This window comes from Pogona vitticeps, chromosome 3 (assembly GCF_051106095.1).
Source record: "Pogona vitticeps strain Pit_001003342236 chromosome 3, PviZW2.1, whole genome shotgun sequence".
NCBI lineage: Eukaryota > Metazoa > Chordata > Lepidosauria > Squamata > Agamidae > Pogona > Pogona vitticeps.
In genome coordinates this window covers 18,885,715-18,957,803 of record NC_135785.1, presented here as the reverse complement: position 1 = coordinate 18,957,803, position 72,089 = coordinate 18,885,715, and the positions used below count along the sequence as shown (strand labels likewise).

The 72,089-nt window shown below is 41.6% G+C and overlaps 2 protein-coding genes across 3 annotated transcripts in view; both read left to right on the top strand.

Moving 5' to 3' along the window:
• Window positions 1-14,129, top strand: part of SERPINI1 (serpin family I member 1) — a 187,091-nt gene extending 172,962 nt beyond the window's left edge. For both annotated transcript variants that reach the window (XM_072996165.2, XM_078389681.1), the window contains exons 7-9: window positions 4,724-4,810; window positions 9,774-9,863; window positions 13,740-14,129. In XM_072996165.2, coding sequence (XP_072852266.2) covers window positions 4,724-4,810; window positions 9,774-9,863; window positions 13,740-13,816 — 254 coding nt within the window. In that variant the 3' untranslated portion in view covers window positions 13,817-14,129. The remainder of the gene's footprint in view (window positions 1-4,723; window positions 4,811-9,773; window positions 9,864-13,739) is intronic.
• Window positions 14,130-35,757: 21,628 nt separating this feature from the next.
• On the top strand, window positions 35,758-59,774 carry LOC144587941 (uncharacterized). Its single transcript, XM_078389684.1, has 7 exons — window positions 35,758-35,959; window positions 46,869-47,022; window positions 49,519-49,612; window positions 53,308-53,426; window positions 55,961-56,103; window positions 56,370-56,567; window positions 59,601-59,774. The coding sequence occupies exons 1-7, from the start codon at window positions 35,949-35,951 to the stop codon at window positions 59,710-59,712; spliced, it is 831 nt and encodes a 276-aa protein (XP_078245810.1). The 5' UTR covers window positions 35,758-35,948; the 3' UTR covers window positions 59,713-59,774.
• Window positions 59,775-72,089: the final 12,315 nt, after the last annotated feature.

The following is a 72,089-nucleotide window of genomic DNA, read 5'->3' as shown; positions in this document are numbered from 1 at the left end:
ACTTGCAGAACCAAGGTTTCAAACCATTATTTTAGAAAATCATAAAGAGAACCTGGGATAAAAGGGTGGCGTGGTAACCAGAAAGCTAATGTAATTCTTGACTGCATCAGCAGAATTGGGGTGGTGTGATCAAGGGAGATAGCAGTACTGCTCCATCTGCTTTGATCAGATTCACCTGGAGTAGGCTGGCCACCCCAGTTTAAGAACTTTGGAGGTGTTCAAGAGAAAATTGGACAACCATCTGTCAGATCTGCTTTCCTGGATCTGGATTCCTGCATTGAGCAGGGAGTTGATAGCCTTTAAGGCCCCTTCCAACCCAACTGTTCTGTAATTCTAAGAAGGATATGACCAGAGTGGGATGTGTTTAGAGGAGAGTAACGTAACTAGTGGAGCATGCAGAAACCAAGTCCTATGGAGAATCATTGAGAGATTTGGTTACATGTAGCCTGAAGAAGATTGAAGATTTCCAAACACTCACCTGTAGATTTGCTTCTAGATTTTGGTGACCTCCATGTTTTGGTGCCCTAGCTCAAAGCCCCAACAGGTCAGTCCTACTTACAACCCTACTTAGCAAGCCGACGACCTTTGGTGAAGGCTGGTAACTTTTGTGGATTTGTTTATAAGTCTCAAGTATTCTTTTACAGGAAAAAAAATTAAAGGCCAGCAGTGTATCCTTGATAACTGCTCAGCACTCTGGAAAGTGTATCCACACTCTGCTCTTAAGCAGATTCCTAAATAACACAAAATTGCCAGTCCTTGGTTCTCTCCCAAGCAATGTTTCATGCCAAAGGATCTTCATGGTTGGCCTTGCTTACAAAGTTGTCCTTCTTCAAATATTACAGCTTCACGCTGCAAGATACTCACTGTATTATACAGAAAATTACTGCCACTGTGTTTTCTAAGGACCAGACTAGACATAACATTTACTTCCCAATGACCATTCAGAAAACAAAACAAGGTAATCTTCAAGACAAGCTATGATGCTATGACAGACAGTGTTGAGCACCTAAGGGATTCCTGCTTGCAATGATGCAATACCTTTATTGTACAGTTTGATCCTTTACAACACTTTTCAGATGGATAAGCCACTACTTTTCTCCTTGCTGCACCAGAACAGCAGATGATTCCAGCCTTGAAAAGTTACTTCGACTGAGAATTCCCAGAATCTTCCAGACACCAAGGACATGCTAGAGCTCATATCTAGAAGTAAAGGCAGAACTGACACTGGGCTCTTCTTAAAAAACAAACAAGCCACAGACCTTGAAGAAATCTCCACCTAGCAGGAAGAGCTCTGGGCAAGGTGGTCATGACTATCCTTTTCCTTGCGCTGTGCCTGAGTGGCAAGTGTAGGCAGTACAGTGGTGCCTCGCTTAACGACGTTAATTCATTCCAGCGAAATCACTGTAGAGCAAAAACGTCGTAAACCGAAAATAAAAAACCCATTGAAATGCTTTAAAACCCGGTTAATGTGTTCCAATGGGCTAAAAACTCACCGTCCAGCGAAGATCCTCCATACGGTGGCCATTTTCGGTGCCTGTATCGCGAGGAATCCATCCCTAAGCACAGCAGGGGATCATTTTGAGCACCCGGCAGCCATTTTGAAAACCCAACAATCAGCTGTTTTGATCATCGTAATGTGATGAATCGGTTCCCGAAGCAGGGAACCAATCTTCGCAAAGCGAAAAAAAACCATTTTAAACATCGTTTTGTGATCGCAATTCCGATCGAAAAAACATCGTCATGAAGCGGATTCGTCATAATGTGGGGTAATTGTTAAGCGGGGCACGACTGTACACCTGTCCTCTTTCCCCCAAATGCCTGATCCAGGCCACCTCCTTTTACAGTTGAACAAAAACCAACTATCCAATTAAGCTGAGCTTAATTGGTTTTGGCTTGAACCAATAGCACAGTTCTTACACTCTTACGTCTTACTTAGTTTCTGTAAAGTGCTGACGTTGCAAGTCATAGACTTGGACTATAAAGTACAGCAACTAGTGGATGCCTTGAATTAAATATATCTTTCACCTATGAGACAAATGTTTTCTTCAGAATTTACACTTTGTCACCTTACCAAAACTGAGACAGAGAACTTTAAACCTACACACCTGTTTCTCTTGAAAATTAACTCTTCTGCCATTTGAAGATTAAGTTGTTTATAGAGCAATGTTAAGCAATAAGCTCTGAAAAGATAAATGGGCTCCCTGGAAGCACTCTTTAATTTTTCCCCATGAATAAAAAGACATTCCAGGTGCCGCTGAAAAGATTGTTCAGTTTGCTTTATTAACTTAAATACGGCACTACTGTTTTGAAGCATTGTTTTCTAAGGCCATTTCTTTAAAGTACTTGACACTCTGCCTTGATGCTGTGGCATTTCTCACAAAAGCTGATTTCCCTTTAAAAAAACTCAAAGAAACAAGTTCTTCTCTCTAATCCTACCCTGCTTTAGTGTTCGGTCCAAGGCAAATGAATATAAATTAGTGTTTGCGTTTTTTTTAAGTCCCTGTTTTCTTAATTTAGCTTCTGTTCTGAGGGGCAAATGCTTGTGTGTTTTGATCTGGAGTAATATTAATCTTGGGCTGTCAAAACAGTTCTGACTTATGGATACCCTTTTCAGGGTTTTCAAGGTAGAGAATACTCAGAAGTGGGTGACAATTCCCTTCCTCTGGGGGTTCCTTGGGTCTGTGCAGCTTGCCCAAGGCCACAGAGGTTGGCTGTGCTCATAGGAGGCACAGTGGGGAATCAAACTTACAACCAGATGCCTAAACCACTGAGCTATCCAAGGAGTGTATATTTTACTGGTAAGAGCACATTCTTCCTATGCAAGAAGCCATCTGCAACTAAAAGGATCAGGCATCAGGTCTTGGATGGTGGGAAGCACCTCTTCCTGAGATCATGGAAAGGCACAACTAGTTAGAAGATGCAATGCTACGCTAAGCAGACCTGGGATGGCCATGGGGTCTTTGTGTTCATATATGAATATGAAGGCCACTGGCATGGGTGGCCTGGCCAATTAGAGCCACCCCCAGAAGCTAGTGGACCACTTGCCGTACAACATGTATGGCTGGTGTCATCTCCTGTGACCCAATCAAGGCAGTAGCCCAGCTGCTGCAGCCCCACCTCCCTGCTCAACCAGCCACTCTGTGGCTGAGCAGGGAAACCCATCCTCCCTCCCCCTTGCTGGAGTTGTCAGGTGAGCAGGGAGGCAGGGCTATGGCAGCCAGGCTACTGCCATGATTGGGGCGCAGGAGATGACGCCATTTGGTAAGTGGTCCTGCAGATTCTGGGGGGTGGATGTTAATTGGGCTGGCCACCTGTGCCGGCATCAAATGCACTGATTCCTGCACTTAAGTGTCCAGGTGTTGTTGGACTTTAGTTCCCAGAATCCTCAACCAGCATGGCCTGATGTCATGGATTTGGGGAGCTACTGCCCAGCAACATGTGGAGATCCTATGAGTGGTTTTGATCTGAGTCAGTGAAAGGCTGCACCACAGGCTGAGAATAACTTGTAATAAATTAGAAAGGAGCTCGTGGCTTCCTTGACAGTCCTTGTTGAAGTTTCCAGGTGCACATTTTAAAAATTTCTTACTTGTTTATGTTGCATCATTTCTAGACTGCCTACCATAAAACCAAGCAGTATAAGGGCAATAAAATTGCTCTTCTGTTGGACGTTTCCGTGCCAGCTTCAAGGTGAAAAGTCCTAAATGATTTGGGACTTCAGCACCTGGCAGAATGCCTACTTCCATCTGGATGTCTCCTACACGAGTATCCCAAGCAGGCTAGCTGAGGATGCTGACACCAAGATAGGCCTGGCAGGAGAAGTTGAGACAGCAGGCCTTCTTATCGGTTGGTCTTCAGCTGTGGAATGAACTCCCTCCTGCAATTCATCTTACCCCCCTTTTTTTGGCGACTAGTTAGATGTCACTTAAAAAACTGTTATTCAGGCAGGCATCTCAAAATGTTATATCTGTGGAGTCTGCTGAACTTATCTACCCTAATTAATTTGATCAATACAGCCATTTTAAATGTTTATTATGTAAGTGTGTTTTAATGCTTGCTAATTGTATTGTTTATTTGTATTTTATTATTTTTTCTTTCCTGTTCTGTCACATTGATATTGTAATTACACTGCCGCTGTGTTTTGCTGTAAACTGCCCAAAGTGGAGCTCAGCCAGATGAGTATAAAAGTATAATGAGTGAGTGACTGAGTGTGTGCATGCGTGCATGCATGAGTAAATAAATAAATATTGGATGTCATTGGTGCCACTCTGACTCGGGATGTGGCAACTCGAAATTCTGCAGACTGGTGTTGTGTCAGATTGGTCTCCCAGGTTTATGAACCAATAAATTCTTCTTGACCTTCTTTTCCCTTTTATTATACCCTGAATGATCAGTTATAGCTACCTGTCCTTTTCATTTCTCCTCCCTTGACCAAGGCCAGGAGTAGAGGAGTATGACAACACGGCAGTGAAATGTAGAAGTGAGAAAGAGTTCTTTGTGTGTGTTTTGCCTGGAAGTACATTCCTCTCTACTCAGAGGGCATTACTTACAAATAATGGTGTCCCTGATTACAAGTTTAGAAATTGAAATGAAATAACCACATCTTCACTGTTGTGTACAAAGAGTGTTATCCATTTCCTATTGTAATAAATAACAGTTGGTTTCCATTTATAGTGGATTTCAGGCCAAATCTCATGTTTCCTTCTAACTTTTGTCTCTTCTCCAGACAACAAAGATCTTTATCTTTCAAAAGCAATTCACAAGTCTATCTTTGAAGTTAATGAAGAAGGCTCTGAAGCTGCTGCTGCCTCAGGTATATGCTTTTGGAAACTATGGACTTCACTACATGCACAGGCTGATATGTATAGGAACCAGGCCACCATCTTTCCTTCCCAGTTCTTTAAAAATATTTGATATTTGTACTAGCCAAATATAGTGCCCAAATACTGAGCTTATAACAATTGAATTGAAGTACTCCTTTGAAGTTTGTATGATAGAGGTTTTATTTGGGGGGGGGGGGTTAATTGTTTCAGGAAATCCTTTCAAGAGCCCTAAACCTGTTTGCAAAAGCTCTTGAATTTGGCAGATATGCTTTGCCATGGAAAGGCCATGTGAATCTGTCTCTTTCTGTTTAGGAAAATAAAGAAGTGGGAAATTAGGGAGAGGTGGAGGAAGGAAGACTGACAATCTATGTGTAAATCTAGAAAAGATATGAGAAAAAACACAGCTGGGTTGCTGGGGCTCAGTGAGAAGCTAAAGCATCTCCTGATACTGAAACTGGGAATATTATTTATGTATTTAAAATATTTTTACCCCACTTTTCTCCTTAAAAAGGACACAAGGCGGCTTACATAATTAAAAAACAATATTTCACGCTAAAAACAGTATATGAGTATATAAATAACTAAAAAAAGGCTCAAACATTTGCCACACTAAAAAACCGTAAACAACAGCAACCCCAAAAACACATTCGAAGCAGTAAGGCACAACAGTCTATTAAAAACCCCTACTCAGTCAGCCAGTCACTCACTCAGGGCAAGCTTGCCTGTAGAGAAGGGTCTTTTTACACTTACAGAAGGGCAGCAAAGATGGGGCCAGTCGGGCCTCCTGTGGGAGGGAGTTCCACAGCCTGGGAGCAGCAACAGAGAAAGCCCTCTCCCATACGCCCACCAAATGCACCTGTGAAGAAAGAAAAAGGCCTCTCCTGCTGATAACACTCAGGGGATCTCATAAAGTGAGATGCGGTCCTCAGACCCTAGCTGTTTAGGGCTTGTTTGTTGTTGTTGTTGCCAATCCACTGCAGTTATATAGCAAAGAATTTGATCTGAGTGTAGGAAATAATTTTTACAGTGAGCCGGAAATAATGCAGGAACACAGTTATGTTCAGTAGAGACACTAAATAGGAATAGTTTTTGTTACGGAAGGCTAGGCAGTTGAGCTGTTAGCTTGTCAGGTGTAAATATTCACTTTCCTTATCAGTGAACAATTTTTTTGTACTTTATGTCACAAATTGATCTGTTGAGATTTTGTGTGTGTGTGTGTGTGTGTTGTAAGGAGAAAGACAATTCTTCCTGACTAGACCACAGTCCCCAAGTTATGCAAACAGCTATTGCCCTCACGCCTGAGTTTGTAGACTTTTCATTCTTTCCCCCACATGTCAATGTAATAATAATAATAATAAAAAGTTCCAAAACTGCTTGGAAAGCACAAAGTTCTCCAGAGGGCAGTTATTAAAATTTTCGAAATTTAATTAAAACTGAACCCTGCCTTGCTGCTAATATGTTTGGCCCGGAGTATTCCCTTTGCGTGCCAAGATATTAAAAATTAAATCTCCTCACTGTAATGCCGCTTTGTAACAATCATTTGAGGCTGTCACAATCCTGAGCTATTTTTAACTAGTTTATCCAGTTATCCTGCGGACATCATACGAGTGCCTATTGCTTCCGAGCCCTACCTTGGCTGTAAATGATGAAGTAAAAAGTGAAGGCTTTCACGACAACAGGGAGACGACAGTGGAGATGAAGAGACTGTCATATAAAGACAGCTAAATTTTGCTCAGTACGTTCCAGTGCATGAACATCTTTGAGCCCTTCTGGCTTAGGCACATGGTTAGGACTAGATGTGTTCAAGAAGAATAAGGGAATGGATACCTCATTACCTCGTGTGGTCTCAGCATCAAGACACTGAGTACCAACTATGGGGAGGCAATGGCAGGAGAGAATTATTGACTTCATGCCTCTCTTGGAGGCTTCTGGTTACCCGCTGTAGAAAACACAAAATAGACTGGGTGAGCTCTCGCTGTAATATTGTCCCTGACCAAAGGAAACTAGCCAGTCAGAAACGACAAGGGATCCTAAGCCTGGTGTCACAGCAGAAAGTAATTGCTCTGAGGTCAGCATCCAAGGGGAGAAGCAGGCTGGACAACTGCATCCTCTTGGGAGGTGAGACCGTGGCTGTAGCCAAGAGAAAGCCAAAAGCATGGCTTTGGTGAGTATTTAAGGAATGGAATTGGTACATAGAGGACTTTGTTAATTTCTTTTTTTTCTCTGAAGTGGTAATTAACTGGCAACCTACTGGCGCATACTTTCTACTTACCTTTCAGTAAGGCCTTTGACAAAATTCCCCATGATATTCTTGCAAGGAAGCTAGTAAAAAGCTAGACAGTGCTACTGTTCAGTGGAGTTGTAATTGGTTGACTGACTGAACCCAAAGGGTGCTCACCAATGGCTTCTCTTCATCTTGGATGCCTCAGGGTTCTGTTCTGGGCCCTGTGCTCTTCAACATCTTTATCACTGACTTGGATGAAGGAATAGAGAGTATGCTGATTAAATTTGCAGATGATGTGAAATTGGGAGGGGGTTGGTAATTCCCCAGAGAACGGGGTGAAAATTCAAAATGACCTTGACAGATTAGAGTCTTGGGCCAAAACTAAGAAAAAGAATTTCAGCAGGGAGAAATGTAAGGTCCTACGGTTAGGCAGAAAAAAAATGAACTGCACAGATATAGGATGGAAGACACCTGGCTAGACAACAGTACCTGTGAAAGGGATCTAGGAGTCTTGGTAGACCACAAACTGAACATGAGTCAGCAGTGTGATGCGGCTGCCAAGAAAGCCAATGCAATTCTTGGTTGCATCGATAGGAGTATAGTGTCTAGATCAAGGGAAGTGATAGTACCACTCTATTCTGCTTTGGTCAGACCTCACCTGGAGTATTGTTTCCAGTTCTGGGCACCTCAATTCAAGAAGGATGTTGACAACCTGGAATGTGTCCAGAGGAGGGCGACCAAAATGGTCAAAGGAAGCCAGGTCCTATGAGGACTGGTTTAGGGAGCTGGGAATGTTTAGCCTTAAAAGAAGGTTAAGAGGGGCATGATAGCCATGTTTAGATATTTGAAGGGATGTCATGTTGAGGAAGGGACAGGTTTGTTTTCCATGGCTCCAGACATTAGGACAAGGAGCAGTGGTTTCAAACTACAGGAAAAGAGATTCCACCTGAATCTCAGGAAGAACTTCCTGACAGTCAGAGCTGGTTGGCAGTGGAAGAGGCTGCCTCGGAGTCTGGTGGACTCTCCTTCTTTGGAGGTTTTTAAGCAAAGGCTGGATGGCCCTCTGTTGGGAGTGCTTTGATGGAGTTCCTGCATGGCAGGGTGTTGGATCTGATGGCCTCTGTGGTCTCTTCCAACTCTGTGATTCTATGATTCTACTGAAAATAAACCTGGGAGAAGGAGCTTCTATGACACCTGCCTACCAGAAACCACCTCTGCCTGTTGAGTAAGGGGGAAAGAAGTGGTGGCAGCAACTGATCAATCAATCTTCTTCAAGAGTTTGGAAAGAGGACTGAGGGGACTCCATTTCCACTCATAGGTTGAGCTGAGGAATATGGCAGACCACTTGGCTGGAGCTGATACAGTACAGTGGTGCCTCGCTAGATGATGATAATCCGTTCCACTGAAATCGCTGTTTAGTGAAATCATTGTCTAGCGAAAAGCATTTCCCTATTGGAATGCATTGAAACCTGTTTAATGTGTTCCAATGGGGAAGAATCATTGTTGTCTAGTGAAGGTCGGCCATAGGAAAGCCGCTTTGTGAACCGCCGACCAGCTGTTTAAATAGCTAACTTGCGAAGCTTAGGTCCCGAAAACACCCATTTTGCGAGCGCAGAGGGAGCTGTCAAAATTGTCATCTAGCGAAAATCGGTTTGCGAAGCAGGGACCAAATATTGTCCAGCGAAATTCCCCCATAGGAATCACTGTTTTGCGAATCGCTATAGCAGTCGCAAAAAGTCAATGTCTAGCGAAAAAAACTGTCATGCGGGGTAACTGTCTAGCCAGGCACCACTGTAGTTTTTAATGTTTAAGTTGAAGAGTTGGGTTCAAGACAGAGAATACATCTTCTTAAGAGTGGTCCCCAGTGTGTTAAACTGTGATTAATGGGAACTAACATCTGAACCAGCCCCTAAAGAAGAGTCTTATCTCTGCTCAGCTGAAAGCCTGTTGCTTTTTTATTCATGCAGAAGGTGAAAAGGGTAACATTTAATTGCTTCTGGTCCGCAATTAGCAAGTTGCTGTTGGGCTTGACACAGGCTAAAGAATCCCAGCAGGAAACTCATTAATTGCCAGCCCTTTGCCTTCCATATGTGCAAGAAAGCAAAAGGAATTCACTTCTTGAGGGTAAGCCCCCCCCCCGGCATCAATGGTGTGTAGTTTCAGACAGAAGCCCACCAATACAACTTCACCTGTTAATGGTCACCAGAGTAAGATAGAATTTTACAGTAACTTGCATGGAAAATGCATTCATTTGTACTGAAACCTGCAGTTATTTTCTTTGGTCCAGAATTTAAATAACAGTGGGCTGAAGGGAACGACCCTGGATCGACATTTGGAGCCAACAAATTATATTTCATTGAATCCATTCAACATTCAGTGGGTGGTGGGACCGTCAAGGGCAATGCATTTCCTGTGAAAAGGAATAGGCACCATAACTCTCTTTCAAAGCCCTGCCTCTCTGTAAGTTACAAACCTTTCCCTTAAGAAGTAGAAATAAATTGCACATTCTCAGACACATCCGTTTCTTTCCAGGTCTCCCTTTGTTGTCGATTGGGTCGGTAGTTGTGTGCTGTGTGGAAGATTGGTGGTGGCAATTGCAAGTTTTTAATCTCTGCTTCAGCACTTGCTGTATGTCGTTAATGCAATGACACAGAAAGAGGGATTGTATGGGAGGAACCTTGTTTGGGTCTTTAAGCTCTTACCTCTTTGCTTTTAATTCCTCTCTCCAGGAATGATTGCCATTAGTAGGATGGCAGTGCTGTATCCCCAGGTGATAGTGGACCACCCCTTTTTCTTTGTGGTGAGGAACAGACGAACAGGTGAGTCATCTCTGTCTGTTATGCTTTTCTCTCTAGTCCTATTGAGAGTCCTCCCTAATAAGTTAGGAAAATGCCAGTTGCCCTGAGCCAGCCTTATCTTTAGGCAAAGGGAGGCAGCCACCTTAGGTGGTATTTACTGAAGGGTGAGGGGTGGCAAAGGGTTGGAAGTCAAAAATGTTTTCAGCCACCAAGCTGTCCTGTTGATAGCTACGTTCACATATGGGAGCCATATTTCATCTCCAGCACTGAAGTAAGATTCAAAGGCTAATCAGGTTGTCCTCTGTACATGAACTGGAAAAAGTCACCATTCTCCGCACGTTGACTTTTTCATCTCTGCACTCTCACCCGCAAATGATAACTATGCAGTTTTTTTCCGAGCACCTCCCTTTGGAGAATGTGTGAAATAACCCTGGAGTATTTTGAGTTTCTGAATGGTCCTTTTAATGTTTCTCTCCCGGAGGGGGCACCAAAACCCTACGTGGTATATTCCCATTTACTCACTTACTTTAAAAGGTATTTCTAAAAGGGCCAAAGCACACAAGATGGGCAGCTTTGCAGTTAGGAAGTGATAAAACATTATCTTTCCCCAGAGACACATTCTCCAAAGCTGCCATGGCTGTGCAGTCAGTTTGTAAGCACATTGATTACTCCTGATGACTAATCAGCAAATAGAAACAAGCTGATTTAGTTGCCAAAAAAAGGTCAGACGTTAATCATGGGTTCTTTACTACTTAAGGCAGCTCTGCTTCTAATTGCAAACCTGCCCATTTCTTGTGTTTTGGTCCTACAAAATGAGCCAGACAAGAATACTGTAAATGGCTGCACACTGCAAGAGGGAGCACCTGCAGCATCAAAGATAGCTTGACAGAAGGAGGACAGGAGGGCATGTCTCAAATCTGTGGTTTCCTTCTTAAAGAACATGCCCTGCTGTCCGCCTTCTATCAAGCTATCTTTGAAGCTGCAGGTGCAATGTCTTCGACAGACACCGAGTGCTCTGTTGCATTATCTCTTGGATATTGCAGCAGAATTCTAAAACTTCTTGGATCCAAGAGGACCCAGAAGACGGGTATGATCTGTTATTTATGTGTCGGGCAGGGAGGGCCAATGAGAATTACCTGCTCCATAACAGAACAGATTGATTTAAGAATATATCGAGTAAACTTCACCTGCATTCCTGGAGAGAGGCGGTAGCTCGGCGGTCTAGCACATGCTTTGCATGCTAAAACTGGAAGTTCAATTCCCACCAACATCAATTTAAAAAAGGTCTTGAGTTGCTGGAATGGGAAAGAACTGTTCCATCTGAGAGTTAGCAGAACTGCTTTCCAGTTTGAATAGCCAGTACTAGGTAACATGGACCAGTAGGTTGGACAGCATAGCACTGGAGACTTAACAGTGCAATCCTGTGCTTTACTATTCAGAAGTAAGTTTTACTAAGTTCAGGAAGACTTATGTCTAGGTTAAAAATGGGCATAGGGCAGTTTTGTCTGCTTCTCTAGCAGATGAAAGAATGGTCTGTACAGAGACTGGGCAACCCCAGGGATCCAGGGACCAATGTTTACCCCGCTTCACTTGCTGCAGATCATGGTCAGAACACTGGGGAAATAACCAGAAGTCTATTTCGATTTTGTAAAGAGACTTCTTTCTTTAAGGGACAAGAAGCATATGGCAGAGGATGTGTCCTGTCTTAAGGGAGAATAACTGCTCCTAGCTTCCCCCTTTTTTGTGAGAAAATGGTTTTGGGGTGGACTTAGGGGTGCATGGTGGAGGGCAGTTAGTGACTGTGAACAATATGATTCCCTTTCTTCTACTTTATGAACAAATGCTCTTTTAAACATCAGAGTGATGGCCTGTCTGCATCCTCATTAACTGGAAGAGCTGGTAATTTCCTACATAAAATCCAAGCAACAAACTCTGTGTTTAAGAGCTATGCTGGTCATACCATGGCAAAAATATCGTGACTGTTTTCTGGCCATCTAGAGCAGGATGGGTGCATCTGACCAATGAGATACATTGGTAAGGCTTTCCATTACAAAAAACCTTATCAGAAACATCCAGCCCTGAACTATTCTGGATCCCAATGGGACAAAAAAAATGTTTTGGAGATATTTTCCTAAATAAAATACTAGTTTAATTTGAATGCTCATTATTATAAAAAGATGCAATAAACAGTTGAGAAGAAATGTATGAAGGCTTTCAATGCCAGGATCTGATGGCTACTGTAGGTTTTTTGGGCTGATTGGCCATGTTCTGGAGGTTTTTCTTCCTAACGTTTCACCAGTCTCTGTGGCCGGCACCTTCAGAGGACAGGACTTAGAACTCTGTGTTCTGGTGTAGAGTGTGGGATAGTTGAGTATTTGTAGCTGTGGGATCAGATTTTTGTACTTTTCAAGAGATTAGGTGGTTATGGTAATCAGGATCTTTCATTCCTTCAAATCACAAGAGCCATTAAGCTGAGAAAATGACAGCGAACTGAAGAAGAAAAACAGCCACCCACAAATAAAGTATTTCTGCCATACATCAAGAGGTCACTGACTGCATGGGGAAACTTTTGAAAAAGCACAACCTACAGACAGTATTCAGGCCCAACACAAAAATACAACAAATATTATGGTCAGCAAAGGACAAAAGGGATCCCCTTACCACCGCAGGAGTATACCAGATACCTTGTAGTTGTGGCCAGGTATATATTGGGACCACAAAACGCAGCATCCACGCCAGAATCAAAGAACATGAAAGACACTGCAGGCTAAAACAACCTGAAAAATCAGCAATAGCTGAACGTGCCCTGAAACAACCTGGACATGAAATCCTATTTCAAAACACAGAAGTACTGGACAACACCAGCAATCATTATGTTAGACTACACAGGGAAGCCATTGAAATCCACAGACATCAGCCCAGCTTCAACAAAAAAGAATAAAATCTAAAACTCAACAAAGCCTGGCTCCCAGCACTGAAAAATACACCCTGCAAAAAGGTCAATGAACTGTACCCAGCCACAAGGATCGGTGATCACTGCACACAGAAGACTAGCTAACAACACCCATCAATCACAGTGACAGATCACCTACCCCGTTATCACAGAAATACACCCATAACAAAAAACACCCTGATCACCATAATCACCCAGTCTCCTGAAAAGGACAAAAACCTGATACCATAGCTACAAATACTCAACTATCCCACATGCTACACCAGAACACAGACAGACGTCTAACTCCTGTCCTCTGATGATGCCAGCCACAGAAAGTGGCAAAACGTTGGAAAGAAAAACCTCCAGAACACAGCCAAACAGCCTGAAAACCCTACAACAACCTACAGAAATGTATATATTTGAAATCTGTTCCACATACATTCAGCCCCAAACCTTGCAAACTTCAAGAATAACGGGAATCTTTGTGAACCGCCGAGAGAGTGGCAGCCCTGATGGGATGATATAGAAATAGAAATCAATCTGTCAGTCTTTCTCAAGTAACCACCCCCTGTGTCAGTTATGAAAACAAGCCTTGAAGGAAGGCCAAATACGCTAAACATCTCTTTTCCTTTTTTCTTTTCCCATCAATTACTCACTCATGAATACACCTGTTTTCCTTCATGCCAGCGATCCATAATGCAGGATTTAGCATCCTTTTATTTCATTAAAACAACGACTCAGAAGGGAACAGCATCTTATATGGCCCTGGAGGGGGAGAGGTGGCCTTTTCCCTGACACATTTCTTCAGCTTATCTCATATAGCTAAAAAGCTGCTATTTGCTGGTGTATGGGGAGATATACTAGATTTGATTTTTGAGTTTTTTTCCATAAAAATACCTCCTTCGGACTCTCTACTGTCCTTTATATATCTTTCTCTTTGACGCTCTTTTTTTCCCCTTTAGGTACCATCATTTTCATGGGGAGAGTTATGCACCCAGAAGCAATGAATACAAGTGCCCATGATTTTGAAGAACTTTAATATCCCCACAGGCTCACAGTGTACGTAAACACACACACACACACACACACACTACACACACGCACACACAGAAAATAAGCACACTGATTTGCAATTGATGTATTTAAGGTTTGCCGTGTGGTTTTCTTTCTCTTTTTGCAATGTTACCTTTGAAACACTGTTGAAAAAGGAAAAAAAAAGCAAACAACTTCAAGCTAGAAAATGCAGACCACAGTTGTGGAAGAAAAGCTTTCAGTATTAAAGTAAATGTCGTCGTCCTTGTGTTGATTTGTTGTGGTGGTCCTTTAAAATAAAGACCATATCCATGTCGGTGGCCATGTTTCGTGTCTCAGTGACCTCAGCCGTGCTGAATTCTTTCTCTCCTTCTTTCTTACGGAATCGTTCTCAAATGTAGCAGTGAAACACACTCGTGTGCCATGACTCTAAGAAATCATTTCCTGTAAGCCCACAGACTCTAAGAAATCATTTCCCGTACGCATCACAGGGCAGATAAACCTGTTGCATTTCATTGTGAGTCACTGCTCCTTCTTAACAACTCCATTCTGGAAGTGAAGGATGATGGTCTCCAGAATGTTGCTGGACAGTCTGTCCAGGAATATTCTGGAGGAAATGGAGGAACATTCTGGAGGGACATTCTGGTGGGGAAAAGGGAAATCCTGCTCTTGCAAACCTTTCCATGATGGCCCAGAACTGGAGGTGGGCACGAGCCGATGGTTCGACAATTTGGTGTGGTCCATTTCCTTTTCAACCAGCTGATCCATGGTTCAGCACCCCACGCCTTCCAAGGGGTGCCCACTCGGCAACAGTGCCATGACCCACCTCCTTCTGGTGCTGCCTCTGAGTAGACACCAACTGGAGGGCACAGGGTGCTGAACCGCAGATCATCTGTTTGGTCAGGAAATGAACTGCACCACCAGGATACAGAACTGCGCCGAGACACCAAACCAGTGATTTGTGCCCATCTCTGTCCAAAACCATAGCCCCCTTCTGTCTCATGAGCATCTAGGATTTCAAAATATGTGGAAAGCCTATGAGTGTAGACTTTTTCATGAACATTGTTGCCGAATGCTTCTGTATCCAGGGATGGACAACTCCGAGCCCTTCTGGGTCCTGGCAATGGCATGGCCCCACAACTCTGTTCTGTACATAAAGGAACCCAGTTCTGTATCATAGTATGCATTCTGCTACAACCTGGAATGTTACCTTTTAAAAAGCATCATATTAATGTGAGCCTTTCCTTTCCTTTCCTTTTCTTTTTCTTTTTGCAATGGCAGAAACAACAAAAGTTTAAAGTGAATAATCGTGAAAATCTTACAGACATATTTTTCAAACCATCCTGGCCCACCTCAGCCCCCCCCCCCCCGGTTTAGATACCAAGGCTGGAAAAATAGAAAAATTGTCCCCAATAAGATCAGACGAGGCCAAACCTGCAACACTGTAGAGATAATTAGCAAACATAATTTGTTGCACTAAAGCATTTTTATCAATGGTGCAATTCAGTGTGTGACTACTTAAAAATAATACTGTTATGCTCTCTTTACCCCCGGATAGTAACATATTCCAGGAAATGTTGCAAGCACAGAATCTTTGAGAAAGGGGTTCCCACTATTCAGGTGCAATTCTCAGTGAGGGAGACCTCCCCTCCCCAAGAATACATAGGGTGCATTCTTGGGAATTCAACATGGTGATTAACAGCAATGAAGAGCAACATGGTCTGATAAGAATTTCCTCTTATCCTTGAAACTGCTCACTGGAAATACAAAAAAAAAAAGGTTGGTTTTCATTCCCCCTTTCACTGAGTGACTCCACTCTGAATGCCAGCTGTGCCTAGCAGTCATAAATTCAATAATTTCCACCATATCAGAGCCATCTTCCCCATGCCTGTGCTTTTTAATTCAGGTTAAAAAGTGTGCCTCGGCTTGGAGAAGATTGGAAGCCCTGGCAGTGATGTTAGAAAAGACAGTGTTAGCTTGAGATTGAGTAGCTGCCATTATAAATTGCAAAACTTCATAATCGATGTGAGGAAGTTAATAATTCATCAGATTGTAACGTGGTTCCTTCCTGCAAGCAAATTCCAGGAATCCGTGTGATTCCCTGCGCAGCGGTGCAGATTAATAATGAAAAGTACTGAACGGTTATTGCAATGGCGTTTGACTTCACTTGCATAGATAAAAACCATGAGCCAAAGATAGTTTAGAAAGAAAAGCACAAACACTGGTAAAAAGAACAGTATTAAAACTAATCAGAGCCATTCCAACCGCAAAATGACACATACGGTAAACAAACAAGATGCTTCCTGGGGTGTCAGAAGGTCCTAAAGACCTAGCTCTTTAAGGAATGAATAAATATGAGTTATCAGTGATGTCTGGTACACCGTGAAGTCTAGGCAATTCTGTAATGATGGAGCTACAACTAAGCTAGTCCTTGTTCAAGTCACTGCTCTTCCGGTGTCACACAAAGTCCATGAGCATGGCTCACTCCCGCAGATCTCAAAGGGCAGATTGGAAGGGCAGGTGAGAATCTTTGTCAGCTCAGCAGTTCAATTTCCATTTGGGTAGCATCAAAGGGGACATATCAGAGCAGGCTAAAGGCACAGGGAAAAGTATAAGCCAGACAGAACTAAAGCAAAAAGAGCAGGAGTCATGGAAAGACTTAATTCTTATCCATTTGGATCTGTTACCACCAGGAGAACAAAATACAGTTCAATTCCAGGCATGTGTACTCGGACATAACCCCAAGCACAGCACATTTCAAGCATATAAACCACAGCTGTACAGGAGGAAACAACAGGTATTTTACGTAAGCCCCTGATTTGTACACCTGTCTCCTTGCTGGTTCAGGTTTAAAACCCTGCTCTTTTCATTCTTTTAAAATTTATTTATTTTATTTTATTTATAACCCGCCCATCTGGTCTTGCGACCACTCTAGGCAGCTTCCAGATACATAAATAAAAACATACAAATATAAACAAAAAATTGTAACATCCGCTAATAAATTAATGGATTGTTCAAGATGGCAAAAGAAAAGAAGGAAAGAAGAGGTAATCAAAGATTAACTGGAGGGAAGGCCTGTACAAACATCCATGTATAAAATTGCATAAAGAGCAGAGTACAGTATTTAAAGTTTAAATGACTTTACATGTCCTTTTATCTCTAATCTCTGATCATAGACAAGTGTGAGGATTCCCCCACACTATGCTTAAGAACCGGCTGCCTTTCTTTAGAGCTTACGAGGGTTATTAATTTGGTGAAATCCAATCAAAGAGAAAGGCACAACAATGGACACCCAAGACACAGAGCCTGCAGCAAAAAAGATGGAATGGAGAGACAGAAACTGGCGTCATCACAATGTTAGTGTCAACTTGCCAAGTCACCTGCCTCTTAGTATTGTATCGATGTTAATTAATATACAAGGCAAGGTGGAAACCCAAGGCATCTTGCAATTCAAAGCATCATGGGGCTGAGCAAGTAACTCCCAGTGTTATTCTTTAGAAGCAATCTGTATCATTGTCCCTCCATCTTCTACCAGCAACTCTATGCGGAGGAGACCAACCCACCAAAGTCCATACAACAGTCATCCTTACCACACAGTCAGTCCTCATAGTGTCATGTTTTGCAAAATTTATTAAATAGGCTGAGTTAGAGAAAAATGAAAGAAGAATATTCCAGGACACAGAAAAGGTCTACAACGAGCCTTCTCTTCATTGCACATCTCTGTGAAATGGCTGGTGGAGTGGCTACAAGAGGATATAGAGTACATGGTTTGGAAACCTCAGTTTCAGCACTTCCTAGCCCAGCAAGGGTTGGAATGCCTAGTCGACTGTGATGTTTATACGTAAACCCTGCTTGTTTTCTCCAAAGCAAGGGCTCACGCTATGCCTTCCCTCCAGCAGGAGGGACGTTCTCCCTTTTTCTCACTGCCACTAGTGGATTTCCTTTATCCACAACGTATAAAGAACTTTATTCAGACACTTGTCGGATTGCTGCCAACAGAACTGATTTATTGAAAGGTGACAGTCACAGATGTTATTTATTCAAAGCATATAATCAAATCATTCAAATATATACCTTGCCACCTTCACCACCTGCTCTATCTTGAGCAGCTTATCTCTATTATTATTATTTCTCACTATCTCTTTGACTATCTATCTCTGTCTGCTTCTTTCTCTGCTTCCCTCTCTACCTATTTCATTTTTCTCCTGCCACTTTCTCATATTCTGCTGAACCCGCCCCTCCACTCCTCTCATAGGCTCATGCAAATAAGAATCTGACTGTGAGTGACAGGAGTGACGTGGGGCAACCGTCACATAACATGGTTTGGAAACCTCAGTCTCAGCACTTCCTAGTCCACTAAGGTTTGGAATAACTAGGTGACATCTTGCATTTTGTCCGTGAATTCATTTTCTCCTTCAGTATAAACTCAGTGTACTGTATTCATTTCAGTTTCCTCTTGCTTTTGTTCACATCAGTGACCAGCTTTTGAATGCAATGAAGACTACATGGGATATGAAGAATCTCTTGGGGTGTTGCTTGACTCAGGGCGAACAGCATCTGCTTGCCCTTCCCGGTAGTTACTCTAGAATCACACAATATCTGAATCACACGATATCTGTATTTCTGTCAGATTTTACACAGTTGTTTGAAGACAGTGCATTTGCTTAGATACTACCCACTACATCAAAGAATTATTCCCTATTCCCACAGCCAGACCATTCTGGGTAGCTTTAATCAACAACACATGTCAACCATGGTGAAGTCCATCAGCCCTGGTACAGAAAATATTGGGGCCTGGGGGGTTCAGGATATCAACATGATTCCCCCTCTGTTCTGCTCAGATGAAAGCGTTCCAGGTTTGGGCCTGAATGGGCAGGGATCCTGATGACCTCAATAAATTTCCTATGGACTATAGCAATGCCCCTCCTCACCCTTCTGATCTGCCATGATGTTGGATGGAATAACCTAGGAGGGGTATCTCGGAATGGGCAATCCCAACTTCCGCCCCCTCCCAGGTTTCATTTATACAAACCAGGCCATCTTTTCATCTACCATAAGATCACAAATTAGTTCAGATTTATTTTGGGCAGACCTGGCATTTAGCAGCGGCATGAGCAGATTAGACAATTGGCTGGTAAAGTTACTTTAATTCTACTGGCTGAGAGGAGAACCATGGATTTATACATCTGAAACAGGTTGTCCTATAATGGCCTGGCTCCCTTCCAACATCATATCTCCCCCTTTCTGTTATCACAGATATGAGCTTTCTTGTGATCACTTCATTCGTGATTAGCTAATGGCCAGCACTTACCCCTCCCACAATTCAAAAGTGTGCAATGAAGAATTTATGTTTTTCACACACACCCTTCCATTTTTAAGACTCCCCCATCCATGAACTGCTATTGCTCCCAGAAGTCTTCTTCTCCTTGTAAACATGGTGGACAAAGAACAGGCATCCTGTTACAAAGAAAATGGATTTTTTCTTTCTGCCATGAAAGTAAATTCAGCAGCATTCAAAGGTGTCCCCCCCCATGGATTTGGGTGATGCCATTGTGATCCTCAATCCCAATTTCTTTGAGGGCTTTTTCTCATTTTAAGCATACTTCAGAATGAGGTTCAGCAAAGTCACCTTGACTGATTGTATATACTTAGAAACCATGCCTGTGGCTGGAGTTCCTGCAGTTGGCTATAATATCAAAGCTTTACTGACTGACATCTGGAATTCAGGGTCCAGTTCCCCTAAACTGTGCACGAGAGGGCAAACAGAGGCCTAATTTAATGCATCATGCCCTGACTAAATAAACAAAAATGTTGTGACAATGGAAACTCCTTAAAAAATAATGCTCCGGTTATGGTAGAGTGCCTGCAGTCTCAGACACCTTTATGCAGTCAAAGGGCCCTCTCATGTGTGGAAAAATCCATTGTGTTCAAAACACCATAAAGAAAGAGAGCTCAGGGAAGGCTTTATGTGCTCAGCCAAGAGCACATTCTAATCTTCAGGATTCATGAACCCGGAGCAACTGAAATCCTGTCAGTTGTGTTTTCTTTATTGCTAGCAGGTCAAGGCAACACTCTTTTAAAATGTGTATTGAAATAATGGTTAGAAAAGGCATATATAATTTAGTGGACAGAGTGGGCCAAGGTTTTCTAGTCACAGTTACCTGAACCTGAGAATACAGTTTCCAACCCTTGGATCTGAAGGGGATGTGGTTGGGTGGGAAATATTCAGACTACTAGCTGTTTTTAATTCAGTTCCCTTAATCCATAACTGTTGGCCCTGCTGGGTCGGCATCTAAATGTTGATGTCCAAAACATGAAGAAAGTCAGTGCTTCTGTATTACTAGTCTAAACATTTATTTATCAGTGACTCCTCTTTAATTCGTCATTATTCGGTGAGTGTAACAATTTTCAGTCTAATGAAAGCAAAACAAATAGGTGCCTGCCCCATGAAGCTTGCAGTTTCTCTCAAGAGCAGAAGGGGAGGATTAAAGGAAGAGAGAAAAGGGGGCAGCTAAAGTAGCCAATTAGGAACTGTAGGAAATGGACTTGCAAGTACTTGGCATCACGTGGGAGATTTTATATCAAGCTGAGCTCCCAAGTGATGTCAAAATCAGCTTTGGCTCATTTCCCACCTCTCTATATCAACTTGGCAATATATTAAATCAATATAGAAATCTCTTTTCCCATTGTGCATGCTTTGCATGAACTACTTGCATAAATGATGCCATCTAGACTTAACAGGAAATATAATATCACTGTGATGGAGAAAGAGAGAGAAAAGAACCGTAGTAGATTTGAGGATATTGATTTAACGGCATTGTGAATTGCATTTATTTAATTCATTGTACAACATTTTTTTAAAAAAACACAAGAATACTGTTAATTGCCTATAGGTCCCACTTTGCCATACCATTTCCAAGGAGATACATATGACTGTTTGACCTAAACTCAAGCAACCACACCACCTTAAGTGGTTATTAAGTTATTTTATTACTGAAGAAATTCCATGTTGCTTTTTTTTTGAAAAAATTAAAATTTAAAAACACAGGAAAGCAACATAGAAATAACCTTTCTGCCCTCACAAACTTTTTTATATCACACTAGATTGAAGAGAACAGATAACAACAAAACCTATGCAAGTAGCACAGTTTTTTTAATGATCTTCCAGAATGTAGCTTCTCTGGCTGCAATATTTTGGAAGCTGGTTTGCAATAAATTAGCACCATTTCCTGAAGGTCATGGCTCTGGTTAACACAGAAACAGAAGTATCCATTTACCCATCAAATTTGCAGATGACACAAAATTGCGTGGAATAGCAAATACCTTGGAAGACAGGAACAAAATTCAAAAATATGTTGATAAGCTTGAGCACTGGGCTGAAAACAACAGAATGAAATTTAAGAGGGATAAGTGCTAAGTTCTTCACTTGGGTGGGTGGGGGAACCAAATACACAGTTACAGGGTGGGGGATACAGTAACACTACAAATGAGACGGATCTTGGAATTGTTGTAGATCAAAAGCTGAACATGAGCCAACAGTACAATGTCACTGCTGCAAAAGACAAATGCTACTTTAGAATGCCTTAACAGAAGTATAGTCTCCAAATTCCATGAAGTACTTGTCACCCTCTGTTCAACACCGGTTAAGCCTCATCTTGAGTACTGTGTCCAGTTCTGGACAGTGCACTTCAAGAAGGATGCCAACAAACTGGAGCAAGTTCTGAGGAGGGCAACAAGGATAATCAGGGGACTGAAAACCAAGCCCTATGAAGAAAGACTGAGAAAACTGGGCATGTTTAACCTTGAGAAAAGAAGACTGTGGGGAGATAGGATAGCACTTTCCAAATACTTGAAAGATCATCAGACAGAGGAAGGGTAGGATCTGTTCTTGATCATCCTAGAGTGCAGGACATGTAATAATGGGCTGAAGTTATAGGAAGCCAGATTGAGGCAGAATAACAGGAAAAACATCTTAACTTTTAGAGCAGTACAACAGTGGAACCAATTACCTTTGGAGGTGGTGAGCACTCAAAATGCTGGAAGCATTCGAGAGAAAATTGGACAGTCATCTGTCACATAAAATGTGATCTGGATTACTGAATTGAGGGTTGAAATCAATGGCCTTCTAGGTCCCTTCCAACTCCATGATTCTCTGATTCTCTGATACCCCAACCCTGCTAGGGTTTAAATATCGTTTAAAAAATTGACACATACAAACTCACAAGCACAACCCATCTGCGCCTTATTTTTAAAGTACCCTAGGTAAAGACTGGCACCTACCAACGCTGCACTTAAGGAATCTTTCCCTAGCTGTCCCATGCCAAAAACTTTCAAATAGGGAAGAGGTCCTAATGCATACAAGATATTCAAGTCTGCAAAAGTTTTCTATTTACATGGGGTCAGGGAGAAGTTTACCATATAAAAAGAAATGCTTGCTGCCCTTTTCACTGAAATTAAGAAAGAAGTCTACTCAAAAGGGTTCCGTGTGCATCTAGGAGTGTGCATGGAAATCTTCAGTCAAAGGTAGCACCTTCCCTTTTGGAGTAGCTAAACAATTTTTTATCCCCTATCAAAGTAATTTGGGGGGGGGGGGGGAATGAGAGAGAGAATGGCCAGTACTCACAATCCTTTGAATTAATTAATTCATTCATTCATTCATTCATTCATTCATTCATTAGATTTCTATCCCGCCTATCTAGACCAAGGGTCTACTCTGGGTGGTTTACAAATTTTAAAACAATAAAACCAAAAACATATAAGTCCAAGATGGCGAAGTAGTATAAGTAATTAAGATATGGTAGTTAAGATACAGCAGGAGAAAAAGCCTGCCCAAATAGCCAGGTTTTAAGTCTGTTCCTGAAAATACCCAGAGGGGGAGCCAGGCGGATTTCTACTGGCAAGTTGTTCCAAAGGTGAGGGCCCACTGCCGAGGAGGTCCGGTTCCTCGTTCTTTCATTCCGGACCTCCCTCAGTGTTAGGCCCCTCAGCCGCCCGGCTTGACTAGAATGAGTGACTCTGGCAGAACAGGGTGGGAAAAGGCACTCTGCCAGATATCAAGGTCTTAAACCATTTAGGGCTTTATATGTAATTGTAAGAACTTTGAAATCAATGTGGAAACGAATGGGCAGCCAATGCAAGGCGGCCAGCGTGGGGGTAATATGTTGGTACCTTTTCACCCCAGGAAGAAGTCTGGCTGCTGCATTTTGTACCATCTGAAGTTTCCGCGTCAGTCTAAAAGGCAGCCCCATGTACAGCACATTACAGTACTCTAATCTTGAACTACGAGCATATGGACCAACGTAGTGAGTGCCCCCACATCAAGACAGGGACACAGCTGGGCAATCAGCCGAAGGTGGAAATGTGTGGAACGGACTACTGACGACACCTGGGTCTCCATGCTGAGCACCGGGTCCAGATGTACACCCAAACTGTGAACCTCACTCTTTGTGGTAAGAGTCAAACCCCCTCAGGACACCTACCCTCAGGACCTCTGTCTTGCCAGGATTCAGCCTCAGTCCATTCATCTGCATCCATTGCTGAACAGCCCCCAGGCAGCATTCAAGGGACGAAACAGCATCCACTGTTGTTGGAGAAAAAGGAGATGTAGAGCTGAATATTGTCAGCGTACTGATGACACAAAGCCCCACATCCCCTGATGACCCCTATCAGCAGCCTCATATAGATGTTAAACAGCATTGGAGAGATAATTGAGCCCTGTGGAACCCCACAATTGAGGCTCCACGGGGCCGAGAAACTCTCTCCAATCTTCACTCTCTGGGGACGGTCCTTCAAGAAGGAGCGGAGCCAGGCAAGAGCAAGGCCACCGATTCCCAGCTTGGAGAATCCTCCCCAGGAGAATACTGTGGTCGATGGTATCAAAGGCAGCTAAGATATCAAGGAGGACCAGTAGAGTATTGAAGAGTATTGATCGTACTGTATTGATGATGGTGACACGGTGAGTCCAATATAGATGGAGATCACAAGCCTAGCGAACGCTGGTATATGCCATCACTGGGAAATCTTGGAAGCAAAAAAATATTATGCACTTGATCATGGCTAAGATGGATTGCTTCTTTGATCTTGCTATCAAAGTTCTAACAAAGGCATTACATGCATTGATCCAGGCTCTGCAGTGGTTTTCTGTGACTCAGCAAATCTGCCTCTGTGATAAATGTTGACACGGAAAGGGGGAAAACATTTGGAGAAATATGGATGCAACATATTTGAACTAAACGATCATTTACCCACTTCTGTCATTTTGACTCTTGGTCTTACAAGCCTTTATTTTATATATCCAGAGAGACATTTATCCAGAATCTCATCCTGTTTGTCAAACCCGTGTTTATTGCTTTTTCCCCCTTCAGCTTCCTAACATTCAGAACAGGGTACACAGCTTATTTCATGTGCTCGTAGCAAGGCTGGAGGTAGATATAGGTATCATAACCGACCCTATGAGAAAGTGCAGGATCCGGCTAAGTGTACATTGTGGGAGTCATTGTGGCCTCTTATACAGCTCATATGATCTGAGTAGAAATAAGGCGGTGGCTGGATAGATATATGACAGGGCTGGGCAATTAATTTCTATAGGGGGCCACATGAAAAATCTGAACTGTGTTCGGGGGCCGAACCAACTGTCCTTAAAAATAGGCCCCCATTAGGTGGGTAGTAATAGGCCCCCATTGGATGAGGCCCTGAGGTGAACAAACTACAAGGCTGACATAGTTAATTCCCTAAACATTTTTTAGGACTGGAGTGACGACTGGTGGGCTGGAGAGGAGCGGCTCGGGGGCCGTATGTGGCCCACAGGCCACACTTTGCCCAGGTCTGATCTATGAGATGGAGCTCTGTTTGGGAGTTCAATTCCCTCAAGTGCTTCCCAGAAGAAGAGCTAATCTGTGTTGCTTTGGACAAGCTATATGTAACCTCAGAAGAAGAGAATGGTGAACTGTGCCTGAGTACCGTACACTTCAAAAATCCTAGAAAAGGTCACCATAAAGTCAGAACTAACTGGACAGCATGTAATTGTTTTTATTCTTAGAAATAAGGTCCATTTTGTGCTGGTTAGGGTCTGTTGCCCAACAGGAGAGAACACATTATGCATGTAGACGACCCCAGGTTCAGTTTTCCACATTTAAAAATATTAGATAGCAAAGGACATTGAACAAGTCTGCCTGTAGTGCAGTGACCTGGAGAACACCAAGCACATCTTTAGCCGGCTGTGGAACATATGTGTTCAAATTGCCAAAGCTGCATGCTTCAGGGACACCAGCTTCCAAACTAACTTTAAGTCAGAGATTCCCAAATGTTAGTTTCTAGATCTTTGTTGGGATTCACCTCCCAGAAATCCATGGCCAGTGATGAGGAAGTCAAAGTCCCGTGTTATCTAGAAAACCTATTTTCCAAGCCACTAGCTTAAGGGCATCTCTTGGCCATAGTATTCAGGCCATTAGATCACCAATCCATGAATCACAGTAACAGGTTCTTGCCCTCCACAAAAGGGAGGGAATTGGCTTGTTAGGCATATTAGCTCATATAAAGTACCCTTGTCATAGCTGGGAGAATAGCGCCCCAGAGCAAAAGCAGCTCCAGAAATAGAAAGAGCCAAAAATGAGAAAAACAAAAACAAAAGAAGGAAACCGAAAGTGGTCAGATGTCCCTTTTGATTTTGAAAATGGACACTGTGGGGATACAAAATAGTACAGGAAAGTTCTGTAATGTGCTGAAAAGATGAATAGTGTTTTCCTTTTTTTTTTTTTGGCACGGGATTTTTTTTAAAAAATGGAATCTCACACAATATATGTGCAAATAATCCTTGGAAAGCCATAGGTGCAGAGATAAGACTTCACCCCTGCCTGTCCTAGAAAGTCTGTAAACGCCTTGTGAAACTGAATGGCCAGCCCTATAAATGGAAGGCGGATCTACAGAAGTCCGGAAAACATGATGGCAATGCGGTACAATCCTGATCAAAGCAGAGGCTAGGATTAACGCATCAAAACCTTATCAAAATAAGGTGTTACTTATGAGCTATTACAATTTTAAGCAACTATCTGAAGAACTATTTAATCATTTTTAACATCAGCATTTCACTTCACTTCTTTGGGGACAGTTGAAGGAGGTAAACCATATTTAGTTATGCCAATTGATTACTCTTTTTTTATTTACTGCAGCTCAGCAGAAGTTGCCTTTCTTCCAGTGGCTTTCTCTAACATCTAAATGTAACACACTCTTGACAATTGACTTAATGATTCTATATTATTAATTATAAATGTATTAATGATTAAAAACTTAAGTTTTATGTTAATGTCTTCATACTGACATATTAGATTTAACACTAATGTCCAGAATCCCCTGGCCATAGACTGCTGGAGGCATCAACTGAGTACCAGTTGCTTCTGACCCTGGGGTGCTGATCTTCCAGGGGTAGTTTGGCCCTACTGGGTTGAGATGTTTTTTCTCCTTGATGTCACCACTGTGCTGATGCTCTCCTTGCCCTGGTTGAGAAGATGTCCTCAGCCCCACTGCACCCAACATCCCTTCACACTGTTCTTTTAGGCCATTGGGAAATTTTGCTGTGTTGTGTTTGAGAGAAGCAGTGTGTGTAGCAAATAAAGTTCTGAAATTTAAAGCTTCTCAGGGTCAACCCAAATGGTGAGGGAAATGTATATTTCCTCAGACTAACAGATATCCCACATGAAACTGGATCTTTTTAGAAACCGGTGCTTCAGCAATCCAACTTACAAATAATCCAATTTCCATTTGCCTTTCTGTGACAAATGATAAAACAAAGCATGCTAAGTGCAAGAAATACAATTGAGGAGAGTAATCTGACAAATAGATATCTTTTACCATTTGCAGGAGCAAATAAATTCTAAATACGCACTAAGCTTTTTACCTTGTCTGACACATAGGCAGAAAACTCATGGATGTCCTTGGGCTAGTCCCTCTCAATCTGCCAGACCTCCTTCAGAGGGTGGTTGTGAGAGATGCAAAAATGTTTTCACCAGGTCTTGGATATTTGACTTTCCAGTGCTGAATATTTCTAACATTCCAGCTGAACCCATTTGTTCATAGCTACAGGAATGATGCAATATAGATTCTAGCTGAAACTGTTCAAGAGAATTCCTTAGACAAGAGGAAACTGAGTTTGTATGCGTAGTTTCTTGCAGATCTATCTACATTCCTTCCCATATTAACAGGTGCAGGACTACTTAATTCTTCCTCTTTCCAGCAGTACTTGTCAGGTTTATATTGCTTGTGATATCATAAATCCACCTCTCTCTGAAGGAAGTTTGAAAAAAAGGGGGGGAATTTTTCAGAGAACAAACATTCAATCAGGTTGAACTGCAAATTACTTTAAATCAGTGGTCCCCAACCTTGGGCCTCCAGATGTTCTTGGACTACAACTCCCAGAAGCCTTCACCACCACCTCTGCTGGCCAGGATTTCTGGGAGTTGAAGTCCAAGAACATCTGGAGGCCCAAGGTTGGAGACCACTGCTTTAAATCAAAACGATGGACATCTTGGATGCATCCTGAGGGTAGGGTTGATAGGAAAGTAACTTGGGATTCCAAGGGGAAGTAAAGTTGAAGATGAAGGGCAACTGAGATCACACCATCACAGATGCATGGATGGTTAAGAGTCAACACAATCAGAGGAAAAACTGTTGGATTTACGTATGTCCATGGCCTGCATAGATCCTAACCCTTCTTGTAACTACCAGATGCACATTAATATCACAGTCCTGATCATTCAGCAAACCTCTGGATGCTCTCTGAACATAATGGCCAAAATCCAATTGCACAACTGTGCACGTGCAACTCAAGGGGACATGCAAAGAATTGAACAATTCCATAGTGCATAGATTTCTAGGAAGTCAGTAACATCCTTCATTCTCTTGGTGCAGAACATGGCTGCATTTTATTTTTAGGCACTTGATACCTCTAGCCCACTGGGTATATGTGAAATTGCTGTCCCTTGTTAAGTACTGTGGGCAAGAAGATGGCAACAGATTGAAGGATACAGGAAATGGTGCTGCCTTAGCATTATCCTGCATTTTTTTGGAATGGGGGATTTAAAAATCTGACTCAATGGGCTTCCACTGTTGGCTTCCACTCTCACAGCCCTAGGGAAGCTGGCTGGCACCTGGACCAAATAACTACCTGTCCTTTTCTCTAGGGTCTTTCTGCAAGATGTAAATGGAAAACTCTAGACTACAGAGGGAGCCCTTTCCCAGAGGAAGGCACTAAAGGCAGGATGCAGAAGAGTTAGGGAGAGCCTGAACAGAGAAGCACATGTGTGCAATGCACACATGGATTCTCCTTTTTGATTCCTTACCAACTTTTCCCCTCTGTTTTGAAAGCAACCTTGAAAAATATAAATGCAAAGAGATAGAACTGTACAATTGGATTTCATTGTATTGACCCAAAAGAAAAGATGCATGCAATATATATGCAAATGATTTATATATATTAGGAGCACCTTGCCTCATTTATTTTCTACTCCTCAGGAAAAGTGTTATGACTATTGTATTGCCCGGCAAAATGGACCAAAGGCTTGTGACGATGGGCGAGGCCAATCTAGATAAGTTTCCAAAGATTATCGTTAGATCGTCCATACCTGACAGACTCAGAACCTGAGTTTGGAAAAGTCACATAGAACTCCCATTGTCCTCTACTGGTTGGGGGATTCTGTGAGCAACATGCTGTCGGGGAAAATGACTTTTTGTTAAGGCTACAGTGAGAAATTGCTAGGTGGACAGCTCACTGGTTTAGTGAGCTAGAGGCTGGGAGTTCAATTCCCTGCAGTGCCTGGAGAACAGCCAGTCTGTGTACCCATGAGCAAGCTGCACAGTCCCAAGATGCCCACAGAAGAGAGTAGTAAACCACTTTTGAGTACTCTCTATCTGGAAAAACCACGAAAAAAAGAAGGTTGCCATAAGTCAAAATTGACTCGCTGGCATATGACGATGATGATTACAGTAAAAAGTAGTCCACAGTGGTTTGGAAAAAAAAATATGCAACATAAATCCCAACTTCCATTTCAGTTTAGCATTCAGAATGGATGTAAATGTTCTGGACAAAATCTAGCTGAAGTGCCATAGTTGCCTGCCAACATTTGTGGTGCAAGCAGAGATTATGAATATCAACCACTAAAATGAATAGGGCTTCTGCTTGTGGAAGGAAGTATTGGATATTTCTTTGTGCAAACTCTGTACATGTTGGAAATGAAAAACAGGAGTCTACCACATGTGTCTACCGGGTTGACTACAGAATTGGCTATAATAGCTGGCTATAATAAGATACAGTCATTTATTTATTAGATTTATACCCTGCACCACCTGGCAGCCAGGCCACTCCAGGTCATGTGAAAAAGAAAGTACACCCTCTTTGAATTCTATGACATTATATATCAGGACATAATAAAAATCATCTGATCCTGGGCAGGTCTGAAAATCAGGTAAATACAAGAACACATAATATAATACACCTTGTCATGTTTTATTACACAAAAATAAAGCCAAAATGGAGAAGCCATGTGTGAAAAACCAAATACATTTTATGACTCAATAGCTTGTAGAACCATCTTTAGCAGCAATACTGCGAAGTAATTGTTTTCTGTATGACTTTATCAGTCTCTCACAACATTGTGTAGGAATTTTGGGCCATTCTTCTTTACAATGTTGCTTCAGTTTATTGAGGCTTGCAGGCACAGCTCTCTTAACATTCTGCCACAGCATTTCAATCAGGTTGAGGTCTGAAGATTGACTGGGCCATTGCAACACCTTGATTCTCTTCTTTTTCAGCCATTCTGTTGTAGATTTGCTGGTGGGCTTCGGATCACTGTCCTGTTGTATGACTCAATTTCATACAGCAAGCTTTAGCTATCAGATAGATGGCCTCACATTTGACTCTATAATGCTTTATTATACAGAGGAGTCAATTCAGTGACTGCAAGGTCCTCAGATCCTGTGGCTGCAAAACAAGCCCAAATCATCACCCCTCCGCCATAGCATACAAACGGTGCTTGACCGTTTGTATGCTGTGTTTGGTTTTCACCAAACGTGGCACTGTGCATTATGGTGAAACCGCTCAACTTTTGTCTCATCTGTCCAAAGGACATTGTTCCAGAATTCTTGTGGTTTGGCCAGATGCAGCTTGGCAACCCTAAGCCATGTTGCCATGTCCTTTTAAAAAAGAATAGACTTTCTCTTGACAAGCCTATTGAACAAACCATACTCAGATGGGATATATTTTTAAAAACACACACATACATGCAGCATACCATAACTTGTTTCATTCGACTGAATCACAACTAAACAAACAAGAAAAACAAGGCACGATCATTTTTCATTAGCATCTTTATCAATGATTCACTACCAAGAGAATGTAAATGATCTTTGGCCATCTGTTGGCTCCATTTGGTAGCAGCCCTGCCACCCCTACTTACCCATCTCTTGTATGAATGATACTCAGAGGGACATGGTATGCTGATGGCTGCCCCTTTGTAAATCATGACACACTACACAGGGGTGTGTGCCCAGTGTATTTGCATCTAGGATAAAAGATAGGCTGCATTTCATGAAATGAAATGTAGCAGAACAGCCATACACTCCCTACTTTGCATTTTTTTTCAAACTAAAAGTCTAGATCTTATAATGTCTTCTACCTAACAGGTACAGCTTTCATTATGAAACATCAAACATTGCAAAATCTCTGCTTTGAGTGTTAGCTTTCCAGAAAGTAGAGCAGAACAAACTTGTAAGCTAGGAGGCCCCTGACTCAGGTTTATGACTCAACCATGAATTCACAAAGCATTCTTAAGGAAACCACTCCATCTCATCATCAGTGTTTCTCTTTGCAATGTTTCTATTTTATAAGAATTAATTTAAGAACTAAAGGTGTGAACCTATGTGGAAGAGGATGTTGGGTTTCCTCCACAGAAGATTGTCATCAGTGAAAAAAAACCGCCTTAGCCTGGGAAAGTTAAAAATGAGGCCTGCTGCCATTGGTTACCTGAATAGAATGGACAGGGAGAGGCAGAGGAAGAGAGAAGGAAAGTCACATGGAGGGAAAAAGGGATGTCAAGCCTGAGGGTATCAGTTTGGATGTGAGGATGCAACATAGCAGGTAGTACAAAGAAGTTACACAAATGAGAATTCTTATTATCTGTACAGTCAGTCCTCTCTTGCATCCTAAAGGTACAGAGTTCCTTGTACAAGTATGGCTGACTCACTCTCTCTCTCTCTATCTCCCTCTTGCATTTCCAACAAGAAGCACTGTAGAAATGCTACCATAATTATTTATTTAGTACTTCTTTAAGCAGCTTCTTGAACAAAAGCTCAGAGAAGTCTATAATAAATAATGCATTGAGACTACAGCCTTTCTTTCTTTCTTTCTTTCTTCCTTTCTCTTTCTTTCTTTCTTTCTTTCTTTCTTTCTTTCTTTCTTTCTTTCTTTCTTTCTTTCTTTCTTTCTTTCTTTCTTTCTTTCTTTCTTTCTTTCTTTCTTCCTTCCTTCCTTCCTTCCTTCCTTCCTTCCTTCCTTTCTTTCTTTCTTTCTTTCTTTCTTTCTTTCTTTCTTTCTTTCTTTCTTTCTTTCTTTCTTTCTTTCTTTCTTTCTTCCTTCCTTCCTTCCTTCCTTCCTTCCTTCCTTCCTTCCTTCCTTCCTTCCTTCCTTCCTTCCTTCCTTCCTTCCTTCCTTCCTTCCTTTTTCTTTCTTTCTTTCTTTCTTTCTTTCTTTCTTTCTTTCTTCCTTCCTTCCTTCCTTCCTTCCTTCCTTCCTTCCTTCCTTCCTTCCTTCCTTCCTTCCTTCCTTCCTTCCTTCCTTCCTTCCTTCCTTCCTTCCTTCCTTTCTTTCTTTCTTTCTTTCTTCATCTGCTGGCTGTATATTTTAATCACAATGAGCCATCAAGCCATTTCCAACTTCTGGCAACCCTATGAATTAATGACCTCAAGATCCTATCATTAATGCCTCGCTCAAGCCATACAAACTCAAGGATGCATGTTGGTGCAAGAGAAAACATTGCAATGAAAAACAAAAACTCATGTTTAGTCACTGGAATCAGGTAAAAGGATTTGCAGGTGTGAAAAAAAGCCCCTCTCTCATAGACCTGGGATTAGGCACAGGAGCTTTGTATTCGTATCCCTGGGGAAACAAATATGAAGCGTGGCATCACAGGTGCCACAGTGGTTGGCTCCCTCCCCCAGAACCAGCTCGGACCACTCATCAGAGTTCACGTGGGGCACACATCCGTTATCGGTAACATGGCACCAATAGTGGACGTAGCCTGGCCGGTGCTTCCTCATCTCCCTATACTGCTGACCACTCTGGTGAGGAGGCAGGATGATGAGTTACTCCACTCAGTTGCTGAATGGTCAGCACTGCGGAGAGGTGAGGAAGCAGCTGGGCTACTTCTGTGATTGATACAATGTAGATGATGACGGCTACATGAGCCATGCTGCGGGCAATAAGTGGACCAGTCGGTTCTAAGGGGGAGGATCTAAAGAGATGAATATGAATATCCCATATGTACTCTGGATGGCTACCAGTCAGATTTGATAAGATTGGACTACTTGGACTAATAATCAGATCTGGAATAAATTATTGTCCAATTGTCTTTTCTATGTTTCAAATAGATAAGCATCTGGGACAGGGCATGGGATTAAGGGTGTTGAAAAGTTACCTTTTTTACTATAAATACCAGAATCCCCCAACCAGCATTATCTAATCTAATCAATGTGTTCTAATAAGTGTAAAATGTGGCAGGGAGAAACAAGAAGTACAGGGTTTTTTAAAGAAAAAAATCAGCAAAAAGGCATTTATAAATTTCAGGAGCACCTTTGCAATGTCCTTTAAAAGCTGCAGAAATGCAGTTTTTCAGTGTTGAAAACTGAATGCAAATACACATAAAAGTGTCATTCACGTAAAAAAAAAAATTAAGAAAAAGCTACCCGCTCATTCTACAGCTTTACCCCATGATTTAAAATTTACTTTCTTATTTATACTTTTCCCCAGCTGAATAGACTGCATAACAACTCCTGTTATTTGATTTGACATTCTATAAAGAGTATTAATAGTGCCCCAAGTAAAACAAGCTACATTAAATATTATTTCACAGAACATTATTTATTTATTCACTAAATGTTGCTCAGTTAACATAGCCATTCAATACACAAACAGATGATGACCTAATATGCCAGTGATACAGCCTAGAAAAAAATATATTCAATTTATTATTTTTTGTCTGTCTGTTTTTCTGTTTGCTTCTTTCATGAAGCAAGTTTTAAACTCACAGCAAACCCATGTCCCACTCCAGCTCTTGAATGTCACATTCAGTTATTGTTATATATCCCTAATTTTTTTGCATTAATTAGGGCTACACATCTAATTTCTATATATTTATTTATTTCTAAAAGGCACTGATCACATGGTAGGCAAAAGGAAAGGTACAGTCAAACACAGTTCTAAGATGATGATTAGGGGGAGTACATTAAGTGTATGTACAGTTCCTTTAGTTTTTCTTTTTTATGTAACTATAAATAAAAAACCTAAAAATAAGATGAGGATGATAATGCATATGAGTCATATAATGAGACAATCTTTGTAGTTACTCTGTGTCTAGACCAATCAACGATTCAAGAAAACAAACTTTATTTATTTAAAATCAAAATGAAAACAAACACACAGGGCAGTTCCATCACAGAAATATATACAATGCATAATTCTGCTTCATTTTTAAAATTGCAAATTATTGATGCATGGACTATTTGTTCTGCCAAAGACATGCAAATAAGAATAAATTCTTAGTAGCCTGTTCTAAGTACAAACGATACATGACAGATGCCCCCATGAGGCATTTCTTGAGTGTTGTGCATTTGTAACATTCCCAACTAACTAAACTCCTGAAATATTAAGGTCAACTTTATGGTCAATTAATACCTCCTTGGCTTCTTGCCATAAAAACATTTCTTTGGTTTGCTGTAATAAACTGTGAAATAACTGGTAGAAAATTTTAAATTCTTTCAAGAATCCTCTCTGTCCAATTTGAGTGGCAGATCACCCATATTTACCTGCATATAACAATGCAGCAACCTTAAAATCTTCTACAGCTAGGGAGAAATATGATCTTTTTAAGGATTTTGTAACATCATTAATACAGACAGTGAAGAAGGAAGGTTCTAAAATGCACCCTTGCCAGAAACCATGAATAGAAGAAAATATAGTTTTCTACCTTAACTTTAATTTTAGTCTTAGTACTGTATATGAGTTCTTAATTGCAATGAGAAGCCTGCTATCTCTATTTCTATGCAGCAGTTTAAACAAGAGGCAATCTCTGTATATTAAATTGATGCCGGAGGTTGAATCTGCAAAAGCTGATTACAGGTGATGGTTTGACTCTGCTGGGTAATTTGTGTGGAGGGGGCATATAGTAAAAGAGGGATCAATAGTGCTTTTAAAAAGCCTCCGTGCTTTTTGGCAATGATCTAAAAATCAATTGTCCATTCTTCCAATTTCTTTAACAAAAATCTAATAGAGAGCTAATAGCCTAATCAACCTACCATTTCCCAAGCAGGAGGAATTTTGAAAAGTCTTTTAACAGGAGAGATCTAGGATGCAAAGCCTGTTATTGACCTATTGAACTATAGTTTTTTCCCATTTTCCTTTAATATGCAAGTTCCTGAACCCCAAAAAGGGACTTCATGGACATCATTTTTGAAAACAATTTGTGTAATAAGAGATACATGTTTTTTACAATATTTCCCTCCATCACAATCCAAATCTACTGCAAAATTATTTTCTAAAATATAAAGCAAAGTGTGCCACCCCATAGTGGTTAAAACATTCAGGGCAATTTGCAATTTAGTTATACAGGCCACACATTCACCACCTCCCCCAGCATGCTGGGTACTCAGTTTAATAACCTTGGAAGGCTGAGCCAACTTAAATCTGGCTACTGGAGCCATTTGCGATCCAACTCAGTTTGAGAGCAGAGTCTTGATTGCAGTACTGCAGTTTAACTACTGTCCCATGAAGCTCCTTAGAAGTTTTGTGTTTGGTTTGGTTTTTTGAACTATACAGCTGGCCAAATTCCACAGTAAGCATGATCAGACTTCGAGAGTTATGTTCCAAAAGAGGAACATTTCAACCTCTGTAGATGGCTTGTGTATCATCAGAGTTACCACTTAGAAACAAATCAGAGGATTGAAATCTGCTGGTCTGCAGGCCAAACTATGCCTTCTAAAGATTGCTGGTAACACTCGGTACATCTCCATGATCTGGAGTGCCTGGCTGTGGAGCCAGAGGGCAGAAATATGAATGCTAGGAGTTTGCCTCCCAAGAAAGGTCCAGCTGAGATTACCTGGAGGGTGTGTGTTATGTGCCCTGCTACCTGTACAACCTTGAGCAAGATCCACATTGCCAGAGAGGCACCTGGGGAAGGAACAACATCTGAATACTTTATACATAGAAAACCAAGGAAGGGTTGTCATCAGTTATAACAGACCTGACAGCAGATAAATATTGATTCCATTAAGAGATGGCTGACCTCAGAACGGAATGAAAGGGACAGCAACTGGGCAAATAAGATTATCCTCAAGAGTCTTTTGACGGTCCAGATTTCAGACTCACCCAACCATCTACTCAAAACCATTCCCAAACACTCCCTTTAAGAAAAGTAATTCCTAGACAGGATTGCTACTATACTACACTTTATTATTCCAAATTATAAAGGGAAATTTAAAAGCCTCGTAAGGAGGAAACAGTTGAGAACAGGACAGATTTCTCTAGATTAATCAGTATCTTGCTATAAGTGTCTCAACAACCTCCGTAAAACTCCTGAAGGAGAGAAGAAAGAAAGTCCTTTACTATTGGCTGCAGAAACACAGGAAATCCTTTGATGCAATTAAGAGATTGGTAACCATACCTCCCAAGGGGAAGGAGCACCGTGCGTTGAGCAGGCTGAGCTCTCCCTAGCAACACTGAATCCGTAGTGTTCCAGCCAAGACCCCCAAAGGGGGTTCTACATTTGCACAGGGATGCCAAGCTGCAAACTTAGACAGAGCAAAGAAATGCTTCTACAGAAGGCAGACAGCTTCATGGGACGCTTGAAAACGCTGTCCAGTCGCCGCTGCAGCAGCACGCCATGTCTGAAAGGTAGGAGACCGAAAGTGGAAAAGTAACTTTAGTCTTCACACTATTGACTTGACACAGTTTGGAAGGCGGAAAAAAACTAGATAGGGTTACAGGATTGAGTATCTTTATAAATGCAGAGTTAGCAGCAGTTGAATGGTAGAGGCTGGGCTCTCAGGCTGTGAAAGCAAAGAAGAAGTGTGTGGCTTGTTCCTTGCTCAAGACAAATAACATCTCTAAAGGAATGGATTATTTATGAAAAGCAGGTACAGGCAGCAGCTCAAATGTGATATTAAATGTGCAGTCGTTAACGTTTATTGACAGCTAGCCTGGCGTTCGAGTTATTTATCCACCAGTAATGGTTAATTGTATGCAATATGGCTAATTCTAATAAGGGGGCCTGATATAGCATGTGCGTAGAATTGAATGCCGCACTGCTGGGATAATCATTCACTGTGTAGCCAGCACGTATGCGAAGAAACGAGTATTCATAAAATTGTTTCCAAATTGTTCTACCCAACCAGTCAAAGATCCTAACTACGCTCAGAGAAATGGTTTGTAATTTCCCGACTATGACAAAAAGCTGGACCTGGGAGTCTTTCGGCTGTGGTGTTTGGGTTCTTATGCTCATGGCAGGGGTGATCCAAGGTCAACCGAGACAGGTAACAGAATATAAGAATGACAGCAGTGAATATGTAGTGCCGTAGTGTATTTAAAGGGCTTTAAACAGGAGGGCCTGCCGTGCTCTGGTCCATGGGGTCACTAAGAGTCGGACACGATTTAACAACTGTACAACAACAACAAGGGTGAGGTAGATTTCATGAAACAAGAGTAAAACCTTCATTCCCCTTTGCAAAATTATTAGCCAATGTAGTAGAAGAATTAAAATAGCTTAGCTTGTTCTTTGCTTCTAGACTAGGTGCAAGTAAATAAAGAATAGCTAGTTATGTGGGGGAGGGGGACACACTCACCTGTTATCGTCATTTATTTGTTTTAAGCTATTCATCAGACAAAAGTTCAATAAGACAACCGGCTAAGTTCTCATTATACAAATGAAATCTCTTCTACTTTACTCCCCTCTTTCTTTCTAGCATAAACATGTTTAATTCTGTATCTATAACTGCATGTACAGCGTGTGAAATTTTCTGATTCTGTTTTTGACTCTAATCTGGTAAACAGGAAAGCCAAATAGCATTGCATATATTTGGGGTGGGGGAGAAAGTTTTAGGGGTCGGATCCTACCTCCACACTATTAGGAGCAGGCCGGGTAGGTGGGGCTCGTCAGCCATGGAGGCAGCTCATCTCGGAGAAGGAAAACTCTGATTTCAAACCTCCACTGCCTTGTGGCTATATCCACTAATGGAAAAAGGCTTCAGGAGTTAACCTTGAGGCAAAATCCAGAGCCGGAGTCCTGGAGGCAGTTTGTGTCATTCTGGCAACTCCTGGGACGTTGTTGGAACCAGTTGTATTGGCTATTTCTTTACCACTGGACTATTTCAGCAACGTGGAGAGGGGGGATTTGCTGCTTGGGTAACAGTCCATCCTCCATATTATTTTACGCAGGCTTCATGGATACTCCAGCTTCGCATATAGCATTGAAACAAAATGGGAAGTAGCAGTTACCGGTTATAAGTCTTTGCTTGATAGGTGTAGAGCATGATGCCAGGGGCTACTTCTGATGGTAGGAGAGGTCATTACACCTCACTAGGTAGCTACCACCGCTTTAAGCTATGCAGTCCCCAGCCAGTAAGGTGCTACCTCACCATGGTCTGTTTATCTCATGGGGTGCGTGGGGTTTAGGGTGAAAGCCGACAAGCAGATTGATAACCCTGCACCATGCAACAATCATAAGAAAACTTCTGCCCTAAAGTTGGGCACCTGGAATGTTCGGACAATGACCCCTGGCTTTTCCGATGACGGCCTTTCTTACAACCTGCAGGAAATAGATGACATGTGGATGACAGCTGTCATCCACATGGAAATGAGTAGACTGCAGATGGACATTGTTACCCTGCAAGAGATGAGATTGCCAGACTTGGGATCTGTCAAAGAAAAAGCTTCTCATTCTTCTGACAGGCAAACCATTGAATGAGACCAGGGAATATGGTGTTGGCTTTGCAGTCAGAAATACTCTGCTGAAATTCATTGTTCCACCTACTGTGGGGAGTGAAAGAATCCTGTCTCTGCAGCTCCACTCATCAGCGGGACCGGTCACCTTCATTATTTTATTTATTTATTTATTTATTTATTTATTTATTTATTTATTTATTTATTTATTTATTTATTTATTTATTTATTGGACTTATATACCACCCCATAGCGCTACAAGCACTCTCCGGGTGGTTTACAATTTTAATTATACAGGCTACACATTGCCCCCCCCCGCAAGCTGGGTACTCATTTTACCGACCTCGGAAGGATGGAAGGCTGAGTCAACCTTGAGCCGGCTACCTGGGATTTGAACCCCAGGTCATGAGCACAGTTTTAGCTGCAGTACAGCGATTTAACCACTGCACCAACACTGTCATCCACAACAGAAGCAAAAGATAAATTTTACGATGATCTGGCAGCTACTATCAAAACAGTCCCTGAGAGAGAGCCACTGTTCATTCTCTGAGACTTTAATGCTAGAGTTGGTGCTGATCACAATTCTTGGTCCACTTGTCTAGGCCATTCTGGCATTGGGAAGATGAACAAAATGTCCAATGCCTCGCGGTGCAGTGGTTAAAACGCTGTACTGCAGCTAAAAACTGTGCTCACGACCTGGGGTTCAAATCCCAGGTAGCCGGCTCAAAGTTGACTCAGCCTTCTATCCTTCCCAGGTCAGTAAAATGAGTACCCAGCTCGCGGGGGGGCAATGTGTAGCCTGCATAATTAAATTGTAAACCGCCCAGAGAGTGCTTGAAGCGCTATGGGGCGGTATATAAGCAGCACGCTTTGCTTTGCTTTGCTTTGCTGTTACTATAGTCTCTGTGTCATCAACATGTTCTTTAATACAAAGCTTCAACACAGAGTTTCCTGGAGACATCCAAGATTGAAGCATTGGCATCAGCTCGATTTGATCCTCACTAGTCGTTCTAGCCTTCCTAGTATTACGATCATACGCAGTTACCAGACTGCTGATTGCGATACTGATCACTCCCTGGTGTGTAGTAGAGTAAAACTGTGAAGAAAGAGATTGTATCACACGAAAAAGGAAAGACGACCATGTATCGACATCAGCAAGACTCGCGATCAAAGAAAAGTGGAGGAATTTGCCCAACCACTTGAGGAAACCCTTCCAGGCCCAGCTGATGCAAACACACCTGAACAATGGGAACCATCCTTCACCACCCTTCACCACCGGCAATGCTGGCTGGGGCTGATGAGTTGGGGAGTCCATCATCCCCTCATGGAGCAAAATTGCCTAATTGTGCTCCAAATGAACTATGCTGTTCAATTGTTCTTTGATGCAAATGTGCAAGCTTAAATAGTGCAGGCTCAGCAAGGTTTGCTACAATATAAAAACAAAACATGAGTTTGGAAGATTTGATTTTAACAAACCCTTATTTGGCTTGTGCCCAGAGGCCTAATTTTAACAATCTCAAGACGTTTCAATTGCATGTGAAAAGACACGTTTCACTTCAGAAATTGTCTGAGGTGGCTGAGTGGAGAAAGATCCAGAAGAGGTACAGGAGCCCAGCAGGTTCCTGTTAGAGCATTAGTGAAATGAATTCCTCTCTGGAAGTAGGATCTGTGATTTATGATACCAACCTATTTCTTACTGCAGGCAAAAGGAAGGAAATAACTCTGCTAAGACAGACAGCACCAGTCTCATTCCTTTCCACCCTAAATGGATGATATCATCTCCAGTGTGTCTCCCAGAGGAGCAATTTGCTGAGTCAAACCAAGGCAAAGGGCTCTCCAGTCTAAATAGAAATTTGGGGTGGTTTAAAATATGGCAAGTGATAATTGTTTTAAATTGCATCTTGCCTCTACCACTGCTGTTACTTTTAGCTTTCCCTTAGAGTTAAACTGTAAAGGGGAGGAGGTAATATACCGCATAGCTAAGCCAATGTCCGTACCTACATTGAGTTATAAAATATTACGAGGTGCTCTTATATAACCAACCAGAGCTCAGTGTCCTGATGGCTGAAATATGGTTCACCTTGAGTAACACTTTTACAGCTGCCTTGTAGCAAGTCAGATCAATGGCCAGAACCTGAGAAAACAACTTTTGGAGAGACTATACTGCAGCTGTGCTGACTGAGGAACTACAGGAATTATAGTGCAATAAGTGGTGTTTTCTAAATGATCTTTTAGCCCCATGTTGTCTGGCTGACTAGGAGCTAACATCCAGATATCAGTCAGCGTTCCTTCAATGTTCTTTTTCTTGAGAAGGTATAAATTGGGTTAAAACCGAGAATGGGATAGAATCCTGGGCAAGCCAGTTACCCTCTTGTCCACTTTTCAAGATGGAAAGAACGCCCGATTATCCAGAGTATTTTGCAATCTCTGTCCATGCATGAAGTCTTATGATTGGTAGATAGGCTGATATCTATTGATTTCCTTCAGATGAGCAAGACGCAGAGTACACGGTCTTCCTCCTTCCTTTGCCATACTCCCAACAACTTTATAAGGTAGACAAAGCTCAGAGGAAGGTATTTTCAGGCCACCCAATAGGTTTTATGGCTGAGTGGGGAAAGGAAACTAAGTCTCAAAGTCCAAGTCCTCCAATCTAACCACTACACTATGCTGCCTCTCTGCAGGAGACCAGATGTGAAACAAACAGGTACTGCAGTAGGTCTTCCATTCTACAAGTCAGATATAGGATGTTTAGTCAATATGTGAGTCAGTGGTGGGAACGTTTTTTCTTCCCAAAGGAGTAATGTGCTTGAGGCCACTAATGGCAGTCAAAGAAGTCTGTCTGTCTGGTCATCTGGCAATCTGTTTGCCTGTCTGTCACTTGCCAGGCAATCCCAGAAACCTAACCAGTTGGGAATTCTTTCCTTTGCCCAGGCTGCCTACCTTCCTCCCTTCCTTCCTCCCTCCCTCCCTCCCTCCTTTTTCTATCAGGTATTTGTCCCAACTGGCCTTTATTCTGCCTCAGAGAATTTTCTGACCTAGCTTTTGAAAGAAAAGGCAGATTTAACAAGCCATTACTTGTTATTAAGGCATCATAGTCTCAGGAAGGAACTGTTTCACAGAACAGGAGAGCTAGTCTACAATAAATACGTAGTCTATTTCAAGGTGTTTCTGTCACGTTTATATTACTTGTGCATTTTGTCATGGAGACTTGTTACATACCCTGAGGTTCTATTGACCCTAGAGCACGGTCTGAAGTACAAGATGTAGCATCATATATGAAGGTGTAAGGTCTAGGTTTGTACAGCTGGATGGGGGAGTGTTATTTGAGTATCCTCTGTAAAAGTACAATTTAAATAATTTATTTCTTTTTTTTTTACGTCCCTCTGAAAAATTGCACTTTTGCACATTATGACTTATTTTCTGTGTCCTGCAGACCAGGGTGAACAAATCACAGATCATGGTCCATGTATTATCCTCTGGTCCATTTTTTCAACCCCAGCTGCCAAATTTTTGTGGACACTCACTTTCATAACAAGGTGTGCAGGAAGGAACAACTTTTTAAAAAGCTATTTTACACCACCACCTCATCTCAAGTAGTCTTGCCATTAAGATAAAAAATTTATTTTTGCCACTCACGTTGGCACTTTTTGGCAGAAAACTGGGCAAGACAAGCAGCATGATGTAGCCTCCAGTCAGTTCAGAGGACAATATATCCTCATCTCCTCTTTGCACTGGCTCTTCTAATTATGCTCAGTGAATATAATGCCACTGTATACTGTGACCTTTAATGACATTGATGAGGCATCAAAATATTGCATCAGGTACTCGCAGTACTAGGGGGACATGATGGCGCTGTGGGTTAAACTGCAGAAGCCTCTGTGCTGCAAGGTCAGAAGACTAGCAGTCATCGTAAGATCAAATCCACGCGATGGAGTGAGCTCCCGTCGTTTGACCCAGCTCCTGCCAACCTAGCAGTTCTAAAGCATGTAAATGCAAGTATACAAATAGGTACCATCTCGGTGGAAAGGTAACGGCATTCCGTGTCTAGTCGCGCTGGCCACATGACTATGGAAACTATCTTCGGACAAACGCTGGCTCTACGGCTTGGAGATGGGGATGAACACCATGCCCTAGAGTCAGACAAGACAGAACCTTTACCTTTACTAGCAGGTCAGTTTACTCAAAGTATTTCCAAAACGTTGTGCACAGCAATGATCTAATGTAGCTATAGGGAGAGGAATAAAGCAATAAATTACTATTTTTATCTACTTGGTAAGGGGATCACATAAAAATCATTTTGAAACCCAGTTTCGCAAATCAGCCTGGTATGACAAAAATGCACAAACAAGAGGTCAGCCTCTGCATTTTGAAGAGACACTTGTCCATCAGGCTGAGGCAAAGAAACAGTCCCGAAACCAGCAAAATCAGGGAGCTGGACAGGGGACAGACTGTATTTGTCATGTGGAAGGGATTGTCACTCTCGAATTGGCCTTCTCAGCCACACTAGATGCTGTTCCAAGTCCTCTGTTCAGAGCACGTTACCATAGTCTTTCAAGACTGAAGGATGTCTAATCTAACTCAAGTCATGAATAGAGTTATGCACCAATTTATAAGGTGCTGGGTAGCTCAATGATCTAGGTATCTAGATATGTTGGGAGTTGAATTCCCCACTGTGTCTCCTGAGAGAAGATCCAGCTTGTGATGCCTTGGGCAAGCTGCACTGTCCCAGGTAGCCCCCAGAAGAAGGGAATTGTAAAAAAAAACTTCTGAGTATTCTCTACCTGGAAACCCCTGAAAAAGGTCACTATAAGTCAAAATTGACACAATGGCACATGATTATTATTCTTAAAAAAAGATCCCCTTTCTTGGTTGAGCATAACAAACAAACAAAAAACCAGGGTAGGTTACAGTCCATCAGCACCTTGGACAGCTCGCTGCAGCTGCTGATTTAAAAGTACTGTAATGCCCTGCTGAAAATTTCTTCTTGAGGGATTTCAACCATTCTTGTTCAATTGACAGGGAAAAAGTATAACATCTTAGAAAATTTCAGAGGAGGTGATTTCTCATTGGCAGAATCCTTGTTCTTACCTTTGAGGTGGCTGAGGAATGTGTTGGCCATGTTTTTCATTTCAGTGGTCTCTGTGACAGCCAACAGCCTCCTCAATTTTCCACACTTTGCTTAAAGTCCAGGGAAGCTGTCATAAGACAACTCTTCTCACAATCTCCTATGCCTCAAGGCTCAGACATAGTTTTTTCCCCCCTTTCAGATGAAGTATGCATAGCTATCGTGATAGCGATAAATAAATATGCAATTTTTAAAATCGCACAAACACACACACAGCAGTTTCTGATGTTATGGTAATCTCAAGCACATAAGAAAATATGAAGGGCCCTCAGAATGAGACAGAAAAATGGAGACATCTTTCATAGGATAATAACAATATGGGGAAACTGGAGTAAAAATTGCAGCATGGATGTATATCTGTGAAGATTCTCAGTCATACGGGTGATGTTATCTGGAAGTTGAATCATGGCAACTGGACTTCTTTCTTATTAGGTTGAAACATTTCATTACTCATCCAAGTAGCTTCTTCAGAATGAAGAATCTACTTGGATGAATAGTGAAATGTTTCAACCTAGTAAGAAAGAAGTCCAGTTGCCATGACTCAGAATAGATATAGCTTCCCCTTCATCCTGAAGCAGGGCAGAAGACTGATCTCTACAGTACAAGCAAATGCATCTTATTTATTTATTTATTTTATTTATATCCCGCCTATCTGGTCAATCATGACCGCTCTAGGCGGCTTACAGCATGAATAAAATACACATAAAATATGCAGATAAATATAAAATTATTCCATAGTGAACAATAAACAAAATCCAACAAGACAGAAAACAAACAGTAGGAAAGGGGGGGGAGGAGAACATCAGGAATTTACTGGAGGGAAGGCCTGCCGAAACATCCATGTTCTTAGTTGATTTTTAAAGATACCCAGTGAGGGAGCCGCACGAATCTCCGGAGGTAGGTTGTTCCAGAGGCGAGGAGCCACTGCCGAGAAGGCCCAGTTTCTTGTTTTTTCCTTCCGGGCCTCCCTCGGCGTCAGGCTCCTCAGGCTCACCTCCTGACTTAATCAAGTGATATGGCTAGTTCTTGGTGGGAGTAGGCGTTCCGCCAAGTATCGAGGCCCTAAACCGGTACTTGGTGGAACGGATACTTGACACCCACTGAGAAGTCCTGAGAAAGGTGTCCTGAAGAATGACGGGCACTGAACCAACATTTCTCCAAATACATGATTCTTACTTCTCTAGAAACTGAAGCCAACTTTGTAGATGCAGAGAGGTAACTGTATGGAAGGAGACTCTGCAAGTTGTATTTCATGCATGTGAAAGCCAGTGGCAGGACCAGGAGATGCACCTTCCACTGATTTGTTTGTACACAAGCACACGTGAGAAAAGGGCTCATGGGTCCTGGAACAGAAGACTGACAATAGTAGTCAGACATCCCTGATGCACAGCTTCACCATCATTACAGATTGGCCACACCTATACACAGCCCAACAATGATTGGCCAAAGGGATGACATGTCTCAGAAGGCGTAGATAATTTCTGGGGTGCAGACCAACAGTGGGTCTCACAACCTGTCAAAGGATGCATTCTCTTGTTGATGCTGTGCCATTGAATTTCAGTGCACAGTGACAGCAGCAAAATACCTGGAAATTCTTTTAAAAACAAGACGCATTGTACCTTCACCGAGGAATATGTGAAAGATTTCTGAGGGCGAAAAGGCATTCAGGATACTTCCAAATAGTGTGCTTTGCCAAAGTAACATATGATTCTGTTCAGTGCGTTCCTATATAGCAACATACCTTCTGTCTGAAGCCATTTAGTGCTTTATATTGGCCTTGCACTCTTGCTTAGACAATAGGTTCCATTACCATTCTTACTGGAGCATTTTATGGCACGTCTTTCTCTGCTCCCCTGTGCAGCTGTTATAATCATGTTTTGTGACAGATCGTGGGGCCCATAGAATAAAAGGAATGAGGCAGTGCAGAATTGGCTCTGCTACTAAAGATCAACATGAATATCGATCAAGGTATTCCTGTGTAGACTGCTGCCCACCTTTGGAGATGTTCATTTGCTTGAAATCGCAACCTTGAAAATTGCACCCTACGCAATAAAAGATAAACCAATTTCAGTGTTCTTGCCCAACAAAATAATAAATGGCAGAAACCTTTTGTGGTGCATGAAAATGCTCAGTGTTAGATTCAGTTCTACAAAGTTAAGGGTAGGAAAGAGACTGGGTGGGGGAGTCTGGAAAGGCTCCTTGGAAAGTAACAGGGTATAGACAGACTAGGGTCGGTAGAGCAAAGTGGGCCACTTGTAATTCTCCAGGTATTGTACAACAGCAACTCCCATCATTTCTTCCCATTCTCTGTTCTGCCAAGTATAATGGAAGTTGCAACAACATCTGCCAAGCCACATCTTCCCCACCGCTGAAGCACAGCATACAAGTTGACCTGGCCAGAGAGGATCCTGTCCCAAAAGCCTTATTTATTTTTATTTATTTATTTGATTTTTATACCTCCCATCTGACCAATGGTCACACCAGTTCACAAACAAAATATTATCAGAAAAGCATAACATAATCAAATGTGTGTCTCTCCTGATCTGTTCTGGCCTATTGGCTTCCTTGTCAGCCTTGTTGATCTCTTAACTGCTCCCTTCATTCCTTAAGTGGTAGGTAGGTAGGTATACTTTATTACGGTCAAAGACCAGTAAAACCAGAACAGTATAAAATAGATACATACAATTATTGTTTAGGAAAGTCGAGCAGGATAATAAAATTCCATTAAAGCATGATAAAACAAACCCTTATTTCCAATTAATAACATAATATATCCTTGATATAGATAAAACCACAGATAGTGTTGTATTAAAAATATTATATTGTCGATCTAAAATCACCTACCCAAACATCTGTTTACGAATAACCATTGCTGCAGCACAGAATTTGGCCACTTGTCTAGTAATATAAGAGGTACTGTCAGAGAGTAGCCACTTCACATAATCTTCCTCTGATCTCCCAGGAGATTTACAGATAATAGATAATAAAAGCTCCATGCGAAGATCCCGATAACAGGTACAAAAAAGAAGCACATGACCAACTGTTTCAACTTTATCACTATTACAGGGGATTCCTTAAGTGCCACTTGATGTGTTGCCTTGTGTGGCATAATATTAATTCACTTACACACAGGTCCCTCCTAACAATCTCAGCCTTTCAGCTGTTCATGCCAGGGAGAGAACCTGGGGACATTCTGCACACATTTTTTTATGCAGAATGTCTCCTAGGTTCTCTCTCTGACATGAGCAGTTGAAAGAATTAAGAGATAACTCGAAAGACCTCCATCTTAGATCTGGAAAATGCCACCAATAAAGATAGCCAATAGTGAGTCACCTCCAGGATCCAAAGCACTGTCTTTCGGTTAAGATGACCACATGCCTCTTTAAAATGAGTTAGATATTTGAAGTTATGAAATAGTGAAATTTGAAATAATGAAATAAAGAAATTATGAAAATCATTTCTGATGTTCCATCTGCATACAAAACTGAGCATGTGATTTTTGCTTGTTTATTTTTTTATTTCACCAAAACCATGCTTTCCCTTGTCCTCTTTCTTAGTGATGTGTGTGGCTATTCTACTGTCAATAACAAAGGGAGGGAAACTCATAATTTGCTCCCTGTAAAGGTTCTAGGTGGTCACTGTAGCAACGGAATGCTGGACCACATGGACCTTCAACACAGCTCTTCTATTCTAAAGGTTACTAATAAAGCTCTCTGCTACTTTAACATGTGTTCTCCTTAGTTCCTCAGGTCTGAACACGAGCTGCCTCAGATTCTGCACCTCCCATTCGTCTCCTTGCTCTGATCTCAGTGATATAGACACCCCTTTGCCTGTCTTATCATCAAGGAACAGAGGACTACACCAGCCCAGCTGTGATTCTGGCATTGCCTCTCCAGTAAGCATTCTGGTTCTGGTTTCTCTGGAAGAAAGCAGAGATTGATGGTAACCTCATTACTAGCACCTCACTTTTAGCATCTCCCCCACCCTCCTGTTCATCATGACATTGTTTATAAAGCTGATTACAGCAAGCAACACTAGGACAAAATGAAATGAAAGTTATAGCTGGTTTGATTTCCCAGCACATACATTGTACAGTGGTGCCTCGCAAGACAAATGTCTTGCAGGACAAAAAACTTGCAAGACAAATGGTTTTGGCAATGGGGGAGTTGATGACTCACATGACAAATGTTCCTATGGCCATGTTTCGCAAGATGAATGTTTTCCGTTTTTTGTTTCTGCCTCATGTTTGCTGATTTTTAAATGTTTTTCTATGATGTTTAAAAAGTTGAAGTTTTTTGACTGAAATTTTTAAATCATCTGCACAATATGTATGGCTTTGAAGAGCACTTAATAAACCCTTTGTAAACCAAATTTGACTTTGTTCTGATTTTTTTTTTTGCCCATAGGAACGCATTAATTAGATTTCAATGCATTCCTATGGGAAAACAAATTTCGTAAGACAAATTTTTTGCAAGGCAACATTAACTGCGGAATGAATTAAATTCTTCTTGTGAAGCACCCCTGTACAAATCAGCTCAGATCTGAGGGTCAAACTGGGTGAGGTACAAATCACTCTGGATCAAGCTGAGATACATTCAGAAGGTACCATGGATGTAGCACAAACAGTTTGAAATGTTTCACTGCTTGCACAAGGAGGTATCCATAAACTTCTTTTGCAAGTCCTAAGTTGACTAGTTACAGCAGAGACCTCAGCTTGCATTCTGGCAATGCTTGCATAAAAAACAAATTCTCTTCGTTCATTTACACACATTCTCTTTAGCTGGTCATCTTATTTGTCTGGTTCAGTTTATATTCCACTACCCCCTTCCTCTGTTTTCATGCAGCCGAGGCAACTGACAGCTTGTAAGCAATTAAAGCAAGATAAAATCACACAGTAACTAAGGATGATGATAGCAGTCGTACCATTAGTAACAAAAACAACAGCAGTTCATTGAAATTGCTGTAGAATGTGTTCCACAAATGTATTCCATGCAGTCAATCTCCACAGAGCTTTTAGCAAGCTCTTCATGAATAGGCGAGTGAGTTGTGTTGATCTCACTGAAATGTACAACAGCAGTTATTCTGTGCTGGGCTTTAGACTGCCTTTTCTTCATTTTTCAAAGCTCTTCACATCTGCAAATTGCAACAAGCCATGGAATTGAATTTAAACCAAGCCATGAAGCTGAATTGAAACAAAATGGCAGGATCTTTACTTCCTTTTTTCCCCTGGCAGTTTTTTAATTTTTAAAAGAAATGATGTTTACCTATCTTTGGATCATTTAAATTTATATGCTGTTTGTGGTTTTGCTTTTTTTTTTTAAGGGTGGGGTGTTACACTTTAAATACTCTTATACACTGGTCAAAATCCTGTTGCACAGTTCACAGTGATGGATCTAAATTGTGGGCGTTGATGTCACCAATAGGGGGAGATTTTTGATAATTAAAGATTTCTCCTTCTGCCTTGTCATTCTCATGAACATTCTCAATGAAATGGAGTACTTCCCCATCAGCAAGCCCTAAACAAAAGGAGAGCGTTTTTAGTTTCCAAAAGTCTCCCCTCATGGTGGACATCATCACTCATCTGAAAGCACTAACTTATGCAACAGGATTATGGACACTCTAATATTTGTAAAACTCTAGCAAGAAGAAGGTTGTAGCTTTGTGGTTGATCACAACAACCAGCCAGTCAGCACCATACAATACATCCTCTTGTCCTGACGAAGAAAGGATATAACACTGGGAGTCACAGAACAGCCAGCCAACCAAAGGGGTGCATAGCTGTATCCTGAGAAAAAGAGATGGCTTGCCTATCAGAACTGCACAGATCTATCTTCTGCTGAAAAACATAAAGGCTTCCTTTGAGCTCTGTCTGAGTAAGAAGATAGTGGGTGAGTCCAAAATGTGATGCATCCATAATGGGCTTACTACTGAAATTATGTACCTCTTTGTATGTGTTTCCATCTACTGAAATCAATAGTCTTATGTACACTTAACACTGTGTTGGCCTGTGGCCCATCAGTCTAGCCTTCCTCTCTTGGCATCTCCACCTCAGACATCTCCTGCAAGGAGATCTTTAAAGGGACCAGTATGAATAATGGAAAATGTCTTGGCCCAGGCAGCAGCAAAAGTAGCTGGAACATGTACTTCCATCTGGATTGCATCCTTCTTAAATATTTGGAGTTTTGTTTCCATGCTTAGGGAACCAAAAGTATTGAAAAATAGATAATGTCCTTTGAGATCCAAGCAAAACCAAAATTAAAACAAGAATGAAAAACTGCCATTTTTTTCTGTATTTTTAAGGAGAAAGGTGCGGTAAAAATATTTTAGATAAGAGAAATAAATAAGTCAAGCAGAAGGGGAAACCGAACTTATTTTCCTCTTTCCTTTCCAGCTTCCATCTGATTCATTCAAGTATCTCACCTGGCATGAATTAGAAGAACATGATGTTCAAGGGAGTCAAATTCGCTGTCCTCGAGTGAGAGAAGGTATTCAAAAGTATCTGTTTCGTTGCTCAATACCGGCATGCAGTGGCAAAAGTCTGTGTTGTTGATTCATCATAGAGAGGTTCTTTGCTCTTGGACTAGAAATCCCAGAAATCATAGTCAGTATATCTAGTAGTGAAGGCGTCTGGGAGTTTTAGTCCAAGAACATCTGGGGACCCAAGGTTGGGAACCACCGCTCTAGAGCACAGGTAGGCAGCATGTGGCACTTCATACACTGTTGGACTACGACTCCCATCAGCCCTGACCTGCAGAAACAACAGCAAGGAATGTTGAGAGTTGGTATCCAACAACTGGAGGACCACAGTTGACCACCTCCTGAGTGTATCTTTGTAAAACCACCGCAAACCTCCATCAGACTCATGTTACAATGTACCATGTAGTTCAGTCGTGCTAGAAAGATATAGCATAATGCTCAAGAGCTGATGGAAATGAAAGTTATCTGGGAAAAACACTCATCAAAATTGTTTCCCTTTTGTGGTTTTACTATCTTACTAGACCGTAAGTGTGCTAAACTCACTTTTATCCTTTAAAAAGTAATCGCCATAACATTTTCTTCAGCATTCTTTAAAGAAATCTAAAAAGTTTCTGGTACTGTAGTGTGAAATCTTATTTAAAGTTAAGCCGTCCATTAATTGATTTGTTAATTAAACGGCGGCAGGTAAACCAGCTCTAAGACTGCTGCTGAGATAAAATACTATCCCCACAGTTATGAAGTATGAAGGACAGAATAGGACAAGAACAATCAAACCTTAGCAAGAGAAGTAATTTGGTATGAGAATCAGTTGAAAGAATACCCATTTGTTTTCTTGGCAACTGTCTCATCTTTTTCTCCTGAAAAGAATCTTGAAAGCAATCTGATATGGCCAATAACGTTTGCAGAGGCTCATAGTCTCACAACTTTCCAATTCACAACTAGCATTTTCTAATACACAAATGCTCACTAGTTATTCCAAATTCATCTTCCTTGAGATTTAATTTTCCACCAGGTCTGATGTTTACAACTGCAGACAAATAATAAATATGAGAAAGATTGTACAAGAAAATCCGCTAAAATCCCCTAAGCCTATAGAATTCAGAAAGGCACTGTTACAAAACCATGAAGACACAGAAAAGTTTTGCATCTTGTTTTGTATAATAATGAGTATGCGCTTACCTGTGAATAAGCCCTATATAACTCCACAGAGCTCATGTCTAACTGCTCTGTTTTAAAAAGATGGTTATTTGACAGGTTCATATTGTGTATACATAAGTGTACTTTTCATCTGGAAAAGAGGTTTTGCGAATTTTTGTATTATCTCAAAACAAAAACAGAAACCATCTCTGCAAAATATTTTTGGCCTGAGTTTGCAGGGAAAAATATTGTCTGGTATAGATAATAAAGACCTTTTCAAAGCAGTTTGAATTCTTTTTAAAGCTATTGTTCACTAAAGCTGTTACAAGCAGTCCTCTATCATGAACAGTTATTGATTCCTAACAGGCAACACAGGTGGCAACTACAGGGTCAAATACCACAGGATTTGCTCTGCTTATAAAACTGGAGAATTGGTCGTATTTTTTTTATTGACCACATGATGTGAAGGCTTATTTGAATTGGTCCAGCCCTTTTTGCTCCCAAAGTGGCTCCCCCCCACCCCGCTGCTTGGGAGCGTCTACTTTTTCAAGCCTGAACAATACAAATGGGCTTTTCCCCATGCGATTTAGCTGTGATACATTCTTGTAAAGACAGTGACCGTGTCTGTAAGTCATGTTTCATGTTTCAGTAGGCAGTTAGGATGCGATTTCAGGACCAGGGGAACACTCTCTTGCCTTCTCTCCTCTTTCCTGATTGACATTTATGAGATTAGCACTAGATCACCCTATTGCCTTCTTACTGGGTCCTCATTATTATTATTTCCCATATTTATGCCCCATAAAAAGATTGGCAGAGGCGGAACCAGAGAAGGAAGGAAGGATCAGCAGATGCAGGACCAGGGGAAGGAAGGAAGGGCTGGGTAGGCTGGAACATGAATCACATTGCATCCAATATGAGCAGTGAATCCCTGAATAAATCTGCAACCCCTGTGGGAGCACTGACTGTGATTTCAAAGGTAATATAGGCTGCAAATCAAATACCTAGCTACAAAACCAAATCACTCTGATTTGGGTTTCCAGTGTAGTTGTACCCGCATTATGGATAAAGACATTGGGACAAAATATGGCTGCAGACCTAGCCATCAGCTGTGTCCCGCACCTACTTTAGCAGTACCATTACAGGTCCCAACAATATCACATACAATATCAGGAGCTCACTTACTTGTTCGTCTTCTATGTAATATATGCCACCCTCCACCAATAGTCTCTCACTGCTTTCCATGCAAAGCAGACAGGACAGTATCTGTGCAAGAGAATAAACAGATGAATTTGACACAAGACATGGCAACATGCAGAAGCCAGTGTGAGAACATTTCAGTTTCCTGAGATAATCTGTTGCTGGATCTCAAAGTTGTTGTAGAAAAAAAGAATTTTAAAAAGGGACATTTCAGGCATAAACAGGTAAAATGGGTTACATTAATAAATTCTGTTTAATAGAGGATTAAATTAAAGTTGAGTTATTCTAGCACACTATGTATGTTAATTGTCTGCCTTCCTCTAGTGTCTTGTAAATAACTGTGCACGTTTTTAGAGTTGCCCTTTCACTATCTACTTTTCATGAAAAGTGAAGTTCTCATTCTCAGGTCCTGAAAACTCATGCCTCTTCCTATTACTAGAACTGCCAAGATACACGTAATTAGCTCTCTGCCTGTGTTAATAGGCTATGGTGGAAGCACATTACCCAGTATTTATACATTATTATCATTTCATTTAGTCCCATTTTCCCCCACTTAAAAACTATGCACACAGCTGTGGGTCACATTTGTGCTCCGTACATGAGGAAGTGGATTATATCCATGAAATCTCACAATGAAATAAAAGTGCTAATCTAAAAGGTGTCGTCATTCTTTTGTTTATGTATCTTTTTGTTTGTTTTTTTGTTTGTTTGGTGCCATTGTTATTGTTTAACATCATTATGTTTCTCTAGACCTAAATCTCCTTGAAAAATCTAGGTATAATCCATTTTGCTTTCTCGACTTCTACATTTTGAAATGTTCTCTTAACATTTAGGGTTGTTGAGCACAGCTTATAAGAAAGGCATGTAAGGAGAGACATGGTAGAATTGTATAAAATTGTGGTATGTGTAGAGATAGTAGATGGGTTAGGATCCATTCTCCCTCTCTCATGGTAGAACTAGAGGGTCATCCACTCAAGCCGAATGATTAGAGACTTCAGGGACAAGATAGGAATGTTTTTCTTTGTGCAGAGCATAGTTAACCTATGTAGTTTGCTGCCACCAGATGTGACAATGGTTGATAAATTGGATGTTTTTTTTAAAAAGGGATTGGACAACCAGTGGATCATGAAACTACAAAAATCTCTTTCCTGTTGTGGTGTAAATATAATCCCTTTACTAACAGAGGCAGTGTGACTCTATATCAGCTGTGTAGAAGGGCGAGTGCTTATCCTGCTTGTGGCAACTGGTTGGCCACTCTGTGAACAGAATGCTGAACTCAATGAGCCCTTAGTCTGATCCAGCAGGGCCCTCTCATGTTCTTAATTTATACAAGGAAATGTGTAATATTGGAATGCATATTTCCTAACAGGACCTTCTGAAGAAGAACGGTTTTTCAGAGGGGAATGTCACACTCTGTATCCCAGAAGACGAGTGACAGAGAAAGAGAAATGGGAACAAAGACTGCAAGAAGACTGGGAAAACTGTGTGGTAGGAAATCATTTTTTTAAAATTTAGAGTTCCTCCAGTTTGTGTGTGCTCTTAGGTTGGTGACGGAAGAAGCAAAGGTGCCTCTTCTTCCCTCACAACGTGCCTCTTCTTCCCTCACATTGTGCCTCTTCTTCCCTCACAACATGCCTCTTCTTCCCTCACAGCGTGCCTCTTCTTCCCTCACAACGTGCCTCTTCTTCCCTCACAACGTGCCTCTTTTTCCCTCGCCAAGAAGCTAAAAGCAAATTTCAAGTGGGGTGATTAGACCTGTGATGATCACTGGAACAAAGGAAAAGCTAATTGCCTTGGAGAGAGAGAACAAAAGGAGTCAACAACCCTTGTCCGAACCAGGGGAGCCTCACAGCAATGCCCTGAGGGCTCCTTTTATTGACTTAGCATGACTACACGATATGTTTATGAGAGAAATAGGGTAGTGGTTACCTAATCATTAACTAGGATAGGCTAAAATAACTCTTTGATCTTATGGTCTATCTCTAAGCGGAAGGGCAAAAGAAGAGCCTATCCCGCCTCTTGGCCCCTGCTGCATCCTGTCAGGAGTGTATGCACTTCACTGAAACAGAATCACAGCCACAACCTTAGGCAGGAGTTTCCCACAGGACCCAGTAAATGGTAGAGAGGGATGTTTTCTCAGGATCACTTCATACATTGAAACTGGAATTGCCTCACCCCAGCTTCTTCCCAGTAATTTAAGAACATGTCAGAAAATCCATTTGCTATGTCTAATATATCCCAGTCAAATATGGTGCACCCTTCACAACAAAGACCCAGTTCGTAGAGGTAGATTGTGACACTGTTCCAATAGCTGGAAATTATTTATTATATATGAAAGAAATGGGTGACAGCCTCTCATGACTTAACCATCACAATTGCACGTAATTTTGTGTGTGAAATGAGTTAATCAACACCTTCAAGTTTCTGATTCAATTCATTTTGCACCACTCCAAATTAATTCACACCTTTTGTCCTTCTCTTTCCTGATGATGTCAAGTTCCTCACTAGCAACAGTAGATGGTGAACAGATATGATGCTAAAAAAATAGAGTACCTATAGATTTCTTCACAACACAATGGAAAGTTCCAGATCGTTCAGCAAGGTTGGAAAGAAAAACATGTTTGTCATCATGCAGAGGTAGCTAGCTGCATTGACCATAATTTGAATTCCAACAGCTGTACTTTGGTAATATTTTTGTTAAGCCACTCTCATTAGGCCCACTAATAAAGGTCTTCAGGTACAAAGTTTAAAAAGTGGTTTAATGTTAAACCTAATTGCAGAACCACCTGGCATGCTCGGGCCAAGGTTTCAAATCTTTAATTGAAGACACAGCACACAAAAGTTTTTGGAAAATGAATAATAAATGGCAATTGTTTAAACTGATTACAGTGGACAATAGCATTTGTTCAACATAAGGTATCAGATCCAAACAGCAGACAAACTGCCAGCTCACCATTGTATGTACCCAGCCCTTTCGCTGGATTCCTTAGGGAATGGGAATGAAGAGGCCATCCCCACTCCCCGTGCAAAACCACTAGATAGAACCCACTACCATCTGCTGTTGAATTCCAGAGCATCCACATCCCATTCAACTGCAAAATTTGATCCTATGCACACAATCAATGATGCATCCCCTGCACTGTCCCTGAGGTGAATTAACAATGGCATACATAATCCATACACACACAAAAACTGTTTAGTCTGTATTCATGTGCTACCCACACTGCAATAGGCTCATCCTGAACCATATTCACGGAAGGGAGGGACGATGGCTGGATAAAGTTCAAGTGAAGACTAAGCTGAAGTCAAAGTAAAGATTAAGCCAGGGAAGACTAGGGAAGCCAATATGTCCTCACAGACAGTACAGAGGGGAAACGCCTCATCTCAAATCTGGCTATAGGAAGCACCACCTTCCAGACAACTCAGTGATCATCTGATTGGCCGGCAGATATATGGACTTTCCAAGTGCTGATGTAGCCATGGAAGATGGGGGGAGTCAGCTAGTGTTAGGGAAGAAGGAGAGGAAGATTCTTCAGCCATGCTTCTACTGCCCATTACAGGATGTCCCAGAATGGTTTAAACTTTTTTTAATCTAAGTATCTTATCTCTAATCGTTTTCAGTCAACAACAAGAGAACACAAGCTTTCCCTATCAAAATAGACTATTGTAATATTCTGTCAAGATGGCAGCCAAGTTGTGCTTGCTCAGGTCAAATCAGACACTCATTTTTCAGCTAAGTAAAATGAAAAATTACTTTGGAGGTAAATCAGATCAAACAGTGATTTAGTTTTAATAGAGGAGAAGAGACGATAGTTTTTTGCTGAATGTATATCCATCAATACTTCCTTTGGAGGTCTTTGCCAATGAAAATCTGTTCCCTCTGGCAAAATCTGGTACTTTATGAATTAGGTTTTGCCCCAAATACATCCTGTGAAAGAGATTCAGTGTGCAAAGTATTTCAGCTGATGGTTAAAATCAATTAACTAAAAAAAATTTATTTCTGTATTGCCCAACTCTGTCAGGATTTAAATCTTTCCTATCAAGATTTGGGAGACCTTTACCAGATAGAGAACTGTAAAAGAATTCTGCGTCGATTAATTCGAGTGGAGAGACTTTGGTTGGTGGACAACTCATTGTCAGATCTAAGTGCCATATGCTTGCCAAGGTAATTTTTCTTTTTTAATTATCAGGATTCTCCCAAGTATTAACTGAGTCAATGCCAGTGCTATGGATGTTTCATGTATTTGCAGTCACAGTTGTAAATGTTAACCAGAGAGAATGTCCCATTTATGATAGTAGACGAAGCATTCTCTGTGTTTTGGAAAATTGTGGTTTTTTTTAATTTAAAAAATCCTAATTGTTTGAAGTTGGTCTTTCTTTCCCCCCTCTGTTTCTGATGTATGATAGGATGTGTGCTTATGCATTTTACAGATGCAAAGAACTGAAACTCAGCAAAAATCATTTTACATCATTCAAACAGCTGCCAAAACTACCCGTGATCCAACATCTGTCCCTAGAGGAGAACAATATTGAGACTTTGGATGGATTGTCAGACTTAAGACGCACTCCACTACAATCTCTTGTACTCATGAGGAACCCCTGTGAGTTTCATGAAAACTACAGGCAACTGTAAGTTCTTGCCTACTGTTGAAGTGTGTTTAGACAACAAAGTGTCCCTAGGTGGGCATCGTTTGCATTTGTAAACATGAAAAGATGATGCAAAGCACTTATTAGAGATGCTTCAGGCCACATTCTCAACATGGTGAGACCACATGGAGCAATGATTGCCAAGCTTTTTACCAAGCATGCCTTTTGCCATGGTAAAAGGTAAAGGTTCCCCTTGACAATTTTTGTCCAGTCATGTTCGACTCTAGGGGGCGGTGCTCATCCCCGTTTCCAAGCCATAGAGCCAGCGTTTTGTCCAAAGACAATCTTCCGTGGTCACATGAGCAGTGCGACTTAGACATGGAACGCTGTTACCTTCCCACCGAGGTGGTCCCTATTTATCTACTTGCATTTGCATGCTTTCGAACCGCTAGGTTGGCAGGAGCTGGGACAAGTGACGGGCGCTCACTCCGTCACGTGGATTCAATCTTACGACTGCTTGGTCTTCTGACCCTGCAGCACAGTTCTGCGGTTTAGCCCGCAGCGCCACCACGTCCCTTTTGCCATGAGCTCTGCTTAAATGAGAAGAATTTCAAACCATTGCTTTCTGTGTCATCTAAATCAGGAAACTGGTTAATCTGGGGCTTCCTGGTTTACCAACACTGAGCAAAAAGGAAGGTACAAAGCAGCTAATTTCAAATTACTTTGGCTTAATAAGTTAAGAGATCTCACAGCTGAAGTGCAAGGCTGATCCTAATATTAACCAAGCTGAGGCAAGTGGCTCTGGCAGCAAAACAGTAGAGGCAGCAAAGGCCCCATATTTTGGCTGTTGCACCTAGCTTGAACTCTGATGCACACCCACAATCATGCACAGAACCAGCAGCAATGGCAGTTCTTATATGCCATCAAAATCTTACCTTGCTCCCTCTATCCTGCACCTGTCTGTTCACCAGCACAGACAGCAGGTGGTTTCATCAGTAAGACCGGCCTTCAAGGAATTTGTCAAATAATTGTTTTTGCCCTTTGTCCCATAGTACCTTGCCTGCAAGACTCCCTTGAAGCCAGGTCTTATTAGAGAAACATCTCGTGTCACTGAAGCAGAGTGCCATAAAACTAGTGAACCAAGACCAGTACTTCTTTTGACAGCCCAAGAGAACATCACTACCACTGGTTCGATCACAGCTTGAAATTGCTTGTTTCATGAACTACAACTCCCAGAATTGTAGTCTAACAATTAATTTCTATGTATTCTCGAAGGCTTTCACAGCCAGGATCCAATGGTTGTTGTAGGTGTTTCGGGCTGTCTGGCCGTGTTCTGGAGGTTTTTCTTCCTAACATTTCGCCACTCTCTGTGGCCGGCATCTTCAGAGGACTGACTCCTGTCCTCTGAAGATGCTGGCCACAGAGACTGGTGAAACGTTAGGAAGAAAAACCTCCAGAACACAGCCAGACAGCCCGAAAAACTTATAACAACCAATTAATTTCTAGTTCAACAATTAATGTTTCCAAGGCCTGTGTAGAAGACCTTGAAGTCACATAACAAATGGAGGCCCCGTTCCCAAGCCACTATGCATATTATCATACAATCATAGAATAACAGAGGTGGAAGAGGGCTATAAAGCCATTGAGTCCAATCTCCTGCTCATTGCAGGAATCCAAGTTGAAATGTATCTGACAGGCGATTGTCTAATTTTCTCTTGAACATCTCCAGCATTGGAGTGCTCTGCGCTTCCCAAGGTCATTGTTTCCATTATCGTACTGCACTAACAGTTAATAAGTTTTTTCCTGATATGCAACAGAAATCTGGCTTCCTGTAACTTGAACCCATTGTTATATATCCTGCAGTCTGGGATGATTGCAAACAGATCCTGCCCTTCCTCTGTATGATAATTTCTCAAGTATTTGTAGAGTGTTAATCTCCTTTTCTCAAGGTTCAACATGCCTACTTTCAGTCTTTCCTCAAAGTCAGTCAACTTATTTTGTCACTTTTCTGGATAGTATAATAATAATAATAATAATAATAATAATAATAATAATAATAATAATAATAATAATAATAATAATAATAATAATAATAATAATAATAATAATAATGTAGAAGAACTTACTGTCCATGCATGCCAAAACAAAATCTTGTGGAAGCCGCATCACTCTGCCAAATTTAGAGCCGGATAAACCTTCTGTGGTCATCTTGCCACTCCCATCCCCAAAGTCCTTGAGAGCAGCACTACTGCCAATCCACTGTCCAAAAACCCTCTCAGAATGCCTGAAAAGCATTGCATACCATTAGCTCTTATGGCCTTTTTGGAGAAGAAATTATGCCCATCAGCTTATGGCTAACAGGAGAAACTCTGGCAAACAAGTGGTGGGAATTTCCTGCCTCTCTTTTCACTCTCAGAAAATCTTGGAAATGGGGTTGCAAAATGTGGGGTACTTTAAATCACTACTGTGTCTTTTAGTCACACCATCTTCATTTGCAGATGTGGTGGTGGTGAAGAATCATAGAATCAAAGGGCAAAATCTTCTTGCTTAGTGTAGTCAATCACACTAAAGCAGTCCCATTGAATTGGTGGAGATTTGGGGACTCAGCTCCTCCAAAAATCCCATTGTGTTGTAAGTTTCTGTTAGAGTAGGCCCATTTAAATCAATGGAACTTACAAAAGTTGACTCACCAAATCCCCATTGTGTCAATGGGCCTACTTGAGTGTAATTTACTTGACTAAACAACAAGATCTTGGCCACAGAGTCATAGAACTGCAAAAGACCATTGTACCCAGCCTCGTCTCAATGAAGGAAAATTTGCAGTTAAAGCACCCCTGATACATCCAATTTCTTCTTATAAATCTGAAGTGAAGTGAACAGTGTGGGCTGTGGGAACAATTGCTCGAACCAAAGTACGGTAGGCCCGCTGAATCAATGGAAACGTATTTAAGCGCCACTGATTAAATGGGACTGCTCTAGCAAGGAGTAACAATTTGATTTAGACCAGTAAACTTAAGGTCAACTGTATGGGATAGTGGAAATTTTAATCTGTTCTTAAATTTTGTTTCCTTGTAGCGTGTTCTGTAGCTTGCCAAACCTGAAAGTGCTAGATGGAATTGTGAAACTGCCAGAAGACTCTCCCTCACCAGAAACAAGTTTTCACTCTAAAATATGCACCATACTATAGCATTATATTTTCTGTGATGGGACTAAGTGAACTGCCACAATTAAAGGAATAAATCCCATGAATATACAAGTCTGTTTCTGGACATACAGATCGGGATCAAGCTGGAGTTCTTGCCGTGCCAAAAAAAAAGTCCAAAATATCCATTGCGGGGGGGGGGGGGGAGCAAGAAGAAACAACAAATTGTGCTATCTCACCATGGATATTTTTGTTCTGAGTGTGCGTATCTTTGTTCTAAGTCATTTCTACTCCCTTGGGCTCATGGAATTCTTTCTTGTGTTTACATTCCACCAAGAAATGCAGAGAAAGGCTAGTGTTCCATTTTTATCTTCAAATAGCCATGTGAGGTAGGCGACCCTGAGAGATTATGTCTAACCCATTTTCACAGGGATCCTGTGAGTTTCATGGCTAAGTGACGATACAAAGTCGATTCTTTCTGCCTCTCTCTGACAGCATCCCATCCCGTGAGAGGGCACCAAGATCTTTCAGAATTTTCAAAATGGGTTGTTAAATGGCAGAAATCTCTTCCCCTTATTTAAAAACAAACAAATTGAGGCCTGATTCTCACAGATTTTCCAGGTTGTTTATCTTTCAGCAGGATGGAAAACTTGATGTAACCCAATTCTATTACACAGTGGAGAAAAATGCGAGATTGACCAAATATCTGAACAGGAACAAATCTGCAGTCTTATTATTCTCTCTACCCTTTCTACCCTTGCCTCAAAAATGGGACTGGGGTGGGCGTATCTTTTATTTCTTTAAAAGAAGCCTGCTCCCACCTAACTTATTTTTGCGCGGGGACAAGATGCAAAGAAATAAACATCCAGACTCTTCAAGATTCGTATTTTTACAACACATTGATAGAAACCCAGACTTGGATTTTTCTGTTCATTTCTATCTTTGCTTTAGCAGTGAAGATTTCCCATGGTCTTCTTGCTCCCTTGATGTCATGCACTAACAAGGGCTTTGTGAGTGAGGCAGCCCCAGACAATGACTATTTCACCTCCACCTTCCTGCCACTGGTTCCAGATAAAGCTTAAAAATAACTTTAAACCTGATCTCCTTTCAGAGGCAGCGCCTGCTGTAGAGTGTGCATAATCTTAAAACAAGCAGACAAAAATTACAGAAGCATTATTTTGTTTAGATGCAAATGTGCAGACTTAATAGACTATTAACCAATTACAAATCATCTGACAAATTTTCTTTGAATCCATGACCGTCTCCTCTCATAGTACTGGAGAATGAAACTGATGGGTAACTTGTTCACAACAGACGACGCATAATAAAGTTATGAAATTTCTCCCTAGTTCTTTTTTTAGAAAGGTATCTTTTTTAACGAATCAGGGAAATGCACAAGGGGTAGGTATGTTTATGACTATTTCCCATCACAGCTAAATGAAAGTTCAAGGGCAACAGACGTTTGATTCCAAATGTCAGGAAGTACCCAATAATTCATATGAATGTGGAACATGCTACTGTCAGTCACAATAGCTGTAAGCCTGACTCAAGATATTTTGCTCCCTGTGGCACAGGACAAAATGATTCATGTGAGTTTGGGCTTGGCCCTCTGTGCTGTTGGCTGGATCCTGGTGCCCTTGCCCCCTGCTGTTGAAGGCAACCGTGCACAACCTGGATCCTGACACATAAATAACTTAGTAGATGGTTTATTCTGTTAATTATTGTTTGTCTGCCTTCCCCCCCCCCTTCATTTCTTCTAGTTGGGTGTTGAGGGAATGCATTTAAAAAAAAATAAGAAAGGGAGTCTAAAATAAAAACAAAACCTCCAAAATACTCAAATTAATTTTAACTCCCAATAATGAGGAAATGGGACGAGCAACATTATTTAATACATGGAAAGATGACCAAGAGGGTATTGGGATACCCCCTTATCCCTCCAAATAAACCTGTTACCTGGAATGTAATAAGATAAGGTGTCATCAAGTCAATTCTGACTTGTGGTGACTCTTTTCAGAGTTTTCTAGGTTGAGAATACTCAGAAGTAGTTTTCCATTTCCTTCTTCTGGGGGCATCCTGGGACTATGCATCTTGTTCAAGGTTGCACAGGTTGACTCTTTGGGGATGTACAGTGGGGAATTGAACTCTCAACCTCTTTCTGCTTGGCCAGATACCTAACTCACTGAGCTATCCAGCCTGGGATATCCTTCTTCCCATTCCTGTTATGGAGCACCAGATGATAGGCACACAGAGGTCTCTCCGCCAAACTCTTGCTCCTGCCTCTACCTTAGTGGTCCCCAACCTTGGGCCTCCAGATGTTCTTGGACTACAACTCCCAGAAACCTTCACCACCACCTCTGCTGGCCAGGATTTCTGGGAGTTGAAGTCCAAGAACATCTGGAGGCCCAAGGTTGAGGACCACTGCAGCAGCTGTTCCTGTTGAGTCATGTCTCATTCATGTGAGTTTTAGACTTACAGGCGGTTTCTGTACGACAAAGGGAAGTAGCAGGTCACGCGAAGACAATTGTCACCCTCTTAATTCTTTAAAATAGTTATACCGTGTCATGCTGTAGAATGCATTGTAAGTTGGAATAAGAGAATCACATTTATTTTCTGCCTTCTTCCTCCTTCTCAGCTGGTTAAAAGCAAATGCTTTTTATTCATTACAAAGTAGCTTTTACTTTGGCCATAGATGTGGTCATTCGTAAAAGTGATAGAGTTTGTGGTTAGCATTCATCAGCCTTCACTACTGAAAAAGAAAGAAGAAGAATTGAATTTAATGCTTACACTGATTGAAGCTTTGATCAATTTAGGTACATGTATAAAACACACAAGGGTGCAGCTGTGGGGATTACAGTCAGAGGCAGCTATTAAGCTTTTCCAAAGCCATCATTTTTCATTTGTGATCTCCATTTCAGATACTTGAGCATGAGCGCGTGCACACACACACACACACACACACACACGAGAGAGAGATTCTGTGCACTGTGCCACACTTAATAACTGAAGATGCTAAAAATAAAGAATAGTAGACTTCACAGCCAGCATATGCCAGACATCAAAATAATTATACAAATACATGCAATTGATTTGGGAAGAAAGTTGAAGGCAGGGACAGAAATGAATAGACAACAAAGCACCAAACTCATGAATAGTCAAAGTACTAAAAAAAAAAAGTCACAGTGTCCCTGAAACTGGTGGAAAGAATGTTTTTGAAAGGGAAAACAAAGCAACTGACATAAGAGATTATGCTTATTTTCCTAACACAAGGATCCTGAACATACGAGGTGAGCATTCTCGAAAAGAATAACAAACTGACAGCATGTAATCCTGCTATCATGGGGAGTCTGGATAGCTGCTTTAGAAATAACTAGTTATATTGAAAGTTTCAAGGTTTGTGCTGTCCATAGTCCCCCCCCCAAGCAATTTATGAGAAACATGCACTATAAAAAGGAAATACAAAGACATTATTTTACAAAAATAAACTAAAAATATTTTTAAAGTTCTCCTTTCACAGATTGCTGCCTTGACGTGGCAAAGGGGCGTGAGTAATTCAGAGAAGCTATGGGCTATGCCGTTCAGGGACATCCAAGACGGACAGGTCATAGTGGAGAGTTCTGACTAAACGCGATCTACCTGGAGCAAGAATCGGAGCCACTCCAGTATGGTTGTTGTGGGTTTTTCAGGCTTCTTGGCCGTGTTCTGAAGGTGGTTCTTCCTAACGTTTCGCCAGTCTCTGTGGCCGGCATCTTCAGAGGACAGCAAACTGTGCTGTCCTCTGAAGATGCCGGCCACAGAGACTGGCGAAACGTTAGGAAGAACGACCTTCAGAACACGGCCAAGGAGCCCGAAAAACCCACAACAACCATTAGATCCCGGCCGTGAAAGCCTTCGCGAATACATTGAACCACTCCAGTATCTTTGCCAAAAAAACCTCCATTGACAGAAACAAAAGGATAAAAGATATGACGCTGGAAGATGAGCCCCTCAGGTCAGAAGGCATCCAACATGCTACTGAAGAAGAGCGGAGGACAAGTTACAAGTAGCTCCAGAGCTAATGAAGTGGTTGGGACAAAGCCGAAAGGATGCTCAGAATACTCAGTTGAGCCTGGAAGTGAAAGGAAAGTCCGATGCTGCAAAGAAAAATACTGCATAAGAACCTGGAATGTAAGATCTATGAACGTAGGTAAGCTGGATGTGGTCAAACAGGAGATGGCAAGAATAAACATTGACATCCTGGGGGTCAGTGAACTCAAATAGACGGGAATGGGCAAATTCTTTTCAGATGATTACCGTATCTACTATTGTGGGTAAGAATACCGTAGAAGAAATGGAGTAGCCCTCATAGTCAACAAAAGAGTTGGAAAAGCTATACAGTACTGGGATACAATCTCAAAAATGATAGAATGATTTCAATACGAATCCAAGGCAGACCTTTCAACATCACAGTCATCCAAGTTTATGCACCAACCACCCAAGCTAAAGAGGCAGAAATTGACCAATTCTATGAAGACTTAAAACTTCTAGAACTGACACCAAAAAAAGATGTTCTTCACATTATAGGGGAATGGGATGCTAAAGTAGGGTGTCAAGAGATAAAAGGAACAACAGGTAAGTTTGTCCTTGGAGTTCAAAATGAAGCAGTGGTAAGGCTAATAGAGTTTTGTCAAGAGAACAAGCTGGTCATCACGAACACTCTTTTCAGACAACACAAGAGGCGACTCTACACATGGACATCACCAGACAGGCAGTACCGAAATCAGATTGATTATGTTCTCTGCAGCAAAAGATGGAGAAGCTCTATACAGTCAGCAAAAACAAGACCTGGAACTGATTGTGGCTCTGATCATCAGCTTCTTATAGCAAAACTCAAGCTTAAACTGAAGAAAGTAGGAAAAACCACTGGGCTTGTCAGGTATAATCTAAATCAAATCCCTCTTCTCATGAGAAGAATCCCTCTTCTCATGAGAGACAAGAAGGCCTTCTTAAATGAACAGGGCAAAGATATAGAGGAAAATAATAGAAAGGGGGAAACCAGAGATCTGTTCAAGAAAATTGGAACTATTAAAGGAACATTTTGTGCAAAGATGGACATGATAAAGGACAAAAATGGTAGGGACATCATAGAAGCAGAAGACATCAAGAAGAGGTGTCAAGATGACACAGAGGAATTATACCAGAAAGATCTGGATGTCCCAGACAACCCAGATAGTGTGGTTGCTGACCTTGAGCCAGACATCCTGGAGAGTGAAGTCAAGTGCGCTTTAGAAAGCCTGGCTAACGACAAGGCCAGTGGAGGTGATGGCATTCCAGTTGAACTATTAAAAATCTTAAAAGATGACACTGTTAAAGTGCTACGCTCAATATGCCAGCAAGTTTGGAAAACTCAGCAGTGGCCAGAGGATTGGAAAAGATCAGTCTACATCCCATGAAGGGTAGTGCCAAAGAATGCTCCAACTACCATACCATTGCACTCATTTCCCACGCTAGCAAGGTTATGCTCAAAATCCTCCAAAGTCGGCTTCTGCAGTATGTGACCGAGAACTCCCAGAAGTACAAGCTGGATTTCGAAGGGGCAGAGGAGCTGGACCATAAAGAAAGCTGACTGCCAAAGAATTGATGCTTTTGAATTGTGGTGCTGGAGGAGACTCTTCAGAGTACCCTGTACTGCAAGGAGAGCAAACCTATCCAGGAAATCAACCCTGAGTGCTCACTGGAAGGACGGATCCTGAAGCTGGGGCTCCAATACTTTGGCCATCTCATGAGAAGAGAAGACTCCCTGGAAAAGACCCTGATGTTGGGAAAGTGTGAAGGCAAGAGGCGAAGGGGACGACAGAGGATGAGATGGGTGGAAAGTGTCACCAAAGCTACCAATATGAATTTGACCCAACTCCAGGAGGCAGTGGAAGACAGGAGGGCCTGGCATGCTCTGGTCCATGGGGTCACGAAGAATCAGACATGACTTAACAACTAAACAACAACAAATTTTTGAAGTCTCTACTCCCTCCTTTTCAAAGGCACTTGTAAGAGTTACTTGAGAGTATGTTAAGAACAACAACTTAGTTGTCAGCATAGTAGAGGTCACGTAGCACAACACAAGCTGGCACTTAAACAAGGAGTTATTCCTTCTGCACTTTCTACTGAAGCCACATACTCCAAAGTATGAAAATAATTTTAAATGGGACTGTTACATATAAAGCAAGTGAAGGTATCTCTTGTGAAGACATATGTTATTCATTTCTTCAAAAACCAACAAACAGGATCCAATTCATGAATGTGAGATATTGTGCTTCTGTATCCACAATTCAAAACACCAGAAAATGGCCCAATAATGCAGCACAACATTGGGCCTGCATTGCTAGCAGGATAAAGGATACCATATTTACATAGCAAAGGGCAGCCTGAATGTTGACAACACCAATGGCAGCAATTAAGATAGTCTACAGGATATCCTCTTGTGCTTACTACTATTCACATTTGTCAGAAAACAGCCTTGACAATTGATTTGTCACTGATATGACACTCACATACAAATCCCTCCGCGGTTTGGGTGCATGTTTCTTGTCGGAACATCTCTCCTTGATGTCATCTGCCTGACCCACAAGATCATCCCAGTCAAGGCTCCTCTGGGTGGCCACCCCAAGGGAGATCCACAAATCCTCTACAAGAGGTAGGGCCTTTTTTGCAGTGGCTCCAATTTTATGGAACCAGCTTCTGGAAGAGCTCTGCCTAGTCTTCTCCCTAAGGACTTTTAGGAAGCAATTAAAGACATTGCTTTTGCTGTCCACACCAACCCCAGCTGACCACCTTTCCCCCCTTCTTCTTTTCCCTTCTCTTCTTCCCTCCCCTCTTTTCCTCCATCTGCTCTGGAATTTGTCAGTGCCATCAGTGTTTTTTTTAAAGGGTTGTTGCTATTGTTTTTAATATCTCTAATTTAGCTGCCTAGAGTGGTCTGGTAGTCCAGATAGGCGGAGTACAAATCAAATAAATAAATAAATAATTTTTTTTTGTTTTCTTTTTTATGAGTTGTAACCTGCCCAGAGTAATGCTGTGACACTAATGGGAGCAGCATACAAGCAAACAAAAAAACAAACCGTGTTTGGTTGAGAAGTTGTCAACTGATGAACAAAAGGAGTCAGTTTTTTTAAAAATTTTTTCCCTTGCTTGGTGTCACTGTACAACTCTGCAGTTGTAAATGCTGATCATGTAATTATCTCCTAACGGCAGTGTTTAAAGTTTCAAATTCCCCCTCCCATCAACTTCCTAAGCCCCCCTAGGGATCCCTTTTAACATGAAGGGGCCTTTGGTAGCCTCAGGATGGCTAAGAAATAGTATAATAAGTCATCAAGTTGATTCCCGGTTATAGTGACCCTTGCAGTGGTTCCTAAGTACCAAGTACAAAGTACTCAGAAATGATTTACCGTACTTGTCCCTCCCTCTAGTTTTGATCCAACTACTTTCAATCAGTTTTGCCAGATCACTCCGCAAATCCTGACATTATAGGAATGAGAAGCAACACACCATCTTTCTCCAGATTCTCCACATCTGTTCATTTAAAAGGTGAGAAATGAAAATATCCGAAGTTCTTACAGCACAACACTGGAACGTCTTACCCTTGGCTTGTCTGATTGTAAAGATTTTATTTTGAAGGGAAGTGTGAGTTGTTATATTTAAGATAAATATCCATCGAGGTACTTTTAAATGAAAGGAATCCTGTCTTGTAACCAAGCGGCCTCACTAGACGATCCATTGCAAGTCTTTAATTCCCTCTTTTGTTTTGTTCTCCAATACATATCATCCATCATTAGAATCAACATGTTCAACATTCGTAGGTCGGCAACTGCTATGTAGCCCACGTAGCAACTATAAATCACAGGTGGAGCAGGTGCATCTACAGCAACAGGCAGATCAATCACGATTCTCATCAATTCCAGTGTTGTACACGGCGTCCTTGGGCAGTCTTTAAAAGGCAAACATTCCTCAAGACCAGTGTCTGAACTGGGGTATAAAAGGGAGAAACGACTAATAAAAATGCATGCAACAGGAGTCCAAACATTTGTAAAGTCAAGCAGTAGGCAGGCCAAAGGAATAAGGATCAAACTTTACCTGGCATGGTGAAGAGAAAGTCTACCAATGAGAAAACAAGAAAATCAGCTGAAATTGACTGAATGTCTGTGTGTTTAATCTACGTATGGACTGTTGAACATTTAAAAGAATGTCTCAAAATGATTTACAAAAAAGATCAACAAAGGACAGAAGGGACCCCCTCACCACTGCAGGAGTATACCGGATACCTTGCAGTTGTGGCCAGGTATATATTGGAACCACAAAATGAAGCATCCACACCAGAATCAAAGAACATGAGAGACATTGGAGACTAAAAAAATCAGAAAAATCTGCAGTAGCTGAACATGTCCTAAAACAAACTGGACATGAAATCCTACTTCAAAATACTGAAATACTGGACAACGCCAGAAATCATTACGTCAGACTGCACAGGGAAGACATTGAAATCCACAAGCCCCAGCAGAACTTCAACAAAAAAGAGGAAAGTGTGAAGCTCAGCAAAACTTGGCTCCCAGCTCTCAAAAATACAGCGTGCAAAAGGTCAACGAACTCTACCCAGCCACAAGGACAGGGGATTACTACACACAAAAGACCAGCTAATGACACCCCTCAACCACAGTGACAGATAATCTCTTCTCCTTAGCACAACAATACACCCACAACAAGACACACTAATCACCCATCTACAGAAAAAGACAAAAGCCTATCTCACAGCCATAAATACTGCACTCCCAAGCCAACTACACCAGAGCACAGAGCTTTAGCTGTCCTCTGAAGATGCCGCCCAGAGACTGGCGAAACATTAGGAAGAACAACCTTCAGAACACGGCCAAAGAGCCTGAAAAACCCACAACAACCAAAGATCAAGGAACATTACAATGCAAAATATGATGTTTCAAAAATGATATTTTCCGTCTTCATGATTTGAAGCAAAACAAGATCTCATTAAGAAACAAAACAAAACAATCAGAGGGAAGGCCTGATGAACAAAACAGATTTGCCAGAGTTGCTGCACCCTACTAAAGAGGGTGTTTCACAAGAGGTCAACCACTGTGAGGAAGGGCAGCTTCTGAGTTGCTGCCCTGTAGCAATGATCAGGTTGCACTACAAAAGCTCACATTAGGTAATCTTCACATGCCCACCTCTGTATAGCCCTTGATCAGTGCAACCAATGCAGGCTCCAGGTTTTAGGAAGCCCTTGAGAAAGACATCCTTGAAGAACCCAGACCTACTCGCTGCTGCTGATTTGTTTAGCCTCTCCCTCTGGGCCCAATCCACATTATTGCTAAAAAACAGTGGTCAGGGCACCGAAAGATGTAGAAAGTAATCTGAAGGAGGGAAGGAGGGACAGATTAAAAGTGAAGTGGGTTTTTTAGTTTGGTTTGCTCACTTGCTTTTCTAGAGCTACATGCCGATTCAAAACTCTTAAGCTTCTATCCTCTTTCTCTCTCCAAGGTCACTCCCTGTTTCTCTTATTTCTTTTTCCATAGTTAAGAAAATGGCTGCCAGAAGACTATGAGGCACGGAAACCAATGCTGGAGGCTTCTGTAATGATGTTTAGCAACATTTAATCACCATACACTATCCATAAAAATGATTTCTTAAATTATTAAACAGTTAATCTGAGACACTGGTTTGGATGCAACATAACGCCATTGTTTAGACCCATCCTGTCCAAACTCAAATTGGTCAAAAAGTCAATGTTCAGCCTATGGGGGGGGGGGACCAAGAACACGAATAAATAAATAGAACTAGCACAACAGCTATTAGGCTTTTGTTCAAAAACTTTTCTTTCCAATGACCTTTTTTTATTTTTTTATTAGCAAGCTGTTTTTTTTTTTAACATGGTAAGGAATTCAACAGAGGCCTACTCGTATCCCACCTGCAGCCTAAATTACTTAGATCAGGCCTTGCTTAGGCTGTAGAAAATGAAATCATAGGGTTCCATATTCTTTCAGAGATAACAAACAACCAAGATGAAGTTAGTAAAGTAAGAGATTTTCTTGTGGACAGAATCCAAAGCCTTTAGTCTTTCCTTCTGTATCTGCATAATTGGAAACTGCCCCAGTATTTTACATTTTCTGGCTGTAAGGAACTGAATTACACCTTCCAACAAATAGCAGCTGTAGAGACAGGAACAGCTCCCAAATCATGACGGATGGCCAGTAGCATAACTATCTCAGAAATTAAAGAGAAGTAGATCATTCTCAGCAAAATAAATGCATTATTAAAAGGCTCTCCCAGAGGCGCTTCAAGATGAATAAGCTTTTCAGAGAGGAGAAAAAACTAAATTAACAGAATGCCTTCATCCCAAATGCCAAATCTCCAAGTTCCTATTTACAGTTTCAGTTCTTCTTCTTCTTTTTTCCTTCATCCCTCTCTTCTGGCATTTGTCCCCCTGTGGAATATTATCAAATACAAAAGGTGACTCACTGGTTATTCCTGAGAAGTTACTCTGTCTTAAATAAAGCTGTCATGATTTATGATTATTTCAGATTCTCCCCCCACCCCCCCCACCCCCACAGCACTGAAATGTTGACCCAAATAATCCCTGTTTGGGATTTGTTAGTGTGACAAACCCAGACCTACTGGGATATGCCACAGTTTCACTAAGCTGCCACCAACCATTCCCTGTAAGAAGTCACACAGACCAGGGATGGATTTTTAAACAAACAAAGGAATAAGGTTTATTTAAATAACACACAGGGAAAATAAAATGATCAAGTGAATAAGGTACAGTAACGTGGCTTAGTCTCAATCATGCATACACACAGTTTGGTTCACACAGAACACTTAACTTGAAGCACAGACCCTGAACCTATCAGTTCTGGCTAACCATACAGACACCTGAACCTATCAGGTTGGTCCTGACTGACACACAGTAGTACCCTGTCTGACACACAGACTCCCACTAAAGCTTCTTCTCTCAGCTCTTCCTCAGCTCTCCCTAACTTCTTCACACACGCTCCGCATATATATACAGTACAGCCCCTCCTCCTGATGTCCCGCCTTCCACTCCCCATAGGATGGAACTTTCCCTCCAAACCCATGACAGACAGGTAACTTCAGTGCTGTATGTAACACCTCCCCTCTTTATAAGTTGTTTTGTAGGGGGAAAGCTAAGGTGCTTTTCTCCAAAAAAACAACCTGGACCCAAAACAAACAAAAACAGTCATATAATAACATACAATACCATACTTACTTATACTTACACTCTATTAGGCATTTAAACATTTACCATTAACAATACATCAAGTTACCTTTATTCATACAAACCAACATGTTTAATAAACAGACACATTTGACTTTTTATCATCAAAATATATACATAGTCCATGTTTCTTTCGCCGTCTTCATTCTTCAGGTCTTCTTGACAAGGCGTCAGCAACACAGTTCACTGACCCTCTGACCACCTTCACTTCAAAGTCATAGTCTTGCAGATTTAAAGCCCACCTCATAAGTTTACTATTGTGGGTTTTCATTGTCTTTAACCATTGCAGTGGTGAATGGTCAGTGCACAGAATAAAATGTCTTCCCCAGATGTAAGGCTTGGCCTTCTGGATCGCGTAAACTATGGCCAGGCACTCCTTTTCCACGGTTGCCAAATGTCTCTCACATTTCTGGAGTTTCCTACTCAGGTAGGACACTGGATGCTGGTCACCATTCTCATCCTCCTGGCAAAGAACTGCTCCTACCCCGCTGTTAGACGCATCGGTGTAGATGATGAACTCCCGGTCGAAGTCTGGAGCACGCAGCACTGGATAGTTGATGAGCGCCTGCTTCAACCTCTGGAACGCCTCCTCACAGTCGCTGGTCCACGGGATGCGGTCATCAGCCTTCTTCCTCGTCAGATCGGTCAGCGGAGCCGCAATCTCGCTAAACCTCGGGATGAACTTTCTGTAGTAGCCCACCAACCCAAGAAATGATTTGACCTTTCTCTTGGTGTTGGGTCTAGGCCAATCCCGAACTGCTTCTATTTTGGCCTCTAGGGGTTTGATCACTCCTCCCCCTACTATGTGACCCAAGTATTTTATTTCTGGGCTACCCAGCTGCAGTTTGTTCTCTTTGCAAGGCCTAGGCCAAAGCACTTCCTCCCCTGGGTTAAAGCGCCTCTCCCTGCCTTCCTGGTCATCCCAAGCTTTCTTTCTGACCTTTTGAGCTTGCAGGGTCTCTGCTGCTAGCTCTAGGTTTCTCTTTAGGTCATTCCTTAAAGAGTCTATATATGTTACAACGTCTTGTGGGTCATCCTGGGTGATCTGCTCCCAATTTTGTTTGATCAAATCAAGGGGCCCTTTCACCCTTCTCCCAAATAAAAGTTCAAACGAACTGAACCCGGTACTGGCTTGTGGCACTGATCG

Coding starts and splice junctions, on each gene's coding strand:
- LOC144587941 (XM_078389684.1), top strand. Junction 49,613..53,307: donor CTGTCCTCGAGTGAGAGAAG/GTATTCAAAAGT, acceptor ATTTCCTAACAG/GACCTTCTGAAGAAGAACGG. Junction 56,104..56,369: donor AGTGCCATATGCTTGCCAAG/GTAATTTTTCTT, acceptor TGCATTTTACAG/ATGCAAAGAACTGAAACTCA.